Source organism: Carassius carassius, chromosome 15 (assembly GCF_963082965.1).
Source record: "Carassius carassius chromosome 15, fCarCar2.1, whole genome shotgun sequence".
Taxonomy (NCBI): Eukaryota; Metazoa; Chordata; class Actinopteri; order Cypriniformes; family Cyprinidae; genus Carassius; species Carassius carassius.
Window position 1 is genome coordinate 13,412,762 of NC_081769.1, and position 72,089 is coordinate 13,484,850.

General features: G+C 37.8%; 1 protein-coding gene across 2 annotated transcripts; it reads right to left on the minus strand.

Moving 5' to 3' along the window:
* Positions 1-1,379: 1,379 nt before the first annotated feature.
* osbpl3b (oxysterol binding protein-like 3b) lies at positions 1,380-40,435 on the minus strand. Of its 2 annotated transcripts, XM_059567465.1 has the most exons (22): positions 40,213-40,435; positions 34,049-34,165; positions 32,274-32,327; positions 30,960-31,073; positions 29,701-29,865; positions 28,710-28,821; positions 27,880-27,983; positions 25,077-25,169; positions 24,540-24,699; positions 22,994-23,124; positions 20,851-20,958; positions 17,962-18,099; positions 17,158-17,251; positions 16,680-16,924; positions 12,439-12,576; positions 12,289-12,352; positions 12,106-12,184; positions 6,370-6,514; positions 5,171-5,315; positions 4,836-4,962; positions 2,445-2,567; positions 1,380-2,343 (listed from the first exon to the last, which is right to left on the minus strand). In XM_059567465.1, the coding sequence occupies exons 1-22, from the start codon at positions 40,306-40,308 to the stop codon at positions 2,247-2,249; spliced, it is 2,649 nt and encodes an 882-aa protein (XP_059423448.1). In that variant the 5' UTR covers positions 40,309-40,435; the 3' UTR covers positions 1,380-2,246. The 2 variants fall into 2 exon arrangements, with proteins under 2 accessions (XP_059423448.1, XP_059423449.1); XM_059567466.1 differs by lacking the exon at positions 20,851-20,958.
* Between the last annotated feature and the right edge of the window lie 31,654 nt (positions 40,436-72,089).

The following is a 72,089-nucleotide window of genomic DNA, read 5'->3' on the forward strand; positions in this document are numbered from 1 at the left end:
GATCTTGTCATGACCATTCCAAAACATTTGATTTCTTCTGCTTTAACCATTTTGACCACTGGTCAGCCTAACTTGTGTGTTTTGGGTCATTATCTTGCTGCAAGACTCACTTTCTGTGGGATTATAGTTCAAAGACTGACATAATGACATTTTCACATGGAATTAAAAGATTAAACTATAATGGGTTATGTTTCCCAAAAGCATAATCTAAGTAGATTGCACAGGTAGAAAAATGGTGCCATTTGTTTCTATGTTTTTAGGCTGCTTTTGGGAACATTAGTGTACATTAGAGTTGAGTGAAAATCCTATTATTATTTTAAAAGTAACACCTCTCATTTAACCCAAAAGTACTGTTTTGACTCATTTGTCCACAAAACATTCTTCCAGAAGTCCATAAACACAGCAATATCGCCCTGCAGTCTGAGACCGGTTGCCCACTGAAGCTAAGCAGGGTTGAGCCTGGTCAGTACCTGGATGGGAGACCTCCTGAGAAAACTAGGTTGCTGTTGTAAGAGGTGCTAGTGAGGCCCGCAGGGGCTGCTCACCCTGTGGTCTGTGTGGGTCCTAGCGCCCCACTGTAGTGACGGGGACACTATACTGTCAACAAGTACTGTCCTTCAGATGAGATGTTAAACCAAGGTCCTGACTCTCTGTGGTCATTAAAAAAACCCCATGGCACTTCTCGTAAAGAGTAGGGGTGTAATCCTGGTGTCCTGGCCAAATTGCCTCCGTGGCCTCCTAATAATCCCCAACCACTTGACTGGATCTGCGTCTCTCTCTCCTCTCCACCTGTATCTGGTGTGTGGTGAACGCACTGGTGCTGTTGTCACCAACTAGTGTGAAAACCAGTTTATATAGTGAAGACCGCGTTGCTTTTTATCCGATTTATTGAAACGCTTTTACAATTTTTAACTTTTTTCCAGTAAATATATATTTACTACTGGAACCAAAAAAGGTTTGTGTATTATTTAATAAATTCTCTTAATCTAGTTACAGTATTAGCCCCATTATTTTTTTTATCTTTTTCCTTTTCAACTCCATTTATATTCCCTTTTTAACTCTATGACTCATTAAACCCAGTGCTGCAATGCATCTGTCAGCAGGAAATACGTTGTGGGTTGTCAAGGTTTTTCCTGAACCACAATAAAAGCCCAGTCAAAGAGAAAAAATAAATCTACACGAATAACAGCTCAGAGATGATGCATTTTAAACTGATTCATAGCAGTACATTTATAATTTCATCTTCAAAAAAATCCCAGACTATAAAATCTGAAACTTCAGCATCCCACATTCATTGGCCGAACCAAAGGAAAATGTGAATCCCTGCACTCTCGAACTTCACAAATACACTCTTTAAAAAAAAAGGGTTCCAAAAGGGGTTTCGTTTAAAGTGAGACTTTATTGAAGGACAGAGAAAACTCTGCAGTGATCAACACGCAAGTACCTCAGTCCCCAAACATCCTTCATCATAGTGTGTAGTGAGAATAGCACAGGTTACAGGTCAAACCACGTGGAAGAAGCTTTAAAACACTGCCAGGCTCATGTGTGTGATGGTAATGTTCAGTATTGTTGAGCCATCGGTCAGTCTTGTGAATAAGTTAAGAGGAATATAAATGCTTCTGAGAACCTCAAACATTTTGTTCATTCAAGTGTCTCAGAGTAAAAGGCGGTTGTAAAATTACAATACTTTGTAGCGATACATGGATTTGATTAAAAGTTCTAGCAAAGTAAATGTATATAATTTAATATAAGGCATTATATGTATTATATTCATATTCTAATATACATCAAATTCCTCGACAGTTTGATTTTAAGAGGTAGTCGACGCAGTTTTGTTCTGACAACATACTATACTCCTTTTTTTGTGGTGCGGTCACCTGCAGCACTACATTAGGCACAAGGGACCACAATCCAACAGTTTTTCTCTTGGTTTCTTGTGCTACTTACAATGCACATCCAAAAAAGATCATCTTTTTACTGGGCCAGGATTGCATATTTCTCATACTTCCAAAGGATCCATTTGCATAAAGAAACTACTGCAACATAATGTAAGGCAACTGAACTGTTGGGACATTAAATTATGAATGTTAAGGAATAAGTTGAAACCATCAGCCACCAGTCTCTCACAGCTTTATCAGTCTCTACCTCACTTTAAAAGGTGTGTGATGTCTCCTGAAGCTGTAATGTTGGCCAGAACAGATAAGAGCAGGCAACAGTGAGCACAGATGTAGTTGGCTTCCTCCGAGTTACCAGAGGACTGGACAGTCAAGGTAACTGAATCCAGGATCTTTTCTTAACTCCCAGTAAGTGTTGTTGCTCACCCAGGTGTCATCTTTGGACTTCCTGTTGGTGATAAAGCAGAAAATAGTTTTGACAACTAACTAGACTTGGCTGTGTAATGTATTTTTCCTAAAAAGACAGTAAGTAGTGTAGTTTGTTCATACTGGAAGAATCGAGGTTGATGTGTGATGTGGTTCTCCTCCAGGACTCTGCGTCTCTCTCGCTGCAGCTGTTCGATTCTCTGCTTCTGCACTTCGGCAGATTCAACGTTCCCTTCCTCCAATAACCTGCAGACACAAACAGTGTCGTATGAAATTCATTTGTCCTTGCATAACATGACTGATGCATTGATGTCATCGTCTGGTGGCCTTCAAGGTTCTCTGGTGTCATCGGCTGTGACACATTTATGTCGAAATAACGCCAACTATGCATGTCAAAATTACTCGTAGTATAGTTTTTCTACAATACCCAAACGAATTGTCACACTTCAGTATGCAAGTTGTAAAATTCCTATAGCAAAACTTATAATGGTAACAGCTTAGCTCATCAATATTAATTAGAACATTGTTATTAGTGTGCACTTAAATAACTTAATATTCACGGCATATCATTTTTAATAATCATACTTTAGTTTCTTCTGAAATACTGAAACTTTAAAGTACTAATAACTGTCCAGTTTATTTGGCAGTGGTATCATCTACTGCAATATTGGTAATTAAAACTAATATTAATATAATTAATATGAATAAAAAAAAATTACATTTAAATTAAATAATATATGACAATAATATTATAACCAGAGGTTTTATGAATATGCTTTTAAGTTTTTCTTGCACCATGGGTTTAACATGATCTTAACAAGCAAAGCGATTCAACATTAATTCCCGGGTGTGTCTATGAAACATAAAGGTGTCATCCTAGTAGTTTTGTGCGCACATGAACCATATTGTCCATATTTTCATTTTCCAAAATGAGGACAGTGGGTGTGGGTGGGGCGGGGGGCTGGGGTGTGGTTGGTTGGTGGTTAAAGTAGTGCAGTTACCATATCCCAAATATCAAAACTGAAAATATATATTTTCCATACCTACATATTTTACGGTTACTGTTATGCATATTGATCATAAACACAGCTAAAAAGCTTCCTATCAGTGGCCCTCCTTCACAAAACTTAACATCTAGCACAGTTTTATCATATGCAAAATGTTTCAATACAAGCATTTTAGTCAAATGTAATTGAGCAACATTTCAAACATTTTGAACCATATTGACCATATTTTAGTTTTCCAAAAAGAGGACAGTGGGTGTGGGTGGGGGACTGGGGTGTGGTTGGTTGGTGGTTAAAGTACCGTAGTGCAGTTACAGGGGACGTCTCCCAAACATTCCGAACGTCAGTTTAGGTCCGCAGTACATCCACTGTGTAACGTTCGTTGACGTCCCTCATCTGCCATTTCCATTACAACACTTGCGTGGGTTTTTATCATCAGACCTGACCAGTGTTGCGAACATTTAACTAAAATATGTAATTTAATTACTAAATAAATGTAGGCTAACTTTAATCTGTTACAGCTACTGAGGAAAAAAAAGTGTAATTAAATTACAGTTACTTAAGAAAATGTTAATGATTGTTAATTAATGAAAATGTTAATGGTTAATTGTTTTATTTCCTATTTTGGTATATTTATAAGATTTTTTCTTTTTTTCAAGGCATTGTTAGATGCCAGTGTTTCCTGTCATAGCTATGGAAAGATTTGATTTAAAAAAACAGTATAATAGCTATTAAATTATATTTTAAGATTTTAAATCTGTATTTAACCTCAAAATGATCTCAAAGCAAAAAGAGCTGCTAAAGTCCGATTTGTGAGGCTTTATTTTGCAATATTAGAATGTTTGCAGGGAGCGGACGGGATTGGACACAAAAATCACGAGAGCGGGCAATAATGGTCAGAACTTCAGTGGGAGCGGGATTAAGAAAACAGTCCCTCGCAGCGCTCGAATACAAAAACGCACTGACGACTGTAGAAAGTAGAAACCGAATTCCTGACATTTTGGGGCGATTCAGAAATCCAGGAAAGAGAGGAAATATGGTCACTCTAACATCATGGCAATGTACAACACAAAGTACTTCACGCGTGAAACACAACGTAAATGTGCATAACTTATGTAAATCAAGCAAGCTTCTTTGAATAGGCCACAAAGTGCTGGCGAAATAACACATTTGTGGATCAGAGGGAACAACATGAAATTTTTATCCAGAAAGCTTCTTGCACAAAATAAATTCAAGCACTTTCAGGGACCTGTATCAATGTATGTTTATTTTCAAAAAGTTTCCAGGGCCTTGAAACTCTTTTTTCAGATTCACAAACTTTCAAGGATTTCGAGGACCCGTGGGAACCCTGGGTATCATTTAAAAAATACATTATAATATTAGCACGGTGAGGGGTAATTCCTGTTAGCTGCATTTTCGTGTTCAACTTTTGTTTAATAGTTTAAGTTTAATAAGTCCCAGTTAAGTTTTTATATAAGCTTTCATTGGCAATATAGATGTATGTTTTTACCTCTGGTCGAACCGTAGTCTGGTGTCTGTGGGTGGAAGAAGTGGTTTGGTAAGAGGGTCGAGTTCATTGAGCTCCATAGCAAACTTAGTGAAACCGTAGTACTGCTCATAGTCAGGAGGCATGGGATCTGTACACATAAACACACACAAATAAAAGCTGATGATAAAATGTTTTCATTGAAATACATTCTGAAATAAAGAACTGCTAAACACTAGTAAATGTATTGTCTGTGAAATACATCTGCCAGAGGGCACCAGAAAAACAAGGCACATCAAAAAAAAAAAAAAAAAAAAAAAGAGTGCAGACTGTGTGTGTGTCAGTGTGTTGGTTCCTACTCGTCCTCCAGATGCAGGTAGCAGAGGGTGGGCTGCCGCAGTACATCCCCTCATGCCATTTCCCAAACAGCTTGTGCACAACTTTCCCTTTGTGATCTGTGACAGCTCCCTCCACCTCGTTCATGCTGGAGTTCCAGTACTTCGCCTATGAAGGACACAGACACGTTTGGTCAGAGCACCTCCAAACAAAGAACTGTGTACATATTTAAACCAGACCACCTGGGTTAATTACTGGCACTAAACAAATGAGTGAAAACAGAATTAACTCGCCATCAAGGTATCACGAATGTGGCGTGACATTTAACAGCAAGGTCAGATGGAGGAGTTCTCCAGCAGATGTCATACTTGAGTCAGACAGTGAGCTTAATGAGTCTCAGAGGGGAATGAACCATGAATAATCATCTGACTTTTGTAGAATCTCATTCTGTCCCGTTTCTTTTTTGATCTTGCTCTCCTTTGCCCTAATTGAGCTCCTGTCTGATCTCTTTCTGTCTCTTCTTCACCCCTCAGTAAAGCCTGACCCATTGTCCTTGAAGTCTGCATTTGAGTTCAATTATCTCAACTGTGCCTCACAGATCCCTCATTAGATGCTAAAAAATGTGGAGCTCTCTGAAAGGCCAGGAAGAGTTGACCGACATGTTTTTGTCATGGCGTGATAGGGACGGCGCCGTGGAAAGAACAGGCTCTGGGTCCAAATACAGGGAAGAATCTTTTAATTAGAACAAAAAGGCCAACAAAGCAGAAACAAATCACCGGGACACAAGCAGAAGCAACAGACACAAAACACACGATTTACCTTACGCAATTAACAAATAACATTACCATAAGCCAGGCAGGCAGAGAGGTGGGAGTGTGGAGAATATATACTCGTGAACAAATGGGGGACAGCTGTGTGTGTGAGTGTGTGACAGGTGTATCGAACTAGTGACCAGGTGTGAGTGTGTGAGTGGGTGACACAGCTGTGCGGAGTGAAGGTAATGAGTTCGGGAGAATGGAGGTGACGCCCTCTGGTGATGAGAGGGAGGAACACCGGACTCATGACAGTTTTAGGTCATGTGTGATGGTGAAACGAGACAGGTTTGAATCACTAAAACAACTGGTCCAATACATTTAGGTAAAGAAACCTTAGGAATATCCAAAAATGAAAAATCTCAGAATGTATTTATTCTCAGAGTGGACAAAAAGCAGAGGCAGCTGACCTTGATGAAGGTGACTTTACACTGGCATTTTTCACTGTTGGAGTTTTTGATGGAGATTTCTCCGTAGTGCTCGATCCAGCGCTGCCCACTCAGAATGTTGTGAATACATGATGTCACTTTATTCCATTCATAGTGATCTCCAAAGCTGAAGGTGAGAGGAAAGTATGAATGCATATATACAGTATACCGTAATTCCTCAAATAAAAACCGGTAGTTAAATAAACGCCGTGGTCAACACGGACAAATAAAGGCCGGTCTTAAATAAAGGCCGGGGGGGAATTTGTGCAGCAGAGCCAGATAACAAACGTACACGCCCACTGCCAGAGCATTTCTCGTTCTCGAGTAAAGAACTGGTTGCATCGGTTTTCGGATCACCAGTACACTGAACCGAGAACCGTTTCTGTCGGACGCATCCGATTCGAGAACCGAGCAGCTGATGATACTTAGGGGTGGGACGATACAGGTACCTCACGATTCAATTCTGTGGCGATATGTGGTCCACGATATGATAATATCACGATTCGCGATATCTACGATATTCAATATATTGGAAGAAATTTCATCAACGATACATCACGATATATGTGACTGAAAAGAAAAGGAAGGAATAAGGAAATAAGGAAATTTTATGCATTTATTAATGCCAACATTTCCAACATTGTGCAAAGAAATATGCAATTGCATAATTACTCACTGCCTCCTGGTCTTAAATGTAAACACTGTACATCTAGACAGATAAAAGTGCATTAACATTACAAAACAACATGAACATTAACATGTGAAGGACTCGGTGGCCCTTGACGTCCAACCAGCACAGGTTAGTGCAACTCGTTTAGCAGACCGGAGCGCACTCTCCACTTTGGCTCTGGTATCTGCATACAATGCAGGGATGACTTTGTCTGTAAAGTGCCGACGACTCGGTATCTCGTATCTCGGTTCCAGTGTTGTCAACATTCTGCAAAATCCATCATTCTCAACCACGCTGTAAGGGCGAAGGTCCTTGCAAATAAATTCGGCTATGGACTTAGTGATACTCTGTGCCCTCGGCGACCCAAAGGCGAGCTTAACTTTGAACGCAGTAGGGATTGTCGGCTGACTTGGTTTGCCCTCATTATCACCTGAGAGTAGTTCACCGTGATAGCGAACGGGGTGCATTTGCAGATTCGTAGTGTTGCTGTTATATTTTATCTTTGCAAAGCAGTTCTTGCAGATTGCATAGTCTTTATCCAGTGCCTTTCCGTCGACTGTCTCGTAAAACCCGAAGTGTCTCCACACTTTAGAGTGGAAACTAGCGGGTGGGTCTTTGATTAGTTTTTTTATTGTTTTCCGCCATTCTTCTCGCTTCTCTTTTTTTCTGCAATTCTCTGTTGTTGTTAGTTAACTTGTGTTCTTCACCGGCCGCTGTTTGCGCCACTTTACCCCTATTTACTCGAACAGCGCCCCCCGCAAACAGAATGGTAGATATTGGGTAGTGACAGTGACACTGACAACGGGTAAATTAATCATTTTGTGTTGTAATAAAATATCGATATTGGGCGCTAGTGTATCGATTATTTATTGTGACAGAGAGCACAACAATATATTGCAATATCGATTTTTTTCCCCACCCCTAATGATACTGCTCATGTGTGATTCAGCGTGAAGCAGACTGACACAGAGCGTGTCTGAACTGATTCTTTTGGTATTTGATTCTGAACTGATTCTGTGCTAATGTTATGATCTCTGTCCACTGGAACGCTATCGCTTTTAATTTAAAACGGGTTATTTAAAACAATTACTTATCAAACAGATGGAATTATAAATAAAGGCCTGCCTCTAATAAAAGCCTGCTTCAAATAAAAGCCTGTTACCTTCTGCAATTCAGGTAAATAAAGGCCCCAGCTTTTATTTGAGGATCTACGGTATATTTACTAGTACCAGGCCAATATTTTGTCATTCTGAGATTAGTGGATGATAACCATGCTAGGTTATCTGATTAACAGAAGTGTTAGTTATTAGTGTTAGTTAACTTCTGTATGTCTATAAATAAATAAAAAAAAATTAAATAGGGGATTTTAAGTAAACATTATCTAAAATAATTGTTCAAATTATAGCTGCAATGTATGTTAGGTATGTCTCATTTGCCAATAATTTGTTTATATTGTATTTATATTTAGGATATTTATGCTAATACTCAAAAGTTTTGGGTCAGTAAAATTGTTTTTAAAAGAAATGCACACTTTTATTCAGCAAAGACGCAATCAAAAAAATTCAATAAAGGTGTTTACACTGTTATGCCTAAATTTCTACTTGAAATAAATCAGCATAATAAAATGATTTCAGAAGGATGATGTGACACTGAAAACTGGAGTAATGATTGTAACCAATCTGACTCGAACCTGACAAATTAAAGAGTCGATCAGGGCTGTGGTTGAAACATGAGCCGAATTCCTCAGTAAGGCAACAGGAAGTCATAAAACATTCTGTGCCACAAGTCCCAAGCAAGATAACCAACCAACCAAAGCTTCCACAGAACAGCTTTCAACATTAACACCACTAGAACAATTATTGACAATTTCAATTCGGAGAAGAGATTGTCAAATTTGTTGTTCATAATTGAAATGCAACGTTGGACATCACATGTAAACCCATGAGAGTTATACACCATATCCTTAAACACTTCCCCCACCTAGCAGAACCAGACTGAAATTCATAAGGGGTGGGGGGGCCTTTGAACCTCTGGTCTCCACAGAAATCTTTGTCAGATAATGACAAAGAAACTGTCTTTTCTACATATATATGGACCAAAATGAACTCAAAAGGACTTATAAATGAATATCAGTCCATCGCTTGACTCCATATTCATTTATGTGTAACCCACACATTTGACTATCATGTTATAATCACTTATTGTGTTTGTCTTTTAATAACTATTGGATAGCTTAAAGATACATAGTCGTGTTTAGTGTGTACATGTTCGAATCTGCTCGCTTGAACCAGTCATGACCATCAGTTATTTGTCAAATGTATCATATTCTTGTCATAGGAATCATGTCCAACATTAGACCCTGCAAGAGCGAGAAAATACGGACCACATGCTTGATAAGATAACATATGATTTATGAAACCCCCGAGCCAAGACAATATCTGATTGGTCAAGACAACATTTGAGGTGTGGCCAACAGGTCAGTTTAAATACTAAGGACACCATAAAGCTTTGCTTTTAGCTTCTAGCTTTGCTCTGCTATTAGTCATGTATGCTTTTAGTTTTAGCCTTGCTTCTGCTATTAGTCATGCCTGCTTTTAGCTTTTAGCTTGTAGCTTTGCTTCCTAGCTCTAGCTTTTAGCCATGCTTTAAGCGTACTTTGAGGCAATGTACCTTCAGACATTTGTACTGGTGTATCTAATATAATTTTAAACTCATTGAGGAACTCAATGCGAGGGTTAATTAAGTGATTGATGGTTGTTCATGTCTATGCAATTTCATGTATTGCTGTAAATTTGGGATTCCACATTTCCATTCTCTTAAACTCATCTTTCCCTAACTTTCAATCTTCCTGCAACTTGTGTGAATGTGTGAGTGCGTGCGTTTGTGTGTTAGATTAGTTTTTTATGTCTTAGATTTATCTAATAAAGCCGTATTCATATTGAAAAGAGAAGTATCTTGTGTTTTGTGCTTACAAGTTAATGTCTTAAACTGCCGATCTTGTTACTGTGCTAATTGATAGTGTTTTCACTATAGTTTGGATATTAATATCCAGTGCAGATTTGATGTTAAACGGCTCGTTCAGTGAATCGCAGGGCGTCTCAGTGATCAGCCGTGAAACAGTGATTCTGTTCAAATTCCCTTTAAAATCTTAAATGACTCCCTTTGAGCTAAATTGACCTGTTTCTCTTACATGATGCTGAAAATTCAGCTTTATCACCGCAGGAATAACTTACATTTTAAAATATATTACAATAGAAAACAGTTATTTTAAATTGTAATAACATTTCACAATATTACTGTATTTTCGAAATGTTTTTGATCAAATTCCAGCCTTGGTGATTTCAAAAGTCATTACACAAAGGTATTTAGAACACAGACTGCTATAATCGACCAATCAGAATTAAATATTTCAGAGAGCTGTGAAATATATCAGCATTATAAAGCACATCATCAGTTTCCCTACTCTAGTTCTTGGCACCGTTTAATGAAAAACCCATTTAGCCTCCACTAATATTAATTTTATGGTATTTATTGTTCACAGACCCCAAGTACTTGTTGCAAAACAACAGTAAATCACCAAAACTAATACACATTGTAACTTTTAAATTGAGTTTGGGGGAGGACACTGAGCTCCATTCACAGGATCTGTATACCCCATAAAACAGTGGAAGTGCCACAACCCACTCTGCATCATGTCACTACAATGTGTGATGCTGTTGTCACTGACAACTTCAACGCCTCGCTGCCCCAGTCTGCTGTTTCCACGAAAGATAACAGCTTCGATGCTTAGGGTGAACAAGGACACAAACAACATCAACCACAGCTGCTGCTATCATTTGGACAATGCCATCATTCAAGATACAAATTGCTCAGACTACAATCTATTCTCAGTTGGTTTTGCCAAAACATATGAGCAAATGACCACTTCTTTTTATCCACACTTATATTGAATATTGTTGTCAGTTTTGGGGTTAAGTGTTATAACAAACCACATCAATATTCTATGCCCATTTATTTACTTACACGGTAAACAGACACACACTGTAATAAGGGGTGTAATGTATTGTCATCTGGTCAGAAACACAAAATAAACTCCCTCTGGGTGATACAAGATCCCCTGTTCTGATCACCCTCTTTATTGTGAGTTTTCGCTGACAAGTGTATTAAACTAATTACGTGAAATGAGACATATCCAACATTTCTTAAACAGTTAATTGAACCGTTGTGTCACAATCATCAATTTTTGGTAAATATGTATTTATGAACTAACATCCACAAATGACTGTCATTGAGTTCTTTTTAATTGTATTCTAAGCATATAGTGCTAAAATGTGGAATACATTTAAATGAATTAATTTGATATAGATGAGCAGTACTTGCAATATAAACACAGTGTAACTGTCGGACACTAAAAAACTTGAAACTTGAGGAGACTACACTCACATGATCCAAAAAGACACTACAGTTGCACTGTAAAAACATGTAACCCCCACAATATCTGTCAATTAACTTTCTGCATCCTGTGCATAAACATCAATATTTAAACAAACACACACAGTAAACCAGACATGTACTGTACAGACAAGATATTAGAAATAGTTTTATAAATATATTAGGTTTTTCCTCTTTTAAAAAAGGAATTCTCAGAAATTTTCTAATTATTTTGGATGATTCATTATTTTACAGAAACAATAACATTTTATGTCATGTTGTTATAATTTAGTTTAAAGCACTGAATGATTTTATTGCATGCCACTCTCTTTTTTGTAGGGTTTTTAGAAAGTGCAGTCAATAGCAATGCAACTAATTTGTAACAATCTGACCATTTTAGAAAAGTTATCTGCAGAGTTGTAGAATTAGTTTGAATGAGTTTGTGTAAATTAATTTGTCATCTGGGTGTAGAATTCCAGCGCAGTAGTTCTATTCTGCAGTAAGAACATTAACCCTTAACGCTTGAGATGCTTTAACACCTGAGACATGGCTTGAGCCAAAAAGAGCAGACCGGACTTTGTGTGAATTTAATAAACAGACAAAAATAAAGAACTCACCCAGGGAGAACCACATGAGTAGTTCCTACAGGTACAATCTCCATGGACTTTCCCCAAAACTTATTCCTCCACCTCACGTCTAAAATCAGTCACGCATAACACACTCAGCTTCATATCTACAGACAACATTAGCTTATTTGTACTGACACAATAAGCCTGGTATTATTAGTGTTGTGCTGTTACCTTGCCAAAAGATGAAGTTTTTAGATTCGGCTTGACATGCAGAAATGGGGGGGTGATGGCTGACCTGGAGGTTGAAAGCAGTGCAGCTGTGAGAGCCATACACACATTCACAAACCTGCTCACAATTACAGCTTACAGAGAGCATCCTACCTGCTCCGCCACAAAGCAAAAGCCTTTGTCTGGACGATCACACTCGTATGTCTCACCCAACACTGGGTTAAAGGGTTTTCCTCCAGCTCTGTAGTGACTTGAAGCATAGCCGGACACAGCAAATGTTGCGATGTACACCTACAAACAGAACACAGCACATTTAGTTAGTTATGTATGTTTTCCATTTCACAAATTTTATTCAAAGGATAGTTAGCTCACCAAAAAATTAAAACCTGCTGTAAATTTCTCACCCTCAGGCCATTCCATCCAAAAAACTGTTTCTACATCAGAACAGATGTGGGGAAATGTAGCATTATATCACTTGCTCAACACTGGATCCCCTTTAGTGAATGGGTGCCGTCAGAACGAGAGATAAAAAACTGCTTTAACTGCTTACATCACTATAATCTACAAGTAATCCATACAAATCCAGTCCACAAACTAACATCTTGTAAGGTGAAAATCTGTATGTTTCTAAGAGAAACATCCACCATTAAGGCTTTTTAACTTGAAAAAGTAATTTCTGGCCAAAATACGAGTCCAGAATGCATGATAAAGCTTCCTACAGTAAAAATGCCCATGCCCAATTGTCCTGTCACATAAAAATAAATAAATCAAAGTATTTGTTCTGGACTGTTTTCACCTGTAAATAATGCTTGATCCCTGTTTATTTCTTTCCAGACTCGGAAGAGATGACTGGAAATAAACAATATTATGCCTAGAGGACTTGTATTTTAGCAGGAAGCAACAGTTTGAAGTTAAAAATGTGTTAATGAGGAATTTGTTTATTACAAACACACAGCTTTTCGCTTTACAAGATGTTAATTGGTGGACTGGGGTCGTGTGGATTAATTGTGGATTATTGTGGTGTTTTTATCAGCTGTTTGTACTCTCATTCTGATGGCACCCATTCACTGCAGATGATCCACTAGTGAGCAATTGATGTAATGCTAAATTTCTCCAAAACTCGTTCACACTTTAAACTGCCTGAAGGGGAGTACACTCATTTTTGGTAGAACTATACTTTTATGAACTTATTGAAATGAAATGGTTTCTTTTCTGTCTGGCAATTTAATTCACAACCTATTTTATTTTCAGAATCTGGCGTGAAACAAAACATATAGTCTGGACTTGTTTTTCATCTATTGGGAATTGATTGGAACAGGTAAAGTCAGTGTTTTAGACATTAATGTGACTTTGCATTTGTTTGAGGATGACTAGTCCTTTTCTGAAACACCTCCAGAACCCAGGAGGCACCGCATTTTTTTATTCAGTACCAGAAATATTTTCTTTAGCCAATCAACCGAGGGAAAATGTGGACTATCGGGCATCAGCTAAGAATGAATTATTATTTTTAATGAAATTACAGACCAAGACCAAGAATGTGCATTAAGTAAACAGATCAATTATCATGCTGACTTGAAGTTCCAGCTGTCTTTGTCTCTTGTGATTGAGCCACTAAGCTACTGACCTAGACATTAGTTAGTATTGAAAATTCGAAAGCTGAAGCTATTATCTAAACTGAGAGAGAAGATTGTTTCTTTCCTCAAGAGAGAAAGAACAATGATGGGTACTCAGAGTGTCACTGGATACAGTAGAGTGCAGCTGACTAAAGCACATTTCCAAGCAGGGAGAATGATTTCTGAACAATAATCATGCTCTCATGAGGAACAGTGGATCCCATGATGATGAGCCTGGATCAGATAGGCTTTCAAAGACTTCACAGCAACCTGTCAAAATAAAAGTTCTGTTTAACTTGAAGAAATTGTGAAAGAAATATTACTTAATGTAATGATGTCACTACTGCTAATTAGGAGTGTAACGGTACGTGTATTCGTACCGGACCGTTTCGGTACAGGGCTTTCGGTACGGTGCACGTGTACACCGAATGACCGAATGCAATATTTTGTGTGTGGAACATAGGTACATTTTCGTGTTTCCACACGAACATATTAAGTGGTGGAAGTCTCCGCGTTCAGTGCGAATTCCGCCCTGCAGCTGATTCTAAAGTTTTCAAAAGCTATCACGCAAGTGTGAACATCACTACAACTAGGGAAAAAATGACCGTAATTCAAATGCAGCTCCCGTAGGCATTTAAACAGACCTTTGTAGAGCTGTAATCAGGCCTTAAAAGTTAGGCCGACAGGACCCGAGCCCGACAAGTAAATTTTGATTGACAGCTTTTTAAAAGCCCAGACCCGTTTAAAGCCTGACATTATTCAAATGTGCACACGCACACAGCTCTTTTGCCTTTGTCAAGAATGAGTCATTTATTCATGTTTTAACATAATTTATTAATAACTAACGTAGACTACACCACTTGGAAGTTGGAATAAAGAAATAAAATAAGTCCTCTGTAACATCGTAACATCTCAGCACTCTCAATAGACATAGGCTCATTTAGCCTATAAATAGACCAACGCACCAATAAAAACCAGTCTTTTTTAACAAATTAAATTAAGATAAATTTGGCAATAACGAAATTAAGATAAAGGCTCCGGATTTGCTTCGCCACTAGCAGCTGATATTTAATAAAAGAATAATGACAACATTAGTGTATATATACTCTATCCACATTATGCATTTAAGACTCAATGAATATTTAGTTTTCATTTTAAAAAACTTTATTACTCACAGCGATTAGGCTAAGCCTGCATGTTTTTGGAAAATGATTGAATCCACTGTAGATGGCTTCAGCGCGTTCCTGCACTCACTGATGGTCATTATTCACTCATTATTCTCATTATAAACATGGTCAAAACTTTTCCACACCTCAGACTTTGCTTTAGTTGCTGGTGCAACCAAAACGTAATCGCCAGAGGCAAGCCTCCGTTACACCTACTCAGCATTCATTTTCGCATGTTTCTCGCGCTAATCGAAACATCACATGACCGCTCGTTTACCTCGCAAACCGGAGCGCAAGCCCGAGCCCGCGTAAAATGATATAAATTAAGACCGAACTCGACGGAACCCGAGTTCGGGCAAAAATCTTAAGCTCTAGACCTTTGCTCTTAATTCCGATCGGAATAACGAAATCTGAGCAGGTCTAAAAACTGAAAGTGTTGATGCTGCACTTTACACTTTGGAAAAGTTATATATATTCTTTAAATATGAGCAGGACTACAAGCTGGGATTGGTAACGCTGCACTGTAATCATAGTTATTTATTTATATTTTTCATTATATTTTATTATGTGATATTGGTTTGAGACTGAGAGTATTTTATTTAGTGGAGAACTTTGCAGCAGTATTTTATTTCTTATTCTTTTTTATTTTATATATATATTTTATTAAAAAGTGTTTAAAAAAAGTTTAAACAGTAATAAACAACCTGCAGTTTAATGTTCTAGTTAATGCATTTCTTTCCCTTACTGTACCGAAAAATGAACCGAACCGTGACTTTAAAACCGAGGTACGTACCGAACCGTGATTTTTGCGTACCGTTACACCCCTACTGCTAATAATAAAACTATTGAAACATTATTTTGAAAGGAATATTTACAAGAAATGTACCAGAATCTATTTTGCTGAAAAATTTTACATTTTATAGGGCCTTAAAATTTTAGTCAAACTTTTCATAAATTGCTATTAAATTTGATAATTAACATTAATTAGACATGTTTGTATCATGAATACAATTCATTAAATCATTAAAACAGGGTCTTGAAAAATTTAAAAGGAAAAAAGGGAACTGGGAAAAAAAGTAATAATAATTTTGAAAAAAAAAAACAGATTTCATAGGGTCCTACATAATAGGAATTTAAATTGAACATGACAATATTATTAGAATATTAATATGCAATAAGGACGAGATCTCACCTTTATGAGATATTTTAAGAAAGTGCATTTAAACCTGAGAAAATGTCTATTTTGGCTCTATTTGACAGTAGTGTTTATGCTTGTATTATGCTTTATTATGCAAATCCTGAGCTCTCATCTCTTTCCTCAGTGATGTTTCGTTACATTAGCTTTGTATGGACACGCAAATCTGAACATAAAGCAAAACCAGAATGCTTTGCATTCACAAATGACAGTGAGAATGCCTCTTGAGAATTAATTCTTGTACCAAAAATTAAAATTTCTTGCCATTTCTAGCATTCACTACTTTGATGACAACATTTCTTTTTATTTGAATGTGCCCAATGACTGAGATTAGTTCAAATAATAATGCAAGTTTATGCATGTTTTTGAATCCAAACACTTTACATATGCAAATAGGTTTACGCAATTATGTGTTCCTACCATACGCTCAAACGGGTCCTGTGTGTGTGCAGCCTTGTCAAGCAATTCGCTGTACTCCAGTTCCTCACACAGTCTCTGCAGTGTGTTGAGCGGCTCGTTGAGTTGAACAGGCATGGCTACTTTAGACAGGTCCTTCCCGATGTTGTTCTTCAGGATGTTCCACAGGCTGATGTTGCTGGTATTGGGACTGGGGGAGGGAAGACAAGAGCGCCGCTGTTCCTGAGATCCACCGTTCTCTACACAAGCTGAAAAAGAAAAACGCAGTTTCAGAGCCTGATCTCCAGAAATGTCTTAGGAAGTTTCAGGTCAGGCATGTTAAAATTGCTTGTCAGTGCTTTTTCTGAACACACCAAATCCCTCACACAGCTATAAAACAGATGTCAAATGTAGACCATAAAGGATTCCCACTGAATCTTTGAAATAACACTGGAATGACAGTGAAATATCAATGACATGAGGAAAAATGTGGCATACCCACCTGTATCGAGTCTCTCATTCTCCACCTCGTTGCTGAAGTTCTCCATAGACACGTTGTCACTGATGTCACTGATATATGAATCATCTTCCGAAGGCTGGCAGGAAACCACACATCGTCATTACAGGTGCTTGGCTCTTTAACATTATAAATGTATCACAGACCACCTAGCAGCTGAAAATCATCAACACGTGCACTCTTTAATAAATCACATGATAAAAACCATGTTTTTTGGTCCATCATTGGAAAAAAAATTATTTTTTTTGGTGGCACAAATTCTTGCAGAAGCCTAATTCTGCATGAGGTATTTTTAGAGAGAAGCAATTATCTACATATTTCATATTACTTCTGCTACAGGAGACGCTTGAGCAGGTCGTCCTCAATGTGAGGCAGAAATGAAGTTATAGTGAGAAAGAAGGGATGGCAGGCAAGCTGTGGAATGTCATGTGTAGCACTTATTACATGTTTAATATAATTAGGCCTTTCCTCTGTCTCCTAATAGGGTTTGGTTCAATGTCTGCTTGAGGTGAAGGAGAAAGCAGAGGCAGCTGGCCTTCTGAGGAGGTTCAGTAAATCTATTGGACGATTTGGTAGAGCTAGGCAAAATGTGCATGCAGTCCATGGAGTGGAGTTTAAAAAACATGGCACTATACTATAGTCTACTAAAGCCAAACTGTGTTATACATGGATACTTCCAGGGTACGACTCATTTTGGTAACGTTTGGTGCCCAGCTGTAACTCTACTGCATTGACACTTAGAGCAGCACATGTATGAGACTGATAGAAAAGATGGGATTTTATTCTCACCTCATTTTCTGAAGAGCTAGCTGACAGCAGCACTTCCTGTGCATCAAAGAACTCCGACAGAGACTCTGTAATGGAAGCTCTGCTCTCATTAGACACCTGGTGGACAAGAGGACGGGAACCATCACTGGAGTCCTGCTTCTGTATGAAGAAAAATCATGGTTTCAAGTCACAGAGCTGATTGGGCGAATAGCAAAAAGAAAACAATTATATATAATTAATTATATGCCTATTTTTTCAACCATTTATTTTCTCTCTCTCTCTCTCCCTCTCTCTCTCTCTCTCTCTATATATATATATATATATATATACAGTATACAAACACACACACACACTCACTGGCCACTTTATTAGGTACACCTTGCTAGTACTGGGTTGGGCCCCCTTTTGCCTTCAGAACTGCCTAAATGTTTCGTGGCATAGATTCAACAAGGTGTTGGAAACATTCCTCAGAGATTTTGGTCCATATTGACATGATAGCATCACGCAGTTGCTGCAGATTTGTTGGCTGCACATCCATGATGTGAATCTCCTGCTCCACCACATCCCAAAGTTGCTCTATTGGATTGAGATCTGGTGACTGTGGAGGCCATTTGAGCAAAATGAACTCATTCTCATGTTCAAGAAACCAGTCTGAGATGATTTTAGCTTTGTGACATGGTGCATCATCCTGCTGGAAGTAGCCATCAGAAGATGGCTACACTATAGTCATAAAGGGATGGAAATGGTCAGCAACAATACTAAGGTAGGCTGTAGTGTTTAAACGATGCTCAGTTGGTACTAAGAGACCCAAAGTGTGCCAAAAAAATATCCCCCACACCATTACACCACCACCACCAGCCTGAACCATTGAGACAAGGCAGGATGGATCCATGCTTTCATGTTCTTTACGCCAAATTCTGACCCTACCATGTGAATGTCGCAGCAGAAATCCAGACTCATCAGACCGGGCAACGTTTTTACTGTCTTCTATTGTCCAATTTTGGTGAGCCTGTACGAACTATAGCCTCCATTTCCTGTTTCATGACAGAAGTGGCACCCGGTGTGGTCAACTGCTTCTGTAGCGCATCTGCTTCAGGGTTCGACGTGTTGTCCGTTCAGAGATGGTATTCTGCATACATTGGCTGTAACAAGTGGTTGAGTTACTGTTGTCTTTCTATCATCTCTAAACAGTCTGCCCATTCTCCTCTGACCTGTAACATCAACAAGGCATTTTCATCCACACAACTGCCACTCACTGGATATCTTCTGTTTTTCTGACCATTCTATGTAAACTCTAGAGATGGTTGTGCGTTAAAATCTCAGCAGTTTTTGAAATACTCAGACCAGCCCGTTTGGCACCAACAACCACATTCTAAGTCACTTAAATCCCCTTTCTTTCCCATTCTGATGCTCGGTTTGAACTTCAGCAAGTCGTCTTCACCACATCTAGATGCCTAAATGCATTGAGTTGCTGCCATGTGATTGGCTGATAAGCAATTTGTGTAGCCAAGCAATTTAAAAGGGGTACCTAATAAAGTGTCAGGTGAGTGTGTGTGTGTATATATATATATATATATATATATATATATATATATATATATATATTATTTTGTATGTACATTGCAATGCTTATATTGTTCTTAATGTTCCAACTTTTACCCGGGAATCAACTGAGGCTTTACATATGATATTATGTAGACTTTTTTTTTTAATCTATGCATTAAAAAACATTTTGTAATATATATTTAGGCTCTTTCCCATATCACACACTTTTAACAAGGTAAACATAAATATACATGCATAAATAAACTATAAACAGGTAATGTTTGACAAATAAAATTGAAATAAAAGTCCAAAGTGAATGTGTTAATAAAATGGTAATAACACTGTAATAATCAATACACAAAAATGTTTGAACAGCCACTAATTAATGAGAAGGTATCGATCAGATATGTTTTAAATATGGTTTTAGCTGAAAATAAAGTTTTATAAGCGAAATGTATGAATAAATTATAAGTGAACTATTAAATACCACCATTGTATTTTTTTTAGAGTGAAAAGTGATGAGAGAGAAAGATTTTTTAACAGTTATGATTTTTATACAGTGGGCTTCAGAGATCTCTTATGTGTGCCTAATTGTCATGAAAATCCTAATGAAAAAATATAATTGGTCTTAAATTAGGCTTCATTTTCGTTACACTATACATATATTTTATTTGTTTCTTTTTATTTTTAGATGAAATTTGTCACAGATAGTTCTTGGCAGCCTTCATGAGATTCACTTCATTAGCTCACACACGAAGCAAACAGAATACAAGTTCCCAACAGAAGATTAAAACAAAAATTCAGAATGAGGGAGAATATATCTGATCAGCACAAGACTAATTTAAAAAAACTAAATTGGAACAAACTGTTTAATCATGACTTGTTATGAAGCAGTCAGACAAAAATGAAAGACAGTTAGCAAAGCTCTGTACGCTAATTAGCGTAAAAGCATTACGTTGACTAGAATGTCAATTAGGGAAACTGGTTATTGACAATTCCACAGGAACAGAACGCTAATAGCATGTGAAGCGTGGGTGCTATATAGAAGGTTGTTAGTGAGCGTGCAAGTGGGTTTGGGCGTAAACTATCCAGAGACATGATTAACTGGCACTACTGAGTCTGACTCAGCCTCTCAGAGTATCTGTGGATTCAATTAACATAAATCAACTTAACCCTTGGGTTTTATCCCAAGGTAGCAAAAACTACTCAGTTGACAAAGAAATGCGCTAATTCTTTCTACAATAATGAAACTTCTACTTGTGAATAATGAGCAATGAAGATTAATGAAAAGTATGGTTGGTGGCAGCTATAGAAATGGTCTGGTCTTGACAATGGCACTAATGATAGAACATTTCCCAGACCCACCTGCAGGGGGCCAGGGCTGAGGTTTATATGGACAGAGGGCTCAGAGATGTGCGACTCAGCGTGAATCTTGCACAGACGCTCTCGTAGCTCAGCGTTCTGTGTTACAGCCTGCAAAAGCAATCAGCAGATACTCACATGGCTTCCACATAGACATCCTAACTATCTGAAATACCGTGAACAATGAAAAGAAAACAGGTCATTATTTATTCACCCTCATCTATTTCAAAGTCATATATTCTGTAGTGACTAGAACAAAGCAAAGGCAATAACTCGTAGGGGCCATTCATGCAGAATTTTTTTTCAAATGTTTTTTATGTAAATGTGCTAGACAGACATCTTTGACCTCTGCATTTGCCTCTTTTGCAGTGTCTTTTGCGTGACACTGTAGTGCTCAAGATTGAAAAAAATTTGTTTTGAGACTTTACGTTTTTCCCCCATTTCACTGCCCATATCTATGTGTGAATAGCCCCATATTTGAAATAAATCGGAAATACATTCCAAAATCTTGCACTTATTCAAATGTGCAGTGTGAAGATATGTTGCAACAGTTTTGATGATTAGATAGCTTTCATTCTTTAGCTTATCATAATTGATAACTGACAAGTTTGAATTAGGGGTGTCAATTATATCAGGACTGACAATAACCAAGATAGTTGAAAAATGAAATACTAATATCCTGTCAATATTATACATATGATAATATTGTAAATAATTCAGCACCAGTAATGATTCGGCTGACACTCCAATATAGTAGCTTATCATAAAACTGAAAAAGAAGTCGAGGCAGTGTGTAGCTACTACTGCCTCACAAAATCACGTTAGATGACAAATGTTTATGGCATCAAAAATAAACAAAGATGAATTTGATTACTACCCCCCCCCCCCCCAAAAAAAATTATATTCATACACTATAATAAAATTATATGATCAACAAGTCATGGCAACATGTTTTTGCATTACACTTTAACTCGCCAAAATAATTTAACCAATATCAACTTTATTTTTAACAAAAACAAGATTCAACCTATATTTTTTAAGTCTGTTTAATATATTTTAACTTGAAATTATTCGTACAGCTAATTTGATTATACTTTATTAACTGAATTAGCAACTGAAATTAAGTTTTAGTAGGTAGAACTTTTTTACAGAGTATTGCGATAATATAGTGATTTATTATTATTATTATTATTATTGTGAACACTGTGAATTATTTTGGCCACGATAAATACGTAGTGTAAATCTGATAACGTGACAGCCCAAAGTTGAATATGCGAAAGCAAATCTGAGATTTAAACAAGCAAAATGAGAATGTGATAGAATAAGGTTTGATTTTCAGGTACTGTAAATAACAACTTAAAGTTGAATGGGGTATAATTACTAAATTTGTAATATTTATTTAGAGCTTGACAACCCTGATCCTATAATGTTTTCATTTTGTGGAAAAGTGCAGCATGAATATTTTTCAAAAAATCTCTCTCTCTGTGTTCTAAGAAGGAAAGAAGGTTAAAAAGGATTGGATGAGGGTGAGTAAATCATTCCATTTAGATTTTTCATGTGAACTGTTCCTTTAAAATTGTCTAGCAGAAAATAAAAGTTCTGGAGTTCAAAATTACTTGAAACTAAATGTGACCAGTTAGGTTGGAGCTGGACTTTGAATTTCAAACAGATTTCCTGCAGTTCTAAAAAGATAACAGATAAGAGTTATTTTGGCGCTTATTTTTAGAAGTGCTAGAGTGGGGTTCTGCTTCACAATAATGTGACTCACTGAGGAAGATGAGTCATAATTCAGTGTTACAGAACTCGATTTAGCACACACTGTTTTTAACATGTAAAAATGTTGCTGTTAGGGTCAACGCTATTGTTCACAAGATTCATTAGAAGCTCGTCATACTAAAATAGCACTTTCACAGGTAATTCCCTGCACTTTATTAAAAAGCACATCTAAATATTGTCTTATACTTTGGCTATTCATAAATTGATATAAGAGCTGCACGTTTACATCAGCACCAAACAAGAGCTCTGCTTGCATGCAATGCTTTAAAGAAAATTTAGACAGGAAATTGAATGATTATTAGTAAATAGCATTGAGAATGCACAGAGAGGAAATGTGTATGTGTGTGTGTGTGTGTGTTTGTATGCATACAGCAGACAAAGCATTCTTCAGTCCCAGGAGCTGAGCCGAGGGGGCAGGACAGGACTCATGCTCCAGCATCTGTTTAAGTCTCTCTTTCTCTGTTGTCAACATGCACAGGGCTGATTTCATGGTTGTATGAACTGGAAACAAACACAAAAAACAGTCAAGAAGACTAATGAAAAGATTCATATTAATCAGATCTTCTTTTAAATGTTTGCTGAAATAAATACTGGAAAAGATCGATTCGTGGCTTTTGAGAATCGATATCGAATCGACATCATTTAAAAAAACTATGAATCGAAAGTTCTATTTTTTTGTTTTTGCCCAGCCCTATTTGATACTTGTTGAACATGGTTTCATCAAAGTTGACTTCTTCAGTATATGCTTGGAGAATATAAATGAGTAATAGAAACGGATCTTAGAAACAAGGAGGTAAACCTCAGATTTGTCGCACCTAAAATAAAACCTAAATTAAAAATCTAAATATATATGCTATTTAGAAAATATTATATATACACTACTGTTCAAAAGTTTAGGGTCCGTGTGATGATAAAAAAAATTAAAAAATCATACTTTTATTCAGCAAGGTTGCATTAAATAGATCAAAAGTTACCAAATGTTTCAAATAAATGTTGTTCTTTTTAACTTTCTTTTCATCAAAGAAAAATGAATAAATAAATAACAGCTTCCACAAAAACTTTTTTAACATTGATAATAATACAAAATGTTTCTTCAGCACCAAATCAGCACATAAGAATGATTTCTGAAGATAATTGTGACATTAAAACCACTACACAAAACTGCACATTAATTTAAAGCTGTGTATCATGTGTCTTGTATTAGCAGGGCCATTTCTGTCAAGCAACTTTTGAAACAGCATTATAGAAGCACCAGTAATAAACAGATATTATATATATATATTATTATATTATATATGTTGCATAATTTACAATGACCAACCACTTGCGGAAAATAATGTATTTTTCCTTTCAATTCCCACCTCTGCAGGTTCCGGAGCCACCAAATTATTTCAATGGATATCAAAAGACCACAATTTGCATGACATACTGCGCTAGCATCCCTACAACTTAACTAGCTTAATCAGCTAGATTAGATATAGTACATTAGGTCATCAGTATTCACTAAAAATACAATAGTAGTCCGTAATCTAGAACAGCACCCAACAGGAACTAGCAAGAAAACTCATGCTGTTCTAAGCATTTTAGTTTTTTTTTCTTCTTGCTAGTCACCTTACTTAAAGAGGTTTTAATACTGTCCAATAAAACCTTTTGACCTGTGCTTAAGGGACCTGCTGGGTAATTTCTCTGGCAATGAGATACTGATTTTCACAAAAAGTGCTAAAAACCATTTGCAATCAACATCTGTCACATTCTCCCGAGTTTTTGCTCTTCCTTCAGCAATTAATGACATGTAATTTTATATGCAAATTTGAGATTGAGATTTGAGATTCTGAGCCAAAAATGTAGGAATTGTGGGGAGAATGATGAGGTGAATCATTCTAATAAATAGTGATACATCACTAAAACTAGTTTACTGTTGTTTGCGACACGGCAGAAGTCTTCCTGCAGTTTGGATACATCTACAGGCGAGTCTAGAGGTTCATGGTAAGCCTTCTCATTGGTCAGGTCTACTGAAGAAAGGTTGGGATTGGATGCATGGAGACGGACAGAGCCTGCTGAGATACAGCTCGGAACCTATAAAAATGAGGAGAAAATCCAGGTCAACGGTGCATGATGCTGCTATTCACTTTGGCAGAGAAAGCACTTCTCTCTGGCCTGGGAAAAACATGACAGGGAATTTATCTTGCATGCACTTATACTTAATAGTCCTTTTATGTAATACTTAAGGGACTATAAAACAAGGCGTGACTATCATTGTCATCACACTATTCATGCATGTAATACGTCAGCAAATCAGCTCAATAAAACATTACGTTATCATTAAAAATGCATGGCTCTCTAGTAATTTGAAATATTCATGGAGTGATTCGTAACTGCCTTGTAAGCTTCACAAAGCCTTTTTAAAGGCAGTTTTATGTTTTAATATCTGCAAGTAGAAGGTCACAGATCACCTGCAGGGTTGTTTTGTTGTCTTTCCCATAATTCTTGGGACGCCATTTTCTGGGATGTCTCTTCTCTTTTTTTGGGCTGTCGTATGTTGAAGCCTATACAAAATGCAAGAGAGTGAGACACGGTTTTAATTTTTTACTTCCTATCATTCCCCCAATACATATTACATATATACATATACAATACATATTCCCCTAGTACATATCAGTTAGGAACAGATATAAGAGAATATATATAGTTTTAATTTATCAGTATTGGATATATATTGGCTGATACTGGAAATTTAATTGTGTATGCTTATTTCCCCTATTTTTACATTTATCTAGCTTTGCCATCCTTTAACACTCATCTAACAAGTTTATATTTAAACATATTAGTAATTTAACAACTAATTTTGTAATCTTTAACAAATCTTGACATGAATATCCATTTTCATACTATACATTATAATTTTGTGATGCCCAAATTCACTTAATGACTGATTATATTTGTTTAGTGTTTTATTTTTTTTTATTTATTTATACAAAATAATCTAGAATATTGGCCATTTATTGGCTATTGGACATAACATGCAAAAAATAAAAAGCAAAAAGAGAAAGAATTCTGTGACAATTGGAGTAATGCCCAGCATCTAAGATAAGTTTGCTGATTTTTAACCAGCTTTGTTTTGTTACAAAATCAGCAGTTTATGTAAATGAACAATGTGTACTTGCACCCAGATCTCTCCCAATTATTTGTCGACCAGACGACACAAAACGAAAAGCTGCAAACTAGCCGAAGACAACATTTACATTCAAAGGAGCTAAAGTAAACAGCAGTTGTGATAAAATAAGTCGGCCCATTTGGCAGATGAAAAAACAGCTTTCTGTATTATAGCTCATGTGTAACAGCGGTTATGTGGAATAATTTGATTTATGACTGCAAAATGCATCATGCCTATCCTTCTGAAACTGTGCTTTCAACTGAATGACTGTTTGTCATTTGAGCCGCAGGCAAGAACAGCTGGACCACTGCCTGAGGAAATAAGCCTGGCCTTTTTTGAGGGCAGCAGTTTTAAAGATTTTGTCTATATTAAACATTTTAAAAAGTTAGTACAAGTAAAATTGAAAAAATCCAAACTAATACTAATTCAACTAAATACATCCTTATATTTGTTGGATATGTATAGAACACTTTAACTCTTCTGATATGTGACATAAAGGGGTCATGTGATGAAAATCAATTTTTCCTTTCTCTTTGGAGTGTTACTATGGAAGCATATGGGTAGCAATATTCAATTTGGAATGTAATATGCAAAATGACAATGCAGTATGTAAAATGGCAATGCATTTCTGTATTTACATTTACATTTTCCAATACATTTGTGCAACGTTTGGTGCAAAATGTAAATGAAAATTTAATTACATCATTTTCATTTGCCATTTCATACACTAGTTTTAATATGTAAAATGAATACTACTTTTAACGCTTTATAAGTTGCAAAATTAAAATAGAAATTTATTACAGAAATGATTAGATATGTGTAACATGTTCAAGCAAAAACTGTGGCAAAATTTTCATTCAAATGTTACTTTTCTTAATTGCATTTACACTCACAGTCAAGACACTTACGATTGCATTTTCATTCAATGTCCCGCAATAAATGTAGCAAAATTCAATGTGCACATTGAAAATGCATTCCATTTTCCATGCATTCCATGCAATAGTCATATGTTACAAGCTCTTGGTGCATAATGAAGATCTGTGTAGTTGCAAAGACTAAAGTATCAAATCCAAAGAGATATTCTTTATCAAATTTAAGACTCTGCCACGCCCCCCTAAAATGGCTCATTCAAACACAGACCCACATGTCTATGCAATGTCTATGTGGAAATACTTGCATAATGCCTAAATGTTCACGCAAAGAAAGAAGACATGGTTTCAGTAACCGCAGTTAGTGTTTAAAGCAGGGAGATTCTGTGTGTATCTAGGCAAAAACATAAATTTATTTGGCCTTCTGGAAGTAGATTAATTTAGGAATCTTTAAGATTACTTACAACAGAACAGCAACACATTTTATGGACGACCATTTCGTGAACCTAAGAGAGGAGGTCATTCTGAATTTACTACGACAATCTGGCGCTTCTGAAACAGCTACTGTAAGTATGTTTTGTTATTAATTTAAGTATTTGCTATTGAATGTTCAAATGCGGAGTTTTGTGCGTCGTGTGTGTGTGTGTGTGTGTGAGAGAGAAAGAGAGACGGTCACACAGTGGAGTCAGCTGTCTTTACCGTCCATGGCTTGTGTACTACAAACACATGGTAGCTTCATCACTGTGTCTGTCATGGGACTCTGTTCCCCTTTCGGTCTTGAACTGATGGTAAAACTAAGGACATTATTAACTGTCTTTACATTTATTTTGAAAGATAAAGCTCGCGATTATAGAAAGGGGTGTTACATTTCCGACGAGTGCTAACGGTGTTTGGGCAATCACAATGCACTGGGTCAGTTAGCCAATCAGAGCAGAATGCACTTGTCGGAAGGAGGGACTTTGCAGAAAACGATGCGTTTGAGAGAGGCAGGGCATAGAGGACCTACAATAATGATCAGTATTTGAAAAATAATGTGTTTCTTGAACATTAAAGCATGTCAACATATTCTGTTACACCAAATACACAAAATAATGATCTTTAAAAAAGCATCATATGACCCCTTTAATTATTGATAGTTAACAAAAATAAAATCTTTTATAATTACTATTACTATTACTACTATTACTATTACTATTACTATTACTATTATTTTGTGTGTGAGTGACATGTAACCTGCAGAGCGTTGATGGCTGGGGCGGAGCATGTGCGGTGTAACACCTCCATACTTCTTAACAAGTGATTCAGTTCCAGCAGCTGAGCCTCACATACGGAGAGTTCTGAGAGAGAGAGAGAGACAAAGAACATTGTGCAGAAAAAAGCTGAAGATGCAGCATTTTCAGAGTGAGATGGATTCATAAATTGGTGTGTGTTTGTCACAACTACCACTGGCTCTGCACCCATTTACCTAAATTTGTTACTTCAGACTTATGTGCCCTCTAGAAGCTTGTGTTCTGCAAGTGAACGTCGCTTGATTGTGCCATCCCAAAGAAGCACAAAGTCACTTTTACGGACTTTTAAATTAAATGTTCCCTCCTGGTGGAATGACCTCCCCAACTCAATCCAAGCAGCAGTCCTTAGCCATCTTCAAGAATCGGCTTAAAACACATCTCTTCCATCTTTATTTGATCCTCTAACTTTAGCACTGACTATTCTAATTCTATTCTTAAAAAAAAAAATCTAACTACCTTTCTAATCTTTTTGTATTCTATTTTCTTTTCATTTATTATGCAATTGTATGTGTGTGTGTGTGTATGTGTAAAGACCTCTAACACTAGCTTGCTCTATTCTTTTTTTTATTCTGTTTTCTGTTTTTCTTTTTATTTATTATATTATTTAAAATCCCATGCTGCGTGTACTGTGTTAACCTAACTGAGACTTGTTATAGCACTTCTATATCATTGCTCTTTTTGTTGTTTTTGATTGCTTCCACTCTCCTCATCTGTAAGTCGCTTTGGATAAAAGCGACTGCTAAATTAATAACTGTAAATGTAATGTAAATGTACCTTTGGTGCACCTGTCCATGTCATCAGAAGACTGGAGCCAGGCAGTCACCTTGGCCTGACTGGTAAAAGGTCCCGGGGAGTGAAGAGAGGACTGCTTTGCAAGAGAGGCACGCTTCATGAAGAGAAAGAGGCAGAAAAATAGACAAAAAATGATTGAGATGAAAGAGAGAAAGAGTGTATGTAAGTTATCCTGTAACAAATACATATACATTTAGTGGACAACAGTGTTGGGGAGAAACTAGTTACATGTAGTGGAACTAGGCAATTTAATTACAAAATAAATGTAATCGTAATCAGTTACAGTTAATTTTAAAAATGTTAATGATTACAAAGGAGGTTCCATCTGAATATTTTCACACATGCAGATTTGATTGATTTCTTTCCCAAATTGCACTGACTGCTCTAAAACATAAGACACCAATGTTTCAGGAGTTTAGGACAGAATAGCACAAATAAATGTTTTATTTCCAATTTGTGTTTATGTAATGTTTTTTTAAGATGAACTGTTTTTCCAAGGTATTGTTAGATGCCAGCATTTCCTGTCATAGTTATGCAAAGATCTGATTTCAAAAACAGCATCATAGCTTTCTTCTTATGATTTTAAATCTGCATTTAATCTGCGTTTTGAGTACTACTTTAAATAACAGTTGAAAACATTAGAAATTTAGAAAAGTAATCAAATATAATCAGGTGCATTACTTTAATAAAGTAACTGAAATAGTTACACTACTTATTACATTTTAAATAGAGTAACTTGTAATCTGTAACCTATTGCATTTCCAAAGTAACCTTCCCAACACTGGTAGACAAATTAAATAAACTAGTCATAGTGAGAGAGACTATTTTGTGAAAGTTGCCACACACTGACAGAGCGTTTAACCTTGAACAGTCCTTCAACATTCTCTCAAAGTTAAAACACTTGCACAGTCATCATCGTTTTATCTGACATCTATCTTTCCATCTAAACCCTCTTCATGTCCCAAGGCGTTACCTTTCTGATGGACTGACTGTCAGGTATCGTGGGGGAGGAGGTGAGGGGGTAATGAGGGTGGAAGAGCGTTTTCTCGTGAGGGAACATGGCGATCTCATTCTGCCTGTAAAGTCTGTGGTGACGCAACTTAGAGACCCATTCATCAAACAGCTCCTGGGACTTGATCTGCAAGCACAAGGAGACCACAGTTAAAGGTTCAGGATGAAGGAAACCTATTCAATCAGGATTCAGAAGCTGTTTTTCTTGACATTGTGTAGCTGCACTTTAAAATGGTCCAGATGAAGGCTGACCTCATGACTTTGTATTCAACATTTAAACCCAGGGTACTCAACAGGCATCCTGCCTTTATTCATTTTGTGGCCTGTGTCATGCAGAAGATTAATGTATGTACAAAATATTAGGCAGTTTGATTTTTTTAATTAAATGTATGCAATCGCAGTAGTAAAAGCTGCTTGATATCAGCAAGCTAGGGATGTGCATATCGATCTGAAGTACTGATATATTGATACTGATGCGAGTATTGAAAGAATTGATACTCAAACAAAAATGATTGATACTCAGGTGTGTTTTATTTACCAGTGATTTTGTTTATTGAAAAAAAAAATGATGCATTGAATTGGACGAATAACCTAGTTTAGAACTTTATATTCAGCAATTTCATACTGACATCAAAATGTGTAACTAAATTTAATGAGAGAATTCAATGTGATTTTCCACTGCGGTTAATTAAAAGAAAATTATCGGGGGGGGGGGGGGGGGGGGTATCTATACAGTGTATATTATATAAATTTGATATTGTTCTTATACAACAGTTCTAGTAGTAAGAAGTTGATATTGTGTTATTTTAGACACAATGTTGTCTGTTTAAAGACAAAGCAGAACTGTTCATTTCCGAGCAACACACGTGGCATTTCTTTTCTTAATGGATGTTTTGAACGGATTGGGTGAACCATTTGGCACATTGATCCATTGGCCATAGGCAACTTGGATTTGAAGCGGCGCTGCACAGACAGATCGGTGTTTGACATCAAAGTAGACTGCGAGAGCGATTTAAAAGCATTCTCATATAGTAGAAATAATAACTACTCAGTGCTATTTTAACATAAGGCTAAAGCCAATCTCTGTGCCATCATAATGTAACATGTTCCAGTAAAACTGCAGCAAAATTACGGTATGCACCAATCTCCACTTATGCTTTCCCTGTGACCGCAGAGCATTATGACTCTAAGGTCAGTCTAATACTATAATTTTTGTGATACCTTCAGGTGATAAATGTTTTCTTCAGCGTCCAGATCAATGCACTTGGCTTTCTTCTTAATGGCCATGACAGACAGCCCCACATCAATGCAGCCATGGAGCTTGCCTTTCTCGACCTGCACAATGCACAGACAGAAGGTTTGACCTAGAAATATCACCCCTAGCTTGTACAGTATATCAATACAACAGATGCTACTTTGTTGCAATGTACTCACATTACTACTGAGCAAATATGTTGCTCCTGGTTAAACCTCAAATGAATATAGATTCAAATTGAATTCTTGGCTCTTGTGTTTTTCCACAAATAATTTGATCTACTGCATCCTTTCAAAAATACAAAAGAGTGATACAACAGCCCTAGTCATCCCATCTTACTGTGGCTATTTCATAGGTTTGAATGAGTGACATAGAAGTAGTGATGAGAATTGTGAAGAATTTAAGAATTTGATTCCATTAATACATCTTTTAGCATTAATATGCATTTATTTCAGGAATACATATTTGAAAAAAGTAAAGAAATTTTATAATTTCAAAATAGTACTGACTAAACTATAAAGTGTATCTTTAACTACATACTGACATATAACTAAGCACACTGATTAGTTAGAAATATTAATAAAAAATTACCTGCTCAAAAGAGACATTTACCCCATAACCTCACTAAATGTAGAATTTGTGAGCATATAGCCCTCTATAAGCATATTGTGCATTCAAAACACAAAATTTCAATGTGCAGCACATTAAATGCAAGAGGGCTCTGGCTAATTTTGCTAATGGATAACCTTGTCAATGATCCATTCTCAGAGGCACATTCAACTAGTGCCCTTGATTTAGAGGTCAAAAAGGCTCCAGCTACATCTGAAAGATATATGGGAGGTTGAATACGTACGTTCATTATAATTTAATACCCTAGCTCTAAGTGTCCACTTCATAATGCTGTTTAGGAGGGCAGACTGGCATGAGGGAAGGTAGGTTGCATAACAGTTTCTGTTATGAGATTTACCGCTTTACATTTGCAAAATATCGGCTCTAGGTGATGCTTTAAAACCCTGGGGACATTAACTTTGATTTTACATTGCCATAGCTTGAGGCTTTTATCAGCAGGAAACATATATTGACACAAAGATGGAGGTTTAGGGCCGCTATCTAATCTAAAGATTGCTAGAGCTCTGTGAAGACTTACATGATGGAGAACTGACCACTAAAATTCCTGAGTGCTTTACTTCAGTGGATTGAGTGAGTGAATGTTTGTGTGTGTGTGTGTGTGTGTGTGTGTGTGTGTGTGTGTGTGTACATGTGGGGCCATTTAGACTCACATCAACTGCGCATTTAGCATACTTCAAAATGCCCTTGTCCAAGTAGAAGAACCTCTGTAAAGAAAGAAGCACAAAGAGGAGAGGACAGAGGAGAAATTTGGGTCAGATTTATATGGTAAATGATGAATGTCCTCTCAGGGGATGCTTACGCACTCTTGATGAATGAGAGGCTGTGTATCGCTATGCCTCTTTTCTGTCTATTCTTGTATTCACTGTTTGGCTGAAGGGGAATATGGGTATTTTTGGAGAACAGACCTTTGAATGGCTTACTCAGGGATGTATCTGAATATTAAACCGGCATAGAAGAAAGTATTTTTGCATGCATAAAAAATGCTAACATCACCTTTACTCGTGTGAAAACTAAAACTAAATGATATCATCTTGTCTGAAAAAGTTGAAATGACTGTGCCATTTATTTAAAGTGCTTTTTTAACAAACAACTCTGTTGATTTGCAGCTTTAAAGGTCCCGTTCTTCGTGATCCCATGTTTTAAACTTCAGTTAGTGTGTAATGTTGTTGTTAGAGTATAAATAATATCTGTAAAATTCTAAAGCTCAAAGTTCAATGCCAAGCAAGATATTTTATTTAACAGAATTCGCCTACAAATAACGACCAGTTTGGACTACATCCCTCTAGTTCCTGCAGTAATGACGTCACTAAAACAGGTTTTTGACTAACCTCCGCCCACAGGAATAAACAAAATAGGGGGCGTGGTCTTGTTGCGCTCCGACGGAGAAGAGGAAAAGTTGCGTTTGTGTTTGCCATGTCGTTGAAACGCTGTTATTTTCATCTCAGAGTCCAATCACCTTTGTTTGGCCTTCCCAGGGACGCTGTACTTGGAGATTAATGGTTACAAATTATGTTTAACTCGGTTCCCGAAAATTATAATCCACATGTAAAACTATGTGCAGCACATTTTGCTGAGGACAGCTTTCTCAATCTCAATCAGTTTAATGCCGGATTCGCACAAAGATTATTCTTGAAAGATGGAGCAGTTCCCTCTTTGTCTGGAGAAGGTGTTGTTTGGACCACAACCGGTAAGTGTATTTTATTATTTAAGTTGGTGCGTTTAACAGTTTCTGTAACTTATTACACAAAGGGCAACGCTGTTTAGCTTTGTTAACTAGATGTTAGGACTGTGTAAAAAAATCAAATGCGATTTTCATGCGCATCTCGTCAGTAAAAACGCTCCTGTGATTATAAGTACATCTCCAGCACATGCTCCTGCCCACTTGCTTCTCAAAACTAGTCCAATCGCGTCTCCAGGAGGGCAGCTTGCGCTAAGCTGGTGTCGATTCACAACACATTTGTTGTTGTTAGTCCATAATAGACAAGATGATGCATATTTTAAAAAGACAGCACAATAAAATTAAGGTCTGTCATCTTAATTTTCAGATTATAGCTCATTTAGTTTTTGTTTAGGGTGAAATGAAGTTATAAAATTCCCCAAAATTATTATGTTGATCGACATTAACATGCTGTCTTGAAAATTTGATTATGTGTAATTTTTATAATACATAATTTCTATACTCTGTATGAATGTTTCTGTCTGCAATTTATTTTTTATTATTAATATTCAATAAAAAAATCAATTTGGCAGTAACAAATTTGAGTAATTTTTTAAGTGGAGAGTCAGGTTTGTGTTCAGGCAGGCTCGCACGAATCCGCTCAGATCTGGAAATCTCAGCACTGATTTATCTAATTATTCCACTTCTTACAAATGTTTTGAATTAAACATTGGTAGAGGCATTAATACATGGCTATTTCCTACATACCTTGTGCCAGCCTTTCATTGGCCACTTTCTCTTCTTCAGCATGTAGCCAGCCTGCTTCTCTGGCTCCTGAACATTGGAAAGACCACCGCGCAAGCCCTCCACAATCTCCCAGCTGTCCTGTACAATATAATTCAATACATGCACACACTGTACAATGAAACAGTATAGTGTTTCTAACTCAGTGCCTAAGAAAAAATGTTCATAATAAATGTTGTTATAATGATGAAAAACGTGCAACGTGAAACCAGAGAATCAACAAATAAAGACAAAGTGAGGAAGTCACTTGGCAGATTAATGTGGAATAGACATTATGGTTATTTAATATATAAGTAAATTAATATATACACTTTTTTCAATTATTTTTCATGATATATAGTGCTTTCATGACATAAAATTAATTATCATGATATATAATATTTTGGTCATACCCGCATACTTATTATTTGTGTGATAAATACTGTAGATATTTGTGGATTTAAAATGAATGATGAAAGTGTGGATTGAAAAGTGATGAAAATTGCTTTAAATTTAAATACATTTACATAAATATGTTTTAGAAAGACACAAAGCAACAGCTAGAAAAATGAAGTTGCTGCAAACTTAGGATTCTTCTCCATTTAATATCAGAATGTGGGCAATTAACAATGTGCATACTGTTCTCAATCGGGTGGAAATTTAGAGAGGATAGCTATTCTCTTTATTATTTAGAGAGCTAACAGATGGGACAAAAATGTGGGTCTTCATTCTCCCTCTTCAGCAAACTGCGTCTCTTCCTCAAGGCAAGAACTGCACTGCCCAAATGCACACTCAGCAATTCACTACATCAAGGACAACTTTCAAAGAGACATCTCTATAGCCAAGGACAAAACCCAAACATGCATTAAGAACCACAGAGTGCGACTAATGAAACCAACCGCTCTTACACAACAGCTCAAATCAAACAGCAACACAACCTTCAAGGGATACTGTGTTATGACAGTGAAACAGCCCAGCTAATCATCCAGCCCTTGTAAAAGGAAGAACACATTAGAATAATTTGAAAACGTATAATACATACTTATTACAGTTTATACATTTAAATAATAATTATGTTACAATTGTTAATTGTAATGTTAATTGCAAAAAATAAAAGATAAAAAAATAGTTCAAATTCAATTAGCTGAACCTAATTTCTTTCTTGACTCATTTAACTAGGACTTATATGTAATATAATAATTGTATTGTATACTAAAATAGACTATAATGTCATTTCTATGGAAACTTGTATGTCATGTCATATTTAAACTTGTAATGAAGCTACAATATAATACATTCAAAATATATTAACTTTAAATAATAAAAAATATACAATTTAAATAATAAAGTAATATCGAATAACACACTACTGTATAGTTAACATTTTACTTATGCACTTAACGTGCTTTAGAACACATTAAAAGTAAGTGTACTTGTTTAAAGCACACTAAAATATTTTGCTCATATTATATTTGCGTGTACTTACATTAAGTGTGTTAGGAAAGTACACGAAAGTATACTCTGAGGTACACGTGGTATTTTATTTCATTAATATATTATAATATAATATCAAGTATTCATATAATATATTATATAATATTTTAATTTATTTATTAGGATTAAACCCTTGAGATGTGTCATCTCATTTTAGAGGGGGTCCCCAAAACTAATGTATCACAATCACAACGTAATATTTGTATAAATATATATATTTATCTATGATAGAAGTGATGCATTGAAAACTATTGCCGCGTTTCCACCGAAATTACCCGGAACATTTGTACCAGGAACTTTTTCCCCCCAGACCTGTTGCTTTCTGCGTTTCCACCGCGGTGTAAAGTACCGGGAAGATTAGGCAAATAGTCTGGTGATGTAGGTCTGCAACGCGTTTCTCAATACAAAATACAATGATTTTGGATGTACATCCTTGGTAGTTCAGACTATGTGCATTCGACTCGGGAGTGTGATGTCCACGACGACGCGAATCCAGTAATTCTCCAAACAGTAGCATACTTCAGTCAGCTGACCATGGCTACTGCAATTTTCCTGTATGTATATTTACAATAAAATGAAATAGGATATCAAATACCACTGCCTCCTTTCGTTTTCATTTATACATAATGAATGAGCTGCAGAAATGTACTTAGTTCAGGGATATGTGTATATATACAGCCATTAAAATGAAACGAAATATTATATAAATTTACCTTTTTTATTTTCATTTTAACATATAGATAAATTGAATACAGACCAAAGATAACCAGTTAGATTTACCCAAGACGAATTATATTTTATGTTTAACCACTAAAGAGACATCAGAGCCCGCGGCACACATCAGAAGGTCTAGCCGAGGTGAGGCTGCTTCTCGGCGGATACATGAGGACTGAGCTCCCACAGATTTGAGTTTTAAACTACATTCTCGCCTGAAATACTTTTAAAATTACATTTCATGACACAATAACAATAATATTTTGAAAATGATCCGAATAAATGGTGGTTGAACCCAAACAATGCTGCATGAACTCAACCAATCAGGATGTTTAGCGTCCAAGACCCGACCCCGAAAGTTCCGGAACTTTGAAAAAGTACCACCTCGCCAGCAGGGACTTTCTGAGGGGCATTTTTTACCCGGAACTTTATTTAGTTCCTGGTTCCTGCGGTGGAAACGCACCGGGTACCAGGCCAAAGTCCCTAGTTCCTGGGTAAAGTTCCTGCGGTGGAAACGCAGCATATCTTTTGTTACCCATGTAGTGACACAAAGCACAAGGTATACAGGAGCACTGTCTAGTCACAGAACATATATTATATAGTAAACTATACAGAACCAACAGTCTCAGAAAGAATTTATTTTATTTGCTAGATAGTTCTGAGGACATTTCACTGAAGAAGTGGGTACCAGATCACCTAGTGGGATTTCAGCCCTCTTTGCAGTACTTTAAACTCTACACAACATAATTCCATGATGTTGGTATTGAGAGTAACGTCTGCCACCCGAACAGTGAAACATATCTCGGCTTAGAAGGAGTAATGAGCTTTATAATGCTACCAAATGATGAGATTAAAGATTACAGCCTCATAATCAGGTCAGCGTGTTCATCTGAGGAGAAGGACACGCATCCGCCCTCCGGAGCTCCGAGCATATGAACACACACATGTGCAGGTGCACACAGATATATTAAGTCTACACAATAGGAACAAACCTGTGTGAACAGTGATTGAAGACAAATAATGGCAACCAAATAGCAGAGAGCAGACTGAGAGCAGACTTTTAAACCCTGCTGTATTTATCCTTCATTTCCACAGAACATGATTAGTTTACCACTAATTTCCTCAGACAAAAGCCTTAGGAAGTGCCACGGAATTGCAATAAATGATAACAACAAAGGGCTGCTAAGTTTTTATTCATCCGGCGCTCAAGGCTTATTTCATAGATCGGTTATATTCATATTTCCCCACAGTCATCTGACTGAGAACAGGGAGATTAATACTGTGTTTCAGTACAGTGGGTAATGGGACTGATGAAGATAAAGTGGAAAGGCATAGCTGGGAAATTTTTGGGTAAAGTCCAGAAACATTTTGTCTAGTCCACTTCTTTGTGCTTTCATCTGTACTGTCGGCCAGTTTTTCATTTGCTTTCAGAAAATTATATATAAAAAAATAAAACCTAAGCAGTATAAATATTTATACTCTAAAGGTCCTTTTTGTATAAAGCAAAGTAGAGCCTCACTGAAATGGGTTTTTTGGGGGCCGATGCCAATAGCGATATTAGGGAGTAAAAAAAAAAGACAGATATCGATATATCAGCCGATATTCTTTATGTGTAGGCCAGTGGTTCCCAACCTTTTTCAACTCGCGGCCCACACAACCAAACACATATGTTTGCCCGGCCCACTGCAACAAAATTAACTGACCCCGCTATTGTTGGGTTAATAACTTAGTTCTCAGAAGCTAGATTAACTGTCTTTATTGAATGAACTGGCAATGAACAGAAAATAACTCGGTCTGACACTGCTTGGCACAACTGCTATTGTTCTGTAGCATATGCAGCAAAAATATCTACGATAAATTGGCGGTTTATTCTTAAACCAATCAGCGAGTTTGAATAGTGGAAGCATAGTTACAGTTTAATATTTATTTATATGAAATGATGTTATTATGTTATGACATTTTTACATATATGAACAATATAATTATTGCTTTTAATAGTTATTGGCGGCCCACCTGCAATACCATCGCGGCCCACAGGTTGAAAACCACTGGTGTAGGCTATATTGTACAGTAAAGTCAAAAGTTTGGACACAATTCCCATTCGTGTGTCCAAACTCTTGACTGGTTCTGTATATAGAATACAGTATATACATAAACACAATATATATACATAAATACACATTTTTTGCAATGATAACTCAAATGTGGTGATCAAACACTTATAATAATAATGTGACAAACCTAGGCCTATGTAATGAAGGCAGGGTATTTAACAATTTAACAATAAACTTTATTATTCAAAATGAGCCTGACATCAGTGCACTTAACTGTAAATGTCATTTCACTTATAAATAACTAAAACACAAATAGAACAAAATATATATAACATGAATTAAGAAAGTAAATGAAATAACTGTAGGGCAAGCAAGCTACTGCCGGTCCAACAGGGGCAGGTTTCTGCAGGGAGCACAGCTTTTCGATAGGTATCTAAAATGAATAAATAATAAAAATATCTATGTGATTATCAAATATAGTTATATAATTTATTATATAATAATTTATTTGAAACAGCGGACTCGGATGAAGTTTGAGCTCATCCACGCATCTCTATACTACACTGACCTGGGTGACCAGTACCAAACAATAGAGCGAGCTATCCGTCTATACCTATATATCTGCTACAGGCTCATATCAGCAGATAATATCAGCAAAATTATATATCGGTTTGGCTCTAAAGCAAAGTATCAGGAAACGCTAAGGCAAGCTCGTCATCCGAAGACCTATAAACAGAGCATAAGGCTTTTTGAACAAACACAGCTGTCTCTTGTCACTGCATTTAAGCTAATATTTAGTAGATGCATGTATCCATGGAATTTTTATTTTGATCAACATCAAGATTTTAATGCTAATACCTAAATGAATGTTTAAAAAGTCAAAACAACCCTTAAAAAAAATTTTAGCACATAAATGGATGACAATTTTTTTTGGTCTTGGCCGACTAGATAAGAGCAAATAGGAAGACTTGTTACTGACAAGACATACACAGACAAGCAGCTGCTGCACAATAATAGATATATAAAATGGTCTGTAGCTGATGAAGACAGGTGGAGCTGGAGGAGGTGGAGGGTATCAGACAATTTAAATGTTGACCAAATAAGCTCAACGGCTACAGTTACAGCTGAGACCAATGCAGCTTGTGCCTTGTAGTGAACAATATGATTGCTCGCAAATTATATAGCAAGGAAAAATCAGCCTGCACCATGAAGAGTTTCATAACTGATATAAAAAATGTTTTGTCTTAGCACTATGCATTTTTCTGGTATGCGCTGAGCACTGTATTTTGAAGCCTTTTTTTCTAAGAGATTTTTCTTGGAGAACAGGCTTTCACACTTTTTTACTATAAAAGGGTGAGAAAATGCTATAAAACAGTTGTAGATTATATATTTCACGTCACACTGCAGGGTGTCAATTTCCTAAAATAATTTTACATCAACTGCCTATTAACAATACCACCAGGACAAATATTACACCTGGAAAATCAACACAACTGAAAGTCTCAATTTATCTCACACACACTAATATAAAACAGTGGGAAGTCTATGTCTTCTTTACCCTCGGTGCATTAATATTTGATAGTCCTACTTAGGCATTTTGATTGCTTTGCATGAAAAAAATAAGAAATTAATGTTTTTTATTTTATTATCCACCGGGAGTTTCAGAATTTTTTTTACAAATACTGTCACTGAGACCCTTTCAAAAGTACTAATATTATGTACCATTGAGGTAGTAACATGCACCCCTTAGGGGCAAATTACGAACAAAGGTGTACCCTTTTGAAAGGGTACCGCCCCATTGACAGCTTTTGTACCTTTTTTCAACAAAAGTGATACTTCTATAAACTTGAGCTCATCGTCTGCCAAATCAAATGCATACACACTTACCTGTCTGCTGTCATGTTTGGAGGAGGAACTGCTATTGCTGTGAGATGGAGAGGAGATCTTCTGGGACATAGTGGAACTTTTTTCCTCTGAGCTCATCTCCTGCTCTCAGTGAGAAGGAGAACGTAAAAAGGAGAGGAAGAGGAGGAACTGGAGAAGAGGAAAAGAGGGAGGGGGAACCAACAGCTCAGATCTCCATTTGCTTGTTCTTCCTAAGCTTGGACACAGTGTTTACGAGCCTGTGGACAGTTTAAGAGAGAAAGAAAAGATTGATCAGGAGATGTATGTGAAAGGCAACCTCAACACGATGTAAGGCTTTCATCTGTACAGGTAATGAACACCACTCGCCCACCACAGGATATCAGATAGCAGAATTATCTGAAAGTATAAAGGCTTGGTCAGCAAGACACACAATCTGAGGGTTGTTTTGAGGAAGGATGCCAGCGTGAATCACTGGAGATACTATAGATGCCATCCCCGGATCATCTCCCACTCTCTCAGCTTCTTCTTATGAAAGTTATGAAAAGTGTGGGGGCTGCATTGAACACACATCGACTTTATGAATCTGTGCTTCATTTATAGCAGTGACAGACGTCAGAGATCGCCGCTCTGTAGTAACCGTCCTTCCTTCTCTGTCTCATCTCTTCCACACTGCTCTGTCTTTCTCTGAGTGTGGTTCTCACATGAATGGAGAACAGAATGCAAATGTCCTCTTGCTTTGTGTCTGGGTTTGTTTGATGTCATGTGTCACGACAGCACCATATGCATACTTGTGTTACAGCACCTGTGCTGGTTATTAACGCAGGTTACAGGGTGTTGGATAGATACACGTCAGATACACACAAATATGAGACATAAATTAACAAAACTGTCACAATAAGTTTGAAATCAGTTTAAATCAGTCTAAAATCACCAACCTACAGACTTGTATGACGCCAAGGCTGATGTATCAATATTACATTTACGATATTACGATATTTGGTATTTTTTAAATGATCGTGTTGGTCGATACATTTTTATTTTTGGGCAGTAAGTGCTCTGTTGGTTACCAGTTTTCTTGCTTTTTATTAATGTCTGTCTTTCTTTTTTTAAAATGCTAAATAGAATGTACTTCAACTTAGTTTTTCATGTGATGCTATGTCAGAACATAGAATCAACATATTTTAAACAGATTCTTAAATCCCACAATATAAAATAAATCAGTTTTTTTATCAAGTTCAAATTAATTTTTTATTGATTTGTTTTTTAAATAACTATGTCTAATTTATAAAAAGAAAAAATATAAATATTTGCAATATGCATTGAATGTTATTCAAGTGTTATTTACATATCACATATATCAGCTTTATATCGCCCACCAAAAAGTTCATATTGGTTGATCACTATGGAAGCACATGGGTAGCGATATTCAATTTGGAATGTAATATGCAAAATGACAATGCAATATGTAAAATGACAATGCATTTCTGTATTTACATTTTTATTTTCCAATACATTTGTGCAATGTTTGGTTCAAAATGAAAATGAAAATTAAATTACATAATTTTCATTTGCCATTTCATACACCAGTTTTAATATGTAAAATGAAAACTAATTTTAACGCTTTATAAGTTGCAAAATTAAAATGGAAATGTATTACAGAAATGATTAGATATGTATAACATGTTCAAGCAAAAACTGTGGCAAAATTATCATTTAAATGCTATTTTTCTTAAATGCATTAACACTCACAGTCAAGACACTTACGATTGCATTTTCATTCAGTGTCCCGCAATGAATGTAGCAAAATTCAATGTGCACATTGAAAATGCATTCCGAGCCGATCAAATGTCCGCCCCCTCCCGCCATGTCAATCACTGCGTGAACAAGGCGGGGCTTGCAGAAGGTCAGAGACTCAAATCTCAAAAAGAGGATTCAAGTGAGAGAACATGGACAAGACAGTTGGTCCGTGTATGTTTTGACCATTTCGGTTTATGGCTTCGATATTTCATTCGCACTTGTGGGCGGGACTGAAACGGTGCTTTCATCTGATTGGTCGAATCGCTCCACCTTCAACTCGGTCTTTTCATTCTTTCAGGCAGAATAAGAGTCAGTGCGAGTGTGACACTGTAATGTCTGAAACCACCGCTCACTGTTAATTAGCCTAATATTTGAATCAGATGTAGCTGGGCACATAATTCGTGCTGCTGAGACCTGCAAATTATTTCTAGGTTGCAGTATTGTATGAATATTGTCCCACTGATAAATACAGTGCAAATAGTTCTGTCTCTTTGGAAAAAGGTGAAGTGGAAATAAAAATCAATAATAGACTGAACAGTTCCATGTCTGTAACATTTACCACTCTCATCTTTTAAGTCATAAGGCACTAGGTATGTGTGTGTGACATTAATAAATAATTGTAAAAATTAATATTGTTACATTTCTGAAATAAAAATAGTAAAATAGTAAAAAAATAGTAAAATGAGCTCTATGCTGCTCAGTGCTCCTGTAGCCTACCCCAGAGTGCCCTCTCGCGGCTGTAGATGGTAATGTTTTCTCTTGATTCTGAATAAATGCGACTTATATATATATATATATCTTCGTCATGACGTATTTTTGGACTGATGCAACTTATACCGAAAAATACGGGTAACATTATTATTATTATTTATTATGAGAGTAACTGACACAGACTAGAACTTTAATGTTTCACCAAATTCAGCTCAGATCTCATCTCAAGACTCGTCTGACTCGTATTGCTGTATAACTGGCCAGACTTACCTTTCCAAAAAATCCTATTTAATTTTATTTCATAAATTAAACTATATTTATTTCCACTTCACTGTTATCCAAGGAGACAGAACTATTTGCACTGTATTTATCAGTGGGACAATATTTATACAATACTATAACCTAGAAATAATTTAACGGGGTCTCTTGCAAGTCGCAGCAGCACGAATTATGTGGCCAGCATCATCTGATTCAAATATTATGCTAATTAAAAGTGAGCGGTGGTTTCAGACATTACAGTGTTTCACTCGCACTGACTCTTATTCTGCCTGAAAGAATGAAAAGACCGAGCTGGAACTGGAGCGATTCGACCAATCAGATGAAAGGAGCGCTTCAGCGCCGCCCACAAGTGCGAATGTAATATTGAAGCCATAAACCGAAATGATCAAAACGTACACGGGCCAACTGTCTTGTCCATGTTCTCTCACTTGAATCCTCTTCTTGAGATTTGAGTCTCTGACCTTCTGCAAGCCCCGCCTTGTTCACGCAGTGATTGACATGGCGGGAGGGGGCGGAGACGTGATCGGCTCGGAATGCATTTTCAATGTGCACATTGAATTTTGCTACATTCATTGCGGGACACTGAATGAAAATGCAATCGTAAGTGTCTTGACTGTGTGTGTTAATGCATTTAAGAAAAATAGCATTTAAATGATAACTTTGCCACAGTTTTTGCTTGAACATGTTATACATATCTAATCATTTCTGTAATACATTTTCATTTTCATTTTGCAACTTATAAAGCGTTAAAATTAGTATTCATTTTACATATTAAAACTGGTGTATGAAATGCCAAATGAAAATTATGTAATTTAATTTTCATTTTCATTTTGCACCAAACGTTGCACAAATGTATTGGAAAATGTAAATACAGAAATGCATTGCCATTTTTACATATTGCATTATCATTTTGCATATTACATTGCAAATTGAATATCGCTACCCATGTGCTTCCATAGATCACTAACAACATACTACACAATATGGAAGATGAACGAGTCGCTTTTTGACATGCCCATTATTAAGTCGTCAAGTCACCTTTATTTATATAGCGCTTTAAACAAAATACATTGCGTCAAAGCAACTGAACAACATTCATTAGGAAAACAGTGTGTCAATAATGCAAAATGATAGTTAAAGGCAGTTCATCAATGATTTCAGTGATGTCATCTCTGTTCAGTTAAATAGTGTCTGTGCATTTATTTGCAATCAAGTCAACGATATCGCTGTAGATGAAGTGTCCCCAACTAAGCAAGCCAGAGGCGACAGCGGCAAGGAACCGAAACTCCATCGGTGACAGAATGGAGAAAAAAACCTTGGGAGAAACCAGGCTCAGTTGGGGGGCCAGTTCTCTTCTGACCATTATTAACATATTAGCTTTTTATTAGTCCTTATAAAGCACATATTCTGCATGACTATATTCTACATCCCTAATCCTACCCAATTACCTAAATGTAACGACTAACTAATTAAAAAGTCATAGTTAATGGTTTGTTAATAGTGAGAATTGGACTTTAAAATAAAGTGTGAACAAATTATGATTTGCGGAAGTGGATATTATATTTGCAAAGCATTTGTATAATTTTATATTGTGGCTGAAATTTTCTTTTTCTAGCATGTCTTTTGATGGCATTTTGAAAAGCATATTCAAGTCTCTCCCTCATTTTTCGTCATTATGAGCAGTAGCACAGGTCACAATATGGGACACGGGAATGCAGCAAGGTTAATTAGATTAGTTTTGCCCCCTTCATTTCCATCGGCCTGTCAAGTGAATGTCAATAGAAACACACAAATCTCTCTCTCACGCTGCTGTCTCACGCTCTCTCACTCCTTCTTCTTTTAGGGAAATTATACTTCAGCTCAAGCTGTCTAAAATTTATCTTCTCTGGGAGTAGGACACGGGAAATTGTGAAAATGTATTATGCAGTATGTCCACTCTTCAGCTAATGTGCATCAACATTATGTGTCAGCTGCACATGTTCATACTATGATTTAATCACTTCCTGTGAGGATGGAGTAATCTGTTTCTTAATTCACCAGCCTCAGTGCACTTGTGTTCATTTGACCTGACATGCTTTTACTTGATGACTGAAAACCTTCATAGACTAGAACACATGTTGACATTCTGTCATTGAAACTGTCTTATCACATAACATCCATCTTGCATCCAAAGTGAACAGCCAAGACAGGTTGCCATTTACACCTGATATTTCCATGCATTCAAATGGTTCAAATCAATGAGAGGGTCTTCGATTACATATCATTTAAGTCAATGTGTCACTACAAGCATGCTGTTGAACCCAACTTGCCTGAATTTAATTTATTTTCATCACAAATGTTATAGGATCACTAAACAATTAGACCTACAGTACAGTAACAGAAAGGGTGTTTGTTAAGCACTTTAGTTTATTACATTTCAGTATTTACTCTTTATACCTTTACAAGGTTGTGCTGTGACCTTCAAAACACCAAGAGAGATTTGTTGTTTATTTCTATTGTCATTTTAGGTGAAAAAAACAGCTGGATATTATCATTTAGGTTTCCTCTTTTATTAAGGAGGTTGTGTGATTCTTTTCATCTAAGATGAATTGAATCAGTCAGCGTGAAGTCAATTGTTTGACTTGTACGGCAACTTCCTAAACCTCTTACTGAGCAATTGAGCATACAGATACAGCTAATTACGGTCGCAGCATGTAGCCGCTTTAAGTAGCTGTGGTGACTGGTTTGTTCCGATAATCAGACTCCTGGTTGTGAGTAAACGGCACTCTCCACTGCCGCCTGTCTCACCTCACCCTGCGCCACTTCAGAAGCCAACAGAGTGTCACAGTGTCTGGGGTGTGTTCCCTGGGTTTCCACTAGGTGTCCTCAGTTCCCACAGTGTTTATCATTTATCACTTCCTGTCTCCTTATTTGGTCACCTTCCTCCTTGTCTAGTTAATTGATTGTTCCCCACCTGTCTCCTGTTTCCCCATTATCCTTTTGTGTATTTATACCTGGTCTGTCTGAGTCTTAGTCACGGAGTCCTTGTTTAAATGTAATGTTAATTCATGTCCGTCAGTTCTTGCCCTTGCCTTGTCTTCTTGTTTGGTTTATGTTTGGATGGATGTTTTTGGTTTCGACTCATGCCTGGACTGTTTACCCTTTGGATTTGCCCTTTAATAAAGTCACATACCTGCACTTGGTTCTCTCTCCTGTGTTCTCTGTAACACCGATCGTGACAGAAGGACTCCGTCGCACTGAGATCCAGCGGTATGTCTTTTTCCCGTTCCCCAGCCAAGATGGCGGAGCGGAGAGCTAAGTATCTCCGGCTGATCGCTCTCCGCCAAGAGGGCAATGAGGTGGGTGCCCTGGCACAGGTGTTCTGGTCCCTGGCCGAGGGTATGGGATACAACGATGCGGCCTTGAAGGACTACTTCAACGGCGGGCTGGATGATCCAGTGTCTCAGGAGGAGATGGTACATTTAGAGACACTGGAATACTGGGAGTTTGTGTACTATGTGCAGCATCGGCTTCTGTGGAATGCCCCAGCCACTCCGGTCTCTTCCGGTGGGGCGGTCCCCAGCCCAGCACCACAGCTCAAGATGGCCGCCAATCCAGGGCCACAGCACAAGATGGCCGCCAGCCCAGAGCCACAGCACAAGATGGCCGCCAGCCCAGCGCCACAGCACAAGGTGGCCGCCAGCCCAGCGCCACAGCACAAGGTGGCCGCCAGCCCAGCGCCACAGCACAAGGTGGCCGCCAGCTTGGGGCCACAGCACAAGATGGCCGACTCAACGCCTGAGTCTCCAGATAAGGTGTCACCGGCTCGCCAACATAGAGGGCGGAGGAGGAGGAGACCGGCGTCTACTGTTCCTCAAGGCCCAGAGGACGTTCCCGAGGCGGTGCCCGATGCTGTTCCGGAGACCGAGGCGGTGCCCGATGCTGTTCCGGAGGCCGAGGCGGGGCCCGATGCTGTTCCGGAGGCCGAGGCGGTGCCCGATGCCGAGGCGGTGCCCGATACTGTTCCGGAGGCCGAGGCGGTGCCCGATGCCGAGGCGGTGCCCGATGCTGTTCCGGAGGCCGAGGCGGTGCCCGATGCTGTTCCGGAGGCCGAGGCGGTGCCCGATGCTGTTCCGGAAGCCGAGGCGGTGCCCGATGCAGTTCCGGAGGCCGAGGCGGTGCCCGATGCCGAGGCGGTGCCCGATGCTGTTCCGGAGGCCGAGGCGGTGCCCGATGCCGAGGCGGTGCCCGATGCTGTTCCGGTGGCCGAGGCGGTGCCCGATGCCGAGGCGGTGCCCGATGCTGTTCCGGAGACCGAGGCGGTGCCCGATGCTGTTCCGGAGGCCGAGGCGGTGCCCGATGCCGAGGCGGTGCCCGATGCTGTTCCGGAGGCCGAGGCGGTGCCCGATGCCGAGGCGGTGCCCGATACTGTTCCGGAGGCCGAGGCGGTGCCCGATGCTGTTCCGGAGGCCGAGGCGGTGCCCGATGCTGTTCCGGAGGCCGAGGCGGTGCCCGATGCTGTTCCGGAGGCCGAGGCGGTGCCCGATGCCGAGGCGGTGCCCGATGCCGAGGCTGTTCCGGAGGCCGAGGCGGTGCCCGATGCCGAGGCTGTTCCGGAGGCCGAGACGGTGCCCGATGCCGAGGCTGTTCCGGAGGCCGAGGCGGTGTCCGATGCCGATGCTGTTCCGGAGGCCGAGGCGGTGCCCGATGCCGTTCCGGAGGCCGAGGCGGTGCCCGAGGCCGATGCTGTTCCGGAGGGCGATGCGGTTCCGGAGGGCGAGGCGGTGCCCGATGCCGTTCCCGGAGGCCGAGGCGGTGCCCGATGCCGTTCCGGAGGCCGAGGCGGTGCCCGATGCCGTTCCGGAGGCCGAGGCGGTGCCCGATGCCGTTCCCGAGGCCGAGGCGGTGCCCGATGCCGTTCCCGATTCGGTGCCCAAGACCGGTCTAGAGTCAGGGCTAGTTCCTGTTGACCGTCCAGAGTCGAGTCAGGTCCCAGTGGACTCTCCAGAGTCAGGGCCAGTCACTGATGACCTTCCAGAGTCAGGGCGGGTCACCGTTGGACGTTCAGAGTCAAGTCAAGTCACTGGGTGGGCTGCTGCTCGGGCCTGTTGGACTCCGGCATCGACCACAGGGGGGTGGTGGTCATCCGCTCCGCCCTGGGGGACTCTGGCGTCGACCACGAGGACGTGGTGGTCCTCCGCTCCGCCCTGGGGGGCTTCCGCTCTGACCACGAGGACATGGTGGTCCTCTGCTCCGCCCTGGGGGGCTTCCGTTCTGACCACACGGACGTGGTGGTCTTCTGCTCCGCCCTGGGGGGCGTCCGCTCTGACCACGAGGACGTGGTGGTCTTCTGCTCCGCCCTGGGGGGCTTCTGCTCTGACCACACGGACATGGTGGTCTTCTGCTCCGCCCTGGGGGGCGCTTGCCCTGACTACACGGTTGTGGTGGTCTTCTGCCCCGCCCTGGAGGACTCTGGCCTCGACCACAAGGACGTGGTGGTCTTCTGCCCCGCCCTGGGGGGCTTCATGTTGTTTTTTGTTTGTTGTTTTTGTATTTACTCCTGTCCCTGTTCCTCTCTGTAGTCTGGCCCTCCATCCCTCCCCCTGAACCTCCTCCAGTCCTCCTCCCTCCTGGTCTTCCTGTTTTGTGGTTACTTTCTGGTGCCTGTTTCCAATGTCTTTCTTTTCTGGCCCTCCATCCCTCCCCCTGAGCCTCCACCTGTCCGCCTCCCTCCTGGTCTCTGTTTTGTGTCTGTCTTGGAGCGTCTGGGAGCCGCTCCGTAGAAGGGGGGTACTGTCACAGTGTCTGGGTTGTGTTCCCTGGGTTTCCACTAGGTGTCCTCAGTTCCCATAGTGTTTATCATTTATCACTTCCTGTCTCCTTATTTGGTCACCTTCCTCCTTGTCTAGTTAATTGATTGTTCCCCACCTGTCTCCTGTTTCCCCATTATCCTTTTGTGTATTTATACCTGGTCTGTCTGAGTCTTAGTCACGGAGTCCTTGTTTAAATGTAATGTTAATTCATGTCCGTCAGTTCTTGCCCTTGCCTTGTCTTCTTGTTTGGTTTATGTTTGGATGGATGTTTTTGGTTTCGACTCATGCCTGGACTGTTTACCCTTTGGATTTGCCCTTTAATAAAGTCACATACCTGCACTTGGTTCTCTCTCCTGTGTTCTCTGTAACACCGATCGTGACACAGAGAGCAGCTGCCTCCGTGTGCCGCCCCTATTATTTATTCATTCACTTTCCACTGATCACACTCAACACACACACACATACCAATAAGTGGCAGACATGAAACTTTGTAAAGTTTCAAAAAGTGATTTAATTATTTTAAAGGCAAAATCCAAATGGATCAACAAAGAGAAATGTCATAACACCTAAAATATTCACTTTCTTTTTTACCCTGTGAAAATTTGAAATGATCTGGATTTCTGCATTGATTACACTGTGGTCTGATCTCCAACCAGGTCTCTAATGCTGTTTGTTCTTTCACAAACACCAATCTTTTTCAGTGTTTTCTGACAGTGGACACTTGAACAAAGCCTTGCACTGCTTTGTACAGTTTTCTGGAGGTCCACTGCTGTTATTCATCAGTTCTCTCTCACTTCTTTCAGGATTGCCTGCTGTGTTCTTCACAGGATGTCCGATTAAGGGACAGAAGAGAGCAGTCCAGGTCTTTAGCAATGCTTTTGCAGCCTTTTTCAGATTTGTGCATCATTGTAATGCATTTATTAAAGGTCCTTTTGAGATTGAGGCATGATTCACATTAAACAATATTTCATAAGAAGGACAGATTTATCAGTAAACAGGTTTTTATTTAAAGAGCCCGGCACCTGTGTGACCAACACTTCCAATCTCATTTCCTTAACTGACTCCAATTATCTTTTGGAGAAGTCAATTATTGTTTTCTTCTCTTTTCAGCCTGTCCTGTCCAGTATGACTCAGTCAGTAAAATTTGGAAAATTGTTATTATTTTATTCAGATTTTGTGTTGTCTATAATTGTGACTTTTTGCAAATTTAATGAGTATTCAATGCAGGAATTCCGATAGGGTTCCCAATTCTAACCTTGCTATTGTATATTAAAAACTAGTCATGATGATGAACTAGTTTAACACCTAACAACATGATTTCCAAGGAGGATTTTTTCTTTAAAGCATTTTATTCTGCTTAGTATGAAGATCTTTAGTTGTTACTAGGGCTGTGCAGATGATAGAATGAGAATATCATGCGCATCTTGTCTGTAAAGCCGGTTTTGTGATTGGTAGTAAATCTCCATCAAGTGCATTCAGATGGAGCAGTGTCAGGATTCTGACCTGACAGTCTTGTCTGTCTTTGTTTAATGTGTCTTTGTTTATTTTGTGCCTGAGCACATGGCTGTGTCTTTGTTTGTGTTGGCCATGTGCTCCTCTTGTCTTGCCTCCTTGTTTTCAATCACCAAGCCCCCTTGTTTAGTCCTTGTTGTTTATTTTGGTCACCTGATCCTCATGTGCTCTGCTCCCTTTATATTGTGCTTATTTCCCTCTTGTCTTTGCTGGTTAATTTTGTGTGAGCTTCATGTACATTCTTGTTGCTTGTGTCTTGTTGGAGTTTGCCTTTCAGTGTTTTGCATCCAGTCTGGTTTCATATTTTTCCACCTGTTAAATTCTAGTTTTTCACGAGTTCACACTTACATATAATAAACTGAGTAAAGGTGTATTTGGCAAATGCTGTGGGGAGGGGAGAGGGCTCAGAGCTCGGTTATTACTCTCAATCCCGGGGTACTTCCCTTGTCCAGGAAGAGGGGTCCGAGCTCATGTTTTAGCCCGGAGCCAGAGCGCTGGCCTATTGTGTGGATTGTCTTCCAGCCTCGTCCTATGTTCCCATTTTGTTAATAAACTCTGTTTCCTCTGTTCATTCTGCATCTGGGTCCTACCTTGCCAAACCGTGACAGAGCAGCATTTACTACACAGAGCAGTGATGCACGTGATGGATAATCACTACTAATCACAGTACCGGCTTTACTTACGAGATTCGCATGATAATTGCATTTGATTATTTGCACAGCCCTATTTGTTACAGTTTGCAAGGAAGAACTCTCTGAGAAAGCTGTTCACTTATAGAAACATCAACTGTCTTTTTTTAAGTCTTCATTATCGTCATTGTCTGCCATCATTTCTGATGCTCACTTACATAGAATTTAAAAAGTTTAGCAAAAACCCAAGCACTTGTACTAATGTTGCCAATGTTTTGCCTCAAAAAGAAGAAATTTGTGTACTACTCAAACCATCTTTAAATTGAACAGAATATAATTTCAATGTTACAATCATTATTTGAAGAAAAATTCAACTAACAAGATGGCAAACTTATTAAGTGTGCACCAGGCTTAGGACCAATTAGTCAAAAAGTCATTTAGGTAATTCATAAAAAACTAGTCAATTTTGAAAATGTGTGTTGCTGTCCATCAGTATTTTATGTTCATATAATTTTTTACCAAAACTCTATATGCTGATCAAAAACATAAATGGACATGAAATGCATTAAAGGGATAGCTTACCCAAAAATGAAAATTCTGTCATTAATTACCCACCCTCACGTCGTTCCAAACCTGTAAGACAGGGCTATTCAAATCTTGCCCTGGAGGGCCAATGCGGTGCAGAGTTTGGCTCCAACCCTGATCTAAGTCACCTGCCTGTGATTTTCTAATGATCCCAAAAACATTGATTAGCATGCTCAGGTGTGTTTGACTAGGGTTGGAGCCAAACTCTGCACCGCATTGGCCCTCCAGGGAAAGATGTGAATAAGCCTGCTGTAAGACCTTTGTTCATCTTCAGAACACAAATTAAGGCTACGTCCACACGAAGCCAGAGCTTTCCCTATCTGATCTTTCTTTTTTTTTTTTACCTCATATCAAAAAATATCTGCATGTACACGACACCACAAACCGATGTAGTATACATGCCAGACCAGTATGTGATGCTGTAATTCTGCCATAGAGATACACTAAAAATGACTTTGACTATGTGTATAATCCTTGCCTTGCAGTATACAAACAAACATGGAACAATACATTTATTGATATGTGTTAATGTTAGTTAATAAAAAGACAATCGTTCAGTGTTTGTTCATGTTTTTGTTTCCATTACGAGACGTAGCGGTGTCTGAGTGGGGCAAGACGTGGGCTGATGATGTCATCGCTTCAGAAAATAAATGGATTCACTGTTCAAATGAAAACTCAAGGGCGGCATTTTCAGATTTATCCACTTTGGGACCCGGTTTAAAAAAATATCATTTTCACTCTCCCAAAACGCCTACACGATACAAAATGTATGCGTATACAGTGAAACGCATCTCCTAAAATATCTTTGATGAATTCTGAGAGCTCTCTGACCTTCCCATAGACAGCAAGAATCCTTACAAGATCAGCATCCAGAAACGTATCAAGGACATTGTTAAAATATTTTAAGGAGCTGAAAATAGACTGCGCCATAGACCAACTCAAACCTGGTCTAAAGTCTAAAGTCAATGGCGCAATATTTTTTTTGTTATTTAAAGAGCGCGTTGGTAGAAAATGCGCCTCTTATTACACACAGGGATGCGCATCACACAAACATGCCAAATATTAAAAACAATAGGGTTACAGCGTAAAAGAATATTATTGTGTAGGCTGCATAAATATAAAAATGTAATGATGGATAGTCATTACTTGTATTAGAATTAGGCTATCTATTTGCAATTCAGCCTATTACTACTTATAATGATGAATGAAATTGGCTAATTAATTGAACAATCATGCCAATACACACACATATATATTAACTGACTCATCGCGCAGCACTTTGGTGGATTCCTGCTTGTCCTGTAGATGATCTGCTCTCGCACTTTAACTTTGTGCACGAGCAGATCGGTTTCTTCTCTTGAGAAGCTTTCAGCTTTTCCGCCAACAAACTGTGCCATGTAAATAGCGATCCACCATGGCGTGAGTGCATCTCGCTCTTAAAGGGAATGGGAGATGACACTCTGGTTGGTTTATTGAACGTTATGCCCATTACTCATTAAGAGAATAGGGACAACCCATTCCAAAAATGCGCCCCGGCGCACGGACTGTTTTTCCGTCATTAAAATAGCAAAAGTTGATTTGAACACGCCCTGAGTGCACCTGCGCCGTGCGCTTTACACTATGCATTTAGATCGTTAAAATAGGTTGTTGTTTAAGTTCAGATCAATAACTTAATTTGTGTTCCGACGATGAACAAAGTTTTTATAGGTTTTGGAACGACATGAGAGTGAGTAATTAATGACAGAATTTTAATTTTTGGGTGAACTATCCCTTTAACTAACCTTACACAAGCAGAAATACTCAAAGCACACATGGGCACAAAAGCATACTGTATAAACCATGCAAACACACACACAATAGCCATCTTACAAACCAGCAGAAGTGCAAACACATGCACACACGGCATGTAACCCTAGCTTTAGGACGCAGGCTGTTTTTCTGAAGAAAATCTCTCAGCATTGAGTCAAGTCTTACTGTCATATGTACAATTGAATACAGCACAGGCTATTTTCCAACATGCCAAAACAGACACAGAGACAGAATGCTTTGAGTTGTAAATATAGATGTTGATATCAGTTAGATCTGAGCTATTTATGTTCTTCACATCCTTTCTTAAGAATCTGATGGTTAAATGCTGACTGATCCATAAATAGCACTTTTGTTGTATATTTGGTTCATAAGATCAGGTTCATAAGATTGTTTTCAGTGGCAGCTTGCAGTCTGTAATCAAGGGGCTCAAGCTCTTGACTTCAAAGAAATAGTTCAACCACAAAAAAAGTATTCTGGCATCTTTTACTCTCCCTCATATCATTTCAAACCCATTTAACTGTCTTCTACAAAAAAGATACATTTTGAAGAGCTTCTTCATGTAGTTAAACACTATAATAATATGACTACAGTAGTCTGTGTGATTTTAGACTAGATGTATTCCGAAGCCATATAGTGTTTTGTGAACAACGAACTGGAACTGAAGTTATCACACACTGATAATCTCCTCCTATCGCGCTCCTACAGATCAATCTGACTCATTAAAGAGGCATTTTCAGACAGAATAGAAAGAATAAAATACAATTTTTATGTTTTACTGGTTATAGGCAAAATGTAAAGCCAACCATTTTGGGGGCAGTGCTGGATGGTTCTAGAGTATGAACACAAGCATAAAGTCATATTACTGGAGGTTTATGTTAAGCTAATGGTAAACAGGTGCCTATGTAGCCTTCAAAAAAAATATTAAATTAAATTTGCAGTGGAAAAATGGAAAAAGTAAAAAACTGGAAGCTGTGATTGCACAAACTTAAAAACATAAAGTAGTAACATTTTAGGAATTACAGATTAAACAGAAATTTAAAGTAAGAAAAAACATAATTCAGTTATATAATATTACAGTAGTATACTAGCCTAATGAAGTAGTTTTAACAGCATGAGATACATAAAACCCTATTGTACATAACTGATAAATAGAAAAAAATATATATTTCAGTGAAAAACCATAAAATATCAAGTGACACATAATTCAGCAAATTTACTGTTCTCTATCAGCTCAACCCTGAGATACAGCTGAGCCGGGTCAGAAGTTCTGACTGGTGAATCTCGGGTGCTTAAGTCATACAAGAGACAAACTAAGGAAGTGGGCCACATCATAGCGCTCCAACCCACAGACAGCCGGTTAAAATGAAAGATTCATTAATGCTGTGGGCATTCCAAGACCCTTTCACACAATACATCAATTATAAACATAAGGCAAAAGCTCGGGGACCAGAATGTTGAAATTTTGGGTCCATGGCCTGGAAACTCCCCAGATCTTAATCCCATTGAGAACTTGTGGTCAATCCTCAAGAGGCGGGTGGACAAACAAAACCCCACTAATTCTGACAAACTCCAAGAAGTGATTATGAAAGAATGGGTTGCTATCAGTCAGGATTTGGCCCAGAAGTTGATTGAGAGCATGCCCAGTCGAATTGCAGAGGTCCTGAAAAAGAAGGACCAAAACTGCAAATACTGACTCTTTGCATAAATGTCATGTAATTGTGGATAAAAGCCTTTGAAACGTATTAAGTGCTTGTATTTATATTTCAGTACATCACAGAAACAACTATAACAAAGATCTAAAAGCAGTTTAGCAGCAAACTATTTGAAAACTAATATGTATGTAATTCTCAAAACTTTTGGCCACGACTGTATAGTTGAGATGTGTGACCTACTGTATATACAATGTTGGGAAGCTTACTTTGGAAATGTAACAGGTTACAGGTTACAAGTTACCCTATTTCAGGGGTAGGCAAGTTCGTTCCTAGAGAGCCGCAGCTCCAGTTCAGCTCCAACCCTGAAAAAAACCCTCACCTGCCTTTAGCCTTAGTAATCCTGAAGACATTGATAACTTATTCAGGTGTGTTTGATTAGGGTTGAAGCTGAACTCTACAGGAATGCGGCTATCTAGGCCAACCCTCTATGGACACCTTGGCAATTCAATTGCCACTGGCTACACACACACACACATATATACACATTCAATGTTCAAAAAAAAAAAATTGTTAAACAAATTTACAAAAAATACTGATAAGATAATAATGATACAAATTCTACTAATAAGAACTATAAAATTCACTAAGTATTAGTAAGGATTAATGAGCTGCTGGATTCATGAATATTAAATAATCAGGTTTTGCACGTTCGCTCAAACGGATTTGCTGAAATCAAAACAGGGACTGAGATTGCAGCCAATGAGATTGCCATTTGTGCATTAGCTTTGCCCACTACCAGAGAACACGACAGTTCTTAAAAGCTGAAGAATTCCAAGTGAACGCCATTATTTCGACACACTAGACTTCACACTAGAGTTTACGGTACGTCAAATACAGGTGCATTGCACATCCATTTCAGATGAACTGAAAAACAGTACAAATCGCTTGATGGAGAGTGAAACTCTAAAGTGCTCAGTCAGAGTGTTCGGCGAGTGAAGATATATATGTGCTTAACTTATACTTAGCCTCAAACTCACACACAGTAAAATCTGAGAATTTATTAGCCATTGGCTAATATTAGACATCATTTAGTCACCCAGAGTGAAGATTTAGTCGCATATGTGAGTGATTTACCCGCAATGTAGAGGGTTATAGGACTGAACTTGCCTACCCCTGCCCAATTTAAAATGTAATAAGTGTAACTATTTCAATTACTTTGTTATAGTGACGTAACTGATTAAATTGTATTACTTTTTGATCACTTTTCTAAATTTCTAACAAATGTTTTCAACTGTTAATCATTTTGAAACTTTTAAAGCAGGCAGGGTTTACCTTACAGTTGTACTGAACACTGATTACAGCCAGACATTCAAAATTATTGTAAAAGATTATAATAATCATTTAATTTTAAAGCGCAACCCTACACAAAATCAGACTTTAACATCACTTTTTTCTTTTATAGCATTGTGAGGTTAAATACAGATTTAAAATCATGACAAGATACAGTTTATGCGATGATACTGTTTTTGAAATCAAAGTATCTGCATAGACAAGAACCACTGGCATCTAACAATGCCTTTTATTCTGTGTCTTAAACACTAGGGGTGTAACGGTACATGTATTGGTACCGGACCGTTTCGGTACAGGGCTTTCGGTACGGTGCACGTGTACACCGAATGACCGAATGCAATATTTTGTGTGCGGAACATAGGTGTTTCCAAACGAACAGATTAAGTGGTGGAAGTCTCCTCGTTCAGCGCAAATCCCGCCCTGCAGCTGATTCTAAGGCCGGTGACACAGCGGCTGTGTGGCGTGAGCGTGGTGGCTGTTTTGCGTTTTCTGTGTCTTTACACAGCAGAATCGTGCCTGACGCGGCGCTGGCGCGCTGCTGCTGCTGTAGGTGAGGGAGGCCGCCAACAGACCAGTTTCTTCACGAAAACAATATCTATACTTCATGTTGAGTATAAATATAAAGCCTACTGATAAAGGACACCGTCAACAGTATGACAGGTGCAATATGCCAGTGTGTCACCGGCCTGAGGGGGTCAAAAGGCATCACGCGAGTGTGAACATCACAACAACTAGGAAAAAAACGATTGTAATTCAAACACAGCTCCCGTCGGCATTTAAACAGACCTTTGCTCTTAATTCCGATCGGTCCAACGCAATAACGAAATCTGAGCAGGTCTAAAAACTGAAACCGTTGATGCTGCACTTTACACTTTGGAAAAATTATATTATATTTTTTTTTAATATGAGCAGGTCTACAAGCTGGGATTGGTAATTCTGCACTGTAATTATAGTTATTTATTTATATTTTTCATTATATTTTATTATATGATGTTGGTTTGAGACAAGAGTATTTTATTTAGTGGAGAACTATGCAGCAGTATTTTATATCTTATTCTTTTTTTATTTTATATATATTTTATTAAAAAGTATTTTTTTAAAAAGTGTAAACAATATGTTAAAAGAAGTTTATAGTAATAAACAACCTGCAGTTTAATGTTTGCATTTCTTTCCCTTACTGTACCGAAAATGAACCGAACCGTGACTTTAAAACCGAGGTACGTACCGAACCGTGATTTTTGCGTACCGTTACACCCCTATAAAACACTGTTGTTTCATATTTTAAATCAGTCAATGCTATTTGGGAAAGAAATCAATGCGTATCAATCTGTTACAAATAAATCTGTATATGTGTGAATATATTCAGATGTAACCCCCCCGCATGATCTCACCAAGTGCAACATGCTTAACAACATTCCTATTAACCAATCATAATTGAGGGATAAGTTTACAGGAAATGTCAATTTTAGCCTTACAACTTTATTTACATGCTACATCCTCCATCATTTGCCTTTTATTTTATTTTAGGGATAAATTATGTTTAGGGGTAGGGATAGGGTAAGATCTATATTTTTGAAGAATAATGTTGATCCAGGCTCAACAAAAGATGATGATCCAGGAACATGTCTTACTTGGCAAAATCACGGTGACCTTGGTGATTTACATTAATTTTTCTCAGTAACTGTAACATATTAGTTATAATTATTTTGTAATTAAAGGTATATTTATTTAGCGATTAAAGGTTATCTTTAGGTGTTCTTGTTATACATGTACTTAATATTATAATAACAGAAAATAATTATTAATTACATGCAGGTAACCATAAGGCTAACCCTAACCATATAGTAAGTACATAGTTAATTATTATTACTCAGTACTTAAATGTAGAATTACGCCGTACAAAGAACACCTTAAAATAAAGTGTAACGTAATTAAAATATATAATTCCATTACATGTGACCACTTACTCTCCAACACTGCCTCTCTCTCTCTCTCTCTCTCTCTGTATATATATATATATATATATATATATATATATATAATGTACATTAAATAATAAATTACATGTAATTACTGTAATGCCAATACAATTACAATAAATAATTATATTGTATTTAATTATTTATTGCATTAATGAGAGAAATTATTGGGGGGTTATGCAAGAATTGTGCTGAAAAAAAATGACAGTCATGAAAATTAAGCCATAATGCAAAAATATTTGTAAATCTTTAAAAAGTAATTAAGTAATTGTCAGCGACATGTATCAGCCTAACTTTCTATACCAAAGTATTCCTAATAAAAACTGTACGTTAAGAGATTGACAACTCCCATAGAATAATATTTGTTATTTATTATTTATAAGCTGACCAAGTGTGACAGAGAAAATAGGCTGCAACACCAAACCAACTAAACCAAACAAAAGTGAGCCAAACTTTCCCTTAAGATTATGCAAAGATGCAGCACAGCAGAAAGACACAGTGACAACCACCTCTGCGGGTCGAGACCCTGCACTTGTTAGCGCACAAAGACGCGGGTATGACGTCATACTGGCTAGGTGAGATAGAATGACTGGCAGCTCTCTCTATGTTTGCAGCCCTGCAATTTAATCTGTCTGTCACAGGGTGCAGCGTATTGTATGTTTCTTTTGAAAGTGAGCATGGCACAGACAATGCCGAAAATAACTACCACACAAAGCTCTGACAGAAAACGAATGACAGTGGCGGTGTGACAGGGTGGCAGTGGACGGATGTAGAGCTATAATGTTCCAGAAGATGACAGGGTGATGTTAAGGGGTCTCACTAAATGTAGAAAGCCCAAATCTCTCTCAAACATACATAAAAACACCCACATGCAAATACACGTTGAATAATTGCTCTACATTGTTCCAAATTTTTAAAGGTATATAATTAAACCACAGAACACTTTATTATTGTAAATGTAAGAGGCAGTTTCAGACACAGACAGGCGTAAATGCACTGGAGTGATCGTATAGGCAGATTATCATTAACCCACAGCCGGGGTAAGCGGGATAATCAGGAGGATTTTACAGTGGGCTGAAGTAATTGGCAGTATTGCAGGTGCGATGGAGCTTGATTAACGAGGTATACACCTTACAGCAGTAACCTGATGGTGGTTTAGCAGACTGGAGTACATTTGAGGGGGTTATGACACACAGAGCTTGTTAGATGAATGGCTATGGTGAAGGTTTCTTCGCAACTTGTGCATGCAACAAAGCGTTGGCAAACATATCAAGCAGGCAATTATTCACCTATGGGGATACTGACATGCTAGAGCTAGAATTTATGATACAGGCCTGTATTTCCCTCAGGAGCATCTGGTTTAATGAAGTACATTCAGCTGTATTAATACAACCTCTACGACAACCGATGCTCTTTGGAGACCTCTGGATTAATTGTGTTTTAGCTTTATTATTAGCATGAGATTAGTGAGGTATTTGGTTGCCAAAGATTTATTTCTCAAGTTCAAAACAACTCAAAAAGAGTTGACAATATGTATAACTTGTGGTGAAGTTCTTTTATTTAAGCTAATGTCCTTTATGTGTCCGAGGTCAATAAAAACAGTGTCTAAAAAATAACTCTTTGGCTGAGCATGATTCATTCATGGACAGTGGTTCCATGTGACCAAATCATGTTATTAAGTTATTTGCAAAAGTTTGGAAAGATATTTCCAAAGTTCTGGCATGAAACTCTAGATGGCTCAGTCTGATAGGTCTAACTCAATCTGACATAATGACATCATTATTCCATGGCAAATATGATTGTTTCTCTCCTGTATCACCAGCCAATGAGCTCGCTGCTCAACATTCAAATACTTTGCTAGTTCTGCTATAGCAGTTGCTGCGCACTTCAGAAACCTTCCCCAGTTCCGCCTGTATAGATCTGCTATGGGGTGATCATGCATGGGGATTATTTTATATGTTATATGCACAGCAGCAGTATTTCTTACATGCTTACATCAGCATGTTGTGGATCTATTGGCAGTAGCAAGTCTCGGTACTTACTCTGCAGCAGCAGCAGCAGCAGCAGTGAAGCAGATCTATCCCGCCGAGACCAAACACATTAAAGGGATACTCCACCACAAAATGGTTCCAAACCCGTAAAAGCTTCATTCATCTTCGGAACACAATTTAAGATACTTTGGATGAAAACCGGGAGGCTTGTGACTGTCTCAATGACTGCCAAGTAAATTGCACTGTCAAGGTCTAGAAAAGTATGAAAGACATCGTCAGAATAGTCCATCTGCTGTCAGTGGTTCAATCTGAATTTTATAAAGCGACGGGAATACTTTTTGTATGCAAAGAAAACAAAAATAACTACTTTATTCAACAATTCGTCTCCTCTGTGTATCTCTGCATCACCCTAGTGCATTAAAATTGGAATAATTACTTCACTTTTTAGTTTGGGACTTCTTGCTATTGTTCCATGTCAACTGATCACACTAACAATCTTCCCCTTTTCTGTAGCTCTCAAATATCTTCTGCGTGTTTTAAAGACATTGATGATATCAGAAAGCTCTGCCAGAAGGGAACATTAGCAGTGAATAACAGCTTAAGTTTCAGTCTTGATCCGCATACAGAAATATCATACGGATAAACAAGTCATGGGAATTACTGAAAAAATAATAATAATCTGTTATACTGGTGTGGAATAACATAACATGATGAAGCTAAGGATGTGCTGACCAAATTTTCACATTTAGTGAACTAAACTTCAACAATCTGATCCCTGTAGCACTGCAGTTCCAGTATTCAATAGATGTCAGTCTGAAGTCTGGCCTCTGGTGCTACACGTCAAGTATTATTACACTGGATGACTTGAACAAGACCTTGTTTTGAAATCAGACATGGTTTTATTTTGAGAGAAGATAAAACATATATGACTGCAGAATTCTATACTACAATACTGGGAGAGTATCTGGATGAATGAGCACGGACATAGAGGAAAATCGACAGAGACCAAACAGAAACACAGAGTGAGAGAGAACACACACTCTTAGAAAGATGTGAATAAAAAAATAACACGCTTTATGTGTAACACTCTAATTTACACATTTTGTGTCAATATTAAATAAAAATGTGTAGAAAAGAATAACCTCTTTTACACACATTTCTGTGTAGTTTAAAAATCAACACAACTTTTATTTGTGTATTTTCACACATCATTTAACACAATATGTGAAGACCGGTGTGCTAACACTTCTATGTGTAGTTTTTAAAGATGTCCATTATTTAAATTAGCTAGTGTGTGAACTAGGGATGCACCGGTTGACCGGCCATAAATCGGATAAACTGTTTTTTGGTCTTTTTTCGGCCGATTTTTCCGGAAGTGCGGATAGTTGAACATTCGAATATTCGTTCTGCTATAATTATTCGATAAATAAAAATGATATTCGAATTTATATATTTTTGCTTGCCATAAAAAGAAAAATTAAAAAAAGTCCACAATAAAACCTAATTCGGTCACTTTCTGTGATTCTCCATGGCATATTTGAAGATGTATGCAAGCAAAAAATAATTATGCGGTCTTCTACAGTACTTCAAATATGCCGTGGAGAATCACAGAAAGTGACCGAATTCAAGAACATTGTTGAGGCATCTCTCAAGCAACGAATAAACACCGCTAACTTGGAGAATGCAGTGAAAACTCCTCTTCTCGCGTCTGCCCTAGACCCTCGGCACAAACATCTCAGGTTTCTCAATGAAAACATGAGAGAAGTAAGAAAAAACTTTTTTGAACATTATCAGAACATTTTCCTTGATGCGAGTGGTGCGGATGCCACCAACGATGAAGAGGATGTAATGCCCACTCGTCGGAAAAGGCTGAGCCAGTTCTTCAGCGATGATTACAGAGAGTCCAGGCGAGACGAGTGGGAACAGTTCTTGCTGGACCCATGTATTCCACCAGAGGAGGATCCCATTCAGTGGTGAAACGAAAACACGAAGAGCTTCACAAAACTTATTCGCTTAGCACACCGTTATTTGTGAGTCCCGCCATCGTCTGTGACGTCAGACCGCGTTTTCTCCGCGGTCGGCCTTATTGTTAACAGACTAAGGAGCCGACTTTCCCCCGATCATGTTTACAGGCCAGTGTTTCTTAACAAGAACATGTAAAACAATAGAAAAAAAAGCAAAAAAGATTTGCTGACAGTTTCAAAGTTTCAAAGTTAAGTGTAAGCATTCTGTACAATAGCCTAATTGCCGCAGACTGCTTTACATTTGTTTTTGTTTTTTTGCTTTTAATCTGTACTTTTGTTTGTTTGCACGCATTGTTAAATGTTTTCAGCTACAAAACACAATGTGTAATGTTCAAGCTTATTGTGTGTAAGCTTGTTCAAAAATGACGGAAACAATAAATGTTGCTGAAAAATAACGTCTATCTCATTAAACTTAATTTAAATAAACGAATATTTGAATATTAATTTTTTGTGAGCTCAAATATTCGAATGTGATATTTGCGGGAAAACGCCCATCCCTAGCGCATACTACATTGTAATTGTTCGGTATGTCGTTTGTGTGGAAGTATTTCGAAATCTGTGCGCAGGGCATGGGCAGCCGTTTAGCACAGGAAGTGCAGAGCTACACGTCTGAGGCACAGATAGCAGGAAGCGAACAGCCGTTGTTGTACTGGCGCACAAATAAGAGCCTTTCCTGTGCGCACTAAAGCTGCACGAGCGGTCCACGCCCTGAACACAAGTAGACCGTGAAGAGATGTTCAGCTCAACTTCTCACATGTTGGATGAGAAACGAAATGGACTAAACTGTGACAAAACTTTTTTTTTTTTTGTACATTAGAACTTGCATACACATTTGAAAAGCCAGAAGTAAACGTCAGTTCTGTATAGGATGATTATTTTTATTTTACCTTAAAATTACATAGAATTAATTTGATTTAAAAATCACCTGCTGTAGCACACTGAAAATAAGTTTCATTCATCCAATGAAAACATTTTAGGGTAATGATTCACATCCATATGTTTTTACTTGAGACTATAAGTTATTTATTTTTCATTGGCTCAAGTAAAAAAATATAGATGTGAATCATTACTCTAATTTTTTTTTATTGAATGAATGAAACACTTTGCATCTTTGTTTTATTCGCACCAAAATTATTTGATTTTAACATTTTGGAATAATGTATTTATATAGCATACTTTTATTTAGTCTCACTGGTAAAGACCTTTTTTAAATTTAAAACCAAATTTAAAAACTAAAACAAAGACTGAATGCTGATTAAGAAACATCTTACTGAATGTGTGTTGATTGTGTTGTTTGGATTGTAGAACTATGCAGTTATTGCCTTTAATTTCACATGGTTAATCTTTTCATTTAAGGCCAGTTCTAGTTTCAACCCAATTCAAAAACAAAAGCTAAATGCTGATGTCTGTACCATCTATGTTTGTATTGAATGTAGGCTACTTAATGTGCAGATACTGACGTTAATTTCCGATGGTTACGGTTTTTGTTTTCAATAGCCAAAAGCCAGTTCGGCCTATTAAATACCAAATAAACATCTTGTTTATGCACACTTTCCTTCTTTCTTGTTTGTTGCTTAAAGATAAAAAAAAAAAAAACGGAAATCGGAATCGGCCAGTTTGCTTGTAAAAAATCAGTATCGGAATCGACCATGAAAAATCAGGATCGTGCATCCCTAGTGTGAACCAATAGGGATTAATGTTAGTGTCTTTGATATAATCAAGTCAGCTCATAATCATTTTAGTCTGTAATGATAGTGTGGTGGCATTTCGTTTTACTTCTGTATTGTTGTAAAGTAAAATATCGTATTTATACCATAATCGCTTTATTATGTTAATCGACCACCATGTCCCGCCAATTCGAGCTGGACACTGCTGCAAGATTCCTGAGGTAAGCTGTACTTGAAATCATATTTTGCTTAACGTTAAATTAACAAAAGCAATGTTTCCTGCTGCTGTTGTTTTAATACTGTTTCAAAGGTGCAGGCACACTTTCACACAAAATTCCAGAGAGTGAAGAGACCTTTACAAATGACTGAATTTAGCATGTAAAATTATACCAAGAAGTGGTAAATATGACCGCACTTTTAAACTCTGTATTTCACTATGTTTTTGTCCAAAAAAAAAAGAACAAGAAAGAAAGAATCAGTGCTAGCAATGCACTTTTATTTATTATGTGTAAAGTAGTGGTAGATTATTTAAAAGTTTTCTGAAATTATTAGCAATTTGTTATAAATGCCATGGAGCCACTGGTGCAGATCAGGTAGCTTACAATCTAAATTGCTAACATTATATCAAATAAGTGAAATAAGGGGGAGTTGTGGCCTAGTGGTTTGAGAGTATGACTACTAACCCTAAGGTTGTGGGTTCGAGTCTTGGGTCGGCAATACCATGACTTAGGTGCACTTGAGCAAGGTAATGAACCCCCAACTGCTCCCCGGGCGCCGCAGCATAAATGGCTTCACGGTGTGTGTGCGTGTGTGCGTGCGTGCGTGCGTGCGTGCACGCACTTTGGATGGGTTAAATGCAGAGCACGAATTCTGAGTATGGGTCACCATACTTGGCTATATGTCACCTTTTCTGTCACTTTGATAACATTAAGTCTAACAATATGTTTATTACACAGGAAATTAACCAGGAAATTAACCAATCAGAAGATGGACAATTTTCTGTGTTCACCATTCAGGTAAGCACTGCAGTAAAACTTAAACTAAATCATTAATTCATACCAAATCAAGCATTGTTTAGTTTATATTTAAGCATTATTTTGATATTTTATAAGGCAGAAGACTCTCTACCATTGCAGTCCCACATGATCAGGAAGACACCTGATATCAGCACACAGGTGGGGTAACTACTGTAGGAAGGAGAAAGATCATCACAAAGTAATTTCTTGCATATGTCTTGGTGTGATTTTGTCTCAAACAGCTACCCCTTCACTGCAGACAAACTGAAGGCTAAATCCTCAGTTGGAGTCTTTCTCTCTATGGAGCTCATCATCTTTGGACAGAATTTAGGAAATTTAAGTATTAAAATTAAATAAGGTATAATTTAGTTTACACTACAGCTGAAATGTTTTTGAATAAGTTATTGACAAGCTGTTACTTACAACTATATATTATTAGGCCTGTCACGATAACAAATTTTGCATGACGATAAATTGTCCAAGAAATTATCGCGATAAATGAGTAATATAATAATAATGGCATAATAACGCAGGTACACCTTTTCAAAGATGAAGATCAAAGTGAAGCAGGACAACCTTGTTTTGGAGACTCATCCACAGGCAACCTGTTTTGGGTAAATATTAAAACAAAAAAAGAAACCGTGTAAGAGAGTGGTAATAATGTGCAAACAGTGAGAAATTCTATATTATTTATGTCACTTTCACTTTTTACTTTCACTATTTGAGCAGTGTGCACATGTCAAAAAATCTATTCCAATTTGTAGCTTGTGACAAATAAACCCGCACATTAACCCAATCACTTTATTTAGCGTTCATGTAAACACTACAATCAGATTCATCAATCGTAATGAATTCAGTCCGATTGAACCAAAAAGTGTGCATGTAAATGTAGCCATTGTAAAATAGTATATTTACAACCTAATTAAAAAAAAAATACTAAAATGTATTTGAAAAAAAAGTCCTTTTAGATTTGCACTCTATTCATTTGCTGATTTTTTGTATTGTATCTGCTATCTTTATTTTCATTTATTATACAATTAACAAAAAAAGACCTCTAACACTAGCTTGCTCTATTCTTTTTCTATTCTCAGTTTTCTTTTTCTTTTTTATATTATTTAAAATGCTCTTGCTATGTGTACTGCATTAAAATGAGATTTAACTGAGATTTGTTATAGCACTTGTATATTATTTCTCTTTTGTTGAATTTGATTCGTTCCATTGTCCTCATTTGTAAGTCGATTTGGATAAAAGTGTCTGCTAAATGACTAAATGTAAATGTTAATACATTTATTTCATGCTAAGTATACTATAAATACATTTTTATATCTATGTCCTTAATAAAATGTCCTGCAATTCTACTTTTAGTATATTCAACTGGTATACTTAAAGTCTGCTAAATTGGATCACCTAATTTTGTACTGTAGACATACCGCTGAAGTACAATTAAAGATATACTTAGTTTATTTTATTATGCTAAAGTGGAACTATTGCAAGTATACTTCATGTACACTTTAAATATTTTGCATTTAAAGTCTGATATTATTCAAATATCACACAATCCTCATTAAAAGTATAATTAAAACACATTTTAGATTTAATAATAAGAAAAGTGCATTGTGCACAAGTAATAGGCCAAGTAAAGTTTAAGTATAATTTTTATATCAGAAAGTTATCTGTCAGTAAATATGTTATTCAGCTCACTTCCTCATAAAACTTGTGTGAATGAAAATGATTCATCACTGCTTTCAAAAAGAACCCTTACAACAGAATCAATCATAGATGTAAAAATGCTAATTAAAAAGTTTGTAAGCTTTTAATCTAATTTCTAGTCCAATTACTGATTAGTTATTTATATGAAGTTAAGACACATTTATTTAATGGGCATTATACAATACAGACTATTAAATAAAAAATAATGTACAATTCATCAGCTATGAAATGAACTAAGCTCAATTTAGTTCAGTGTCGTTTCAGTTCAGTTTAATACCGTTGATGTTTTAAAGGCGGTGTCATTATCTAGCTAAATTCAGTTCGATCTTTATTCTCATCTGAATAACTGATAATATACACTCACCGGCCACTTTATTAGGTACACCTGTTCAATTGCTTGGTAACACAAATCGCTAATCAGCCAATCACATGGCAGCAACTCAATGTATTTAGGCATCTAGATGTGGTGAAGATGACTTGCTGAAGTTCAAACCAAGCATCAGAATGGGAAAGAAAGGGTATTTAAGTTACTTTGAAGGTGGAATGGTTGTTGGTGCCAAACGGGCTGGTCTGAGTATATTACAAAAACTCTACTGGGACTTTCACGCACAACCATCTCTAGGGTTTACAAAGAATGGTCAGAAAAAGAGCAAATATCCAGTGAGTGGCAGCTGTGTGGATGAAAATGCCTTGATGTCAGAGGTCAGAGGAGAATGGGCAGACTGGTTATAGATGATAGAAAGGCAACAGTAACTCCTTAAAATAACCACTTGTTACAACCAATGTATGCAGAATACCATCTCTGAATGGACATCACGTCGGACCCTGAAGCAGATGAGCTACAGAAGCAGTAGAACACACCGGGTGCCACTCCTGTCAGCTAAGAACAGGAAACGGAGGCTACAGTTAGTACAGGCTCACCAAAATTGGACAATAGAAGATTGAAAAAAGCGTTGCCTGGTCAGATGAGTCTGGATTTCTGCTGCAACATTCAGATGGTAGGGTCAGAATTTGGTGTAAAGAACTTGAAGCACGGATCCATCCTGCTTTGTCTCAATGGTTCAGGCTGGTGTTGGTGGTGTAATGGTGTGGGGGATATTTTCTTGGCACATATTAGGGTGCTTTCACATCTCTAGTTCGATTCATTTGGTCCGAACCAAGGGCAAACAATTATACATTGTAGCATTTTTCAGCTTTTTTGGTTCCTTTTCACACCACACTGATTGCTTTGGTCCGTACCAGTTGAAACGAACCAAAATGCAGTCACATGACAACATCTACATTACTCATTGGCCATGACATATTTCCTAAACTGCTTTTCAAATGGTCTGAATTTACATGCGGGAAAATCCCAACATAAGAGGAAAAGCCAGCAAACAACACGGAGACAACACAACTACACGACAACACGACTGGCGGGCTGGTTTTGTCCCAGGCCATAATCTATTACGTTGTTTGTATACACCACAATATGCAAAAAATACATTTCTATAATGAAGCGCGGATGTGGCTTGAAAACAACGTTCTAATGCACTGCAAACGGCGAGCGGGAATCGCTGGTAACTTCAAGCGGAGGCGTGCATTAATTCTTCTTAACTCTGACATGCTCATGGTCATCTGACCAAATTTCTATGAGGCTCCGCACCTCCTCACTACTCCAAGTTTGTCCACAAGCTGCCATGCTAAAGTGCAAACTGTCAACAAACACTTCCTCATCCCATATTAAATGCACAACGCGGCTGACTACGGCAGCTGGTTTAGTCCAAAAATGATCAGTACTTTTTGCAGATGGGTCTGTTCGAGGTCGGATCACATTCTCACCACAAACGAACCACTCCAGAGTTCGTTTGAAAGCATACGAGACCTCCTCTTCAAGCAGGTCTCGGTACGCTTGTTTGGTCCGCTTTTAGTCCGCACCCGAGTGCGATTGCTGCTTTCTCACCTGCCCAATTGAACCGCACCAAAGGGGGAAATGAACTCTGGTACGATTCAACCAAACTAAATGAGGCAGGTGTGAAAGAACCCTTAGTACCAACTGAGCATCTTTTAAACACCACAGCCGCATCATGGAGGTGCAGCCAACAAATCTGCAGCAACTGTGTGATGCTATCATTTCAATATGGACCAAAATCTCGAAGAATTAAATCAGTGCCTTTTAACCCCAAGATGACAACATCTAATAAAAGCATTTTAGATTTGAGTTCTAATAAATAACTAACTGATATTAGAATAGAGTGTTTTTTTTTATAAATGGACATTTTTTACAAATGGAAAACACAAAATGTTTGAAAAAAATATATTATTGTTAGGCCCATGTTCTTGAAGAGGTGGTCCAGCCACTACAAAACCAAAATCCTGTAGGAAACACTGCCATAAAGACAAATCTACACAGCTCATTGTCTTTCAATGTGTTTCCAATAGATTAAGTCAGGAAATCCCTACTTACTCCATTGAGAAAGCCCTGCCCAAAGAGGCTTATGCACACTGTGCCACCTCTGCTTAGCAACCCTGAGTCAAACCCGTGGGCAAAGCCTCAAACTAATCAGCTGGTGGGCCTGAATTATGCAGCAGGTCCTGAAGACACTTGAAAACGAAGTGCTTCATGGTAAATGCATTTCTCTTGATTTGCGATAAATTGCTTGGCATAGGCAGCTGATAGAGGTTTTACTGATACTTGGGTGAGGCCTGAGGTCTCAGAGGCATGAATGACTCAGTGTTGTGCAAGAAACATGGGAGCTTCTCCTACGGAAGTGCATTATAGGTGTGATATTTATCTCTGTCTTAACAGTGTTCCTCACACCAACAGATCCAGACTAAGGGGTGAAATCTTGTCTTTATCACAACTGTACTTGAGAACTCAATGATCAAGCATTAAAAAAACAGTAATTTTGTGGCTTAAAGCAATAGTTCACACCCTGCACCATAAATGTTGATGAACACAGGGAAGGAACTGCATGTTGCCGCAGGAGGTTCTGATAAATTTGCATTCACTCTGCCATGTAGCAGTATAAGAGGCCCAACTCCTGCTGCAGAAAACATCTCCCAAACCATGACTCTTCTTCCTCCACTTTTCACTGACAGCTTTGCACACTTAGGCTTCAGTCTTTCCTCAGTTTGAAGACATACATAATGTTTCCCAAAATTCCCATCGGACACAAATAAATTAAACGTGCTTTCATCACTGAAGTGAACTATGGACCAGTCCTCTTCTCTCGCTACAGAACATGCTCTTCAGCAAAGGTTAGTCTAGCCTTTTATATTCCTTGTGCTGATGAGAGCTTTGGTCACTACAGAGTGGTCTTTCAGTCCAAATTAACTTGTGATATCACACAAAAGCTGGGAGTTCCAGCTTTGCGGTTAAAACAAGAACAATGCTGCCAAGGAGCTGTTAGGGAGAAAATTCCCAAAAAGTGAAATTATCTGCACGCTATGAACACAAAATGCCCCCTTTCTTACCTAAATAGGATTTAAAAGATAAAATTGCCCCAAAACACTCGCAGCAAAAATGTTGGAATTTTCGTTATCGTTTTAAAAACAATGATAAATTCTAGCTTCATCAGAACAGATAATCATCTTACTAGGATCTGTTAGGACTCCAATAAAAGTTCAATGACGTTAGTATCAGTAGCATCTCTTATTAAGGCTATTCTGGGATATTGAGCTGGAGGCTTCATTTCAAAGTAACTTTCAGAGTAAGTTTCTCAGAGGATGTTCAATCTCAGCTGGACATCTGCCTTCATTAACTTTCACTCTGGCAGCATAAGATGTCTGCTGCAGGTTACTGTCCAACATAAAAAATGAATCTGGTGTTGATCTAAACCATAACAAACTGCGCTCTGCACCTCCGCATTAAAATTCAAATATGCAGGTAAAATGCAAATGTTTACAATAGACAAAAAGACTTGCGCTTTTGTGTTGATGCATTCTTGAAGGCAAAAACAGAGCAAAACTAACAAGCATCTGTCATTAGAACAGAACAAGTTAGCATTCTTTACAAATACAAGTTAACACAGTAAATTAAATTTTACAATTACAGTAAAAGTACATTTGTTTGTTCAGCACAATGGCGTCTAAAAGTCTGAGAATTCAAAATTTAATTTAAACCTGGAAATTACAGAATGTTTAAAGATTTTCAACATTTTTAAATATTGTAATGAATAAATTAATAAGAACCATTTCCTATGCTCAATATATAATCTAAATAAATAATACAATCTGTGACACTGACCATATCATCTCATTTGTACAAGAGGTCAGATGTTCTTCCACTAGAGCACAAAATGCTCTTTGGATCAATAAAATTCATCCTGGAGAAAATGATCATCAGATTCTACAAAAAAATGTATGCAGTTAAATTTATGCATCTCTAGTGCTGCTGTCATAGACTTTCTTAATTGATTTAATCTTTCAATCAAATTGTTCTGCTGGTAATTAATTTTGTAATGACAACAATGATACGGCATTGGAAAAATGTAAAACAGACAAATTTTTGCTTCTAATTTCAGATTTCCCTGGTAAACTGGTGTTACAAACAATAAGCAATCATTTGCTGTTAATTTCTATAAAAGTTACATTTTAAACAATGCATTTTAATATTACATTGTAAACCACTATTTATGCACAAATACACACTGGAGCACAGGCACTACTTCTGGCTAATTTATCATTATGATACATAATGTGCCATGTCTCTCAGCAGCTCTACTGAAATCAGTGTAGTGTCCTGTTGGTCTGTTCCATCCATCTCCTTGAGCAGAACATTAACCTGTCCTATTTCAGACACACTAGTTGATTTACAAACACATCAAAAAGAGCAAACATGCTGTTTTAGTCATGCATAATATACTGCAGTTAATTTTATGTAAATTAGACCACCTTTTATATATTTATATTATATATTTATATATTTATATAACCATGTTACAATTCATATTTCTGTTAATCCAGTGAATTGCTGTAAATACTTTCCCAAATAAAAGGTTATGGACACTAAACCACTAAACCAAAGCAAACCAAAGATAAGATTATTCATAATAAACAAATACAAGTCATTCAAGGCAACCAAGTGATACATTATGTAACAGTTAAAAACAGTATTATTATTACTTTTTTAACTGTTTAAATTTAATAAATGTACATATTATGAAACCCATTGAGTATAAAGTCAAGATAAGTATAAATTCATTTAAAAATCTGGTACTTAGTAGTCTGTTACTGTTTATTTCATCCACACACAATGCTTTTTGAGAAGCCTTAATTGAACATTGCAACATCATGAATCATTGCAATATCATAAACAGACTGAGAGTGAAGTGTGTGAAATATGATGAACACGCTATATTCAGAGGCATGGATGTGGCTCTAAGTCTCAGAGTTAATGTTTTTTTTTTTTTTT

What these genes read in the sequence shown, in the direction of transcription:
- osbpl3b (XM_059567465.1), bottom strand. Translation starts at nt 40,308, where the DNA reads ATGAGCTCAGAGGAAAAAAGTTCCACTATGTCCCAGAAGATCTCCTCT. An exon ending in GAATGAGAGACTCGATACAG is followed by an intron (nt 16,925 to 17,157) that starts GTGGGTATGCCA and finishes TTTCTTTTTCAG; the next exon opens with CTTGTGTAGAGAACGGTGGA. An exon ending in AGGACCCGTTTGAGCGTATG is followed by an intron (nt 12,577 to 16,679) that starts GTAGGAACACAT and finishes TTCTGTTTGTAG; the next exon opens with GTGTACATCGCAACATTTGC.